This window comes from Carya illinoinensis, chromosome 6, assembly GCF_018687715.1.
Source record: "Carya illinoinensis cultivar Pawnee chromosome 6, C.illinoinensisPawnee_v1, whole genome shotgun sequence".
In the NCBI taxonomy this organism is placed as follows: domain Eukaryota; kingdom Viridiplantae; phylum Streptophyta; class Magnoliopsida; order Fagales; family Juglandaceae; genus Carya; species Carya illinoinensis.
In genome coordinates, this window is record NC_056757.1 from 1,185,938 (window position 1) to 1,258,026 (window position 72,089).

The window sequence follows — 72,089 nt, forward strand, 5'->3', positions numbered from 1 at the left end:
TGCGTTATGCTTGCATTGGAAATTATTCCTGCACTATAATATTTAATCTGTAATTTATATATGTTTATATTTAATCTGTAATTTATATATGTTTGTACTGTTTTTAGCTGCGTACAACTCTGATTGTTTAATGTTGGTGATTTAGGTGTGATTGTGTCAATCTCTCCATGTTATTGAAAAACAATATATATCCTGTCTTGTTAAAAAAATGGTCCAATAGTTAATAGATTTTGGGATTTATATTTAGAGCAATCAAACAAGCATGCCGATATTGGTTTTTACTTCTTCTAGATATTCTTCCTCGGATGAGCTTAATAGATTCTTCTTCAAAACTTTATTTTTTTGTGCTACTGTCATTGATTTCAATGGGGCTAGTTTTCATGATTTTCTTGTCTCCATCACTAGTTCCTGACATTTATCTAGGTGTTTACTTTGTATACCTCCTATGTACTTAGGCTATTGCCTATTTTCTTCTATCAATAAAATTTTATTTTACCTATAAAAAAATTTGTTTCTACTTCTGTACTTTAAAGTATGTTCAATCCTTGACACCTCTCTCCCTCTCTCTAAAACAAACTGTGGATCTTGCAGGTAGCATTCAGAACTAAAGTGTTTCATCCAAATATAAACAGTAATGGGAGCATTTGCCTTGACATCTTGAAGGAGCAATGGAGTCCTGCTTTAACCATCTCCAAGGTTCTTGCCCTGTAATTTTGAAAGGACCAACATAGTATGCTAAAAAATACTTTATACATGAAATTAAATATTTTTGGTTAGTATCATGCAAGCTTTCTGCAGAACTAGTATACTAAATGAAATTTTTGCAAACTCATAATGGTTTATGACACAGAATGATTATCTCTAACATCGTCAATAAATTGAATTATGAATTGCAATACAAAGGATATACCTAGCCACATCTCCATCTCTCTCTCTCACTTGTGTAGAAGAGAAAAGATTAATTTCAAAATACTACCATACTGAGAGGCTGATAGAAAGCCTGCTGTGTTCGCCTCCTGATGAAACTTATTCAAAGAAGTTTGTGCTTCCTGATGAATTATAAGAAACATGCTGATAGGCATCTTGGAAGTCTGCCCACGCTTGTATTCTCTGTTTGGGAACTATTTGAAGCATCCATCTATTAAGTTTAAGTCACTCTCTTAAGTTGCGAGTAAATTATTTTTTAGCATTGAAATCTGTTTACTGTTTTCTTCTTTAGGTGTTGCTTTCAATCTGTTCTCTGTTGACGGACCCCAATCCCGATGATCCTTTGGTTCCTGAGATTGCTCACATGTATAAGACGGATAGGAATAAATATGAAACAACAGCTCGGAGCTGGACCCAGAAGTATGCTATGGGCTAAACAAGCTTTGGGTATGTAAGGGGGAGGGCACTTTTCCTTTTACTGAATTTCAGCCCATGTATCAATGTTTGTTGTCTCTTCTATCCTAAACTGAACCAAAGATGAGGTTCATAACATGTCCACAGTTAAAGAAGAAAGAAACACATGGGCCTGTCTTGTTGTTTGTATGGATAATTTGATCTTTAGAACAATGGAATGTGTCCGTATTAACGATGTGGCCCTGATCCTTTTTAGGACTGCATAACAATTATGGCTTCCTGTTTTTGTCTTCTGTTGGAAGCCATGCGTTCTCTTTCACTCAGTAGAGGAAGAACTTCCTATTACCGTTCTAGTGATTCTTGATCAAGTTACAAGATTCCATTGGAATGGTATTGGCTGAAAAGAGTCGAGACTTCTAGGATTTGTTCCCTGCCAGGATTTGGCGTGGAGATATGTCTCACTTCCTTCCATTCGTAACTCTAGCGACCTGGAGTGACCTCTACTTGAGGCTGGTGTGAGTCGGGAAATTTGATTGGCTGTTTCCAGATGCAAAGTTTACAATTCTGTGTTTGTTTTGGGAGTGTAGCTCAAATCAGTAGAGCTTCTGCACGGGTAGAATTCTTTATTGCTGCATGTCTTTGAAACAATGCCAAGAAATTCGGCCCCTTTTTAAAAGATCTCTACTGCTCCCAAGGCTTCCCACATCCCAAAACTCGAACTGGATCTTATTCTTGCTCCCCTGCCTGATCCTGATCTCAATTCCTTATAAGTCAACATTTAACAAATAAATAGACACTACTCGGCCGGTGGATATTGTAACTCCTTTTCGGGTGGATGATCATTGATACCAATGCCAAATTGCTCTCTAATGAACCCAATAACAAGGACTACTACACAGTAATCAACAACGTTTTATGGGCTATTTAGTTAGGGCCTATTTAATCTTACTCCTTTCTTATTTGTTGTTGGGGCGGGGGTGTCCATGATTCTAACCTAAATCCTATTTTTTCAGAAAAATAAAAAGCATTTTCTAACACACGGAGCAGTACACATTTTCAACCAGTTATCGCGATATTTATTTATTTTTATGATTTTGCTGCTTGTCAGGTTTTATTTTTAATTTTGGGTCAACTCCTTCCTTCCACAAAGTCTAAAGTGCTGATACGAGTCAAGGCACGGAAGCAATCATCTCAAAACGTGTCTATATAATAAAATGAGCAATACTCTTACAAAATGATTATACAAAAGTAATCTCACAAACTGACGTGGGTTGATGTAATCTGTCAGATTATAAAGTTACTTTTATTATAAAGTAGAACTAACGGATCACATGAAATTATGTTAGTTTGTAGTATTAATTTTGTGTAATTCATTTGCAGCTGTAGCAATCCTATGTGAGGATACACTTATCATTAATTGTGTCCATAAAGCACACTTCTCAACTGATGTCCAGCTACTTCAATCTTATTTATGGGTATTTCAATATATTATATGTTCTTCTGTTAGGAATCGCCTCAGAGTTTACAAAGGAATGGAAAGAAATCGAACAAAAATGTAAGGAAATGAATGGAACGGAATAAAATGGGATATGAGTAAAACGCACAACAAACGAACTCACCGGCCCGTTGATATTAGGATCAACTGGTTGCCCATAGAAGGCAAATGGCCTTTGGAGTTTGGACAATGAGCTAGCTAGGGAGCAGAAGGAGTTCTAAGTTGATCACATGGACAAGAAATTATGGGTTTATATCTACCATACATTGTGAAAATATATATATATATATATATTAATGATATCTGTTTATTCTATCAAACCCAGTCCTCAACGCGGGTCCCTGAATTATAAGTTTATTATTTCCTGAGTCAGCTTGTGGTTTAGAGTATATATGGTGGTATATAAAGAGTGAAAATTTGAGTTCCATTCATCTGAATTGGAACAAGTATTGTTATTTAAGATTATCAAGGATATGGTCAAGCTATTATTAAAAAAGGAAATAGAAAAACGTGACAGCTTTGCTTTGGAAAACATAAAATTAAAAACAAATGTCCAGGTACGGTGTATATATTTATATGTTTACTGTTATTATTATATATTATCATTATTTATCTTTCTGAATATAGCAAATTAAGGGCAAGTTTGGGGTCAAAAATTTCTCATCTTAAACTCAAAATTCTCATCTCTACTCCTAAACCTTCTAAAGGTCGTGCCCACGAGTGGGGATCGGAGCGAATGACATGGTCCCTTAAAACCAGGTTTTTTAAAAAAATCCCAAGCTGATTCCATGAATCAGAGGACTTGTTTTTGTGGGATTTTATGTGGCGAATTGTCAAGTCCTCACCGAGCAGCTGGACATGATGTCTGCTTAATTAATTATTACTTTAATTTCCTAATGATCGATGGTGCGTCCGAAATTAATGGAGTGAGTAGCTAATTTGAATTTCTTTTTTCTTTAATTTCCTAATGATGGATTCCAAATCAATTAGCAACAGCTGCAATAATAATATTTATTACACCAAGACTACTTCATTAACTATACAATCATCTGATCGATATCCTGAGTTATTCACATATTCTATTAATACTTCAGTTTCCAGTCAGGGCCATATATATCAACCCCACATGGGACAGAACACGTGCCACTTCTATTGTCGTCGATAGAGTGTGAACGGTGCTGGTCACCGATATTCAAACGGTGACTGTACGTGACAGTCGATTGGACCGACTTAGCCGGTCATCCTGATCATCTGTCATCAAGTCTCGGGACAAAGCTCCTTTCAGTGCATGTATCCATATGGCCTTTACAAAATCTTTACCATAAGATATGCTTGAATATATTTATAAATTATATTAGACACTCGACATGTCGGAGACAAATGTGTATATATATATATATATATATATATGAAAATGTTTTCAAAATCATGCCCTCGAGTACTAGTACTGTTGTTGGTCATTAATTAAAAGGAGGATTAATTAGTTTAGTTTCAGCACTAAACTCAGTAAATTATATGATAAGTTCAAGTACAGGCGTATGTATCTGAGATTCGATATTGCTAATATAAGTAGTAAACATGAGTACGTACGTCCAAGTGCTGATCTCTGAAAACTTGATCGGATGATGAGATGATTCCTGCACGTCCTCTAGCACCAACCTCTTCAATATTTAGTAATTTACATGTTTTAATTAATTGGCACCATTTTGCTCATGAGCAGGAATGAATTAATTTGAGTAATCATGAGTACCGTGTGTACTGTTGATCATACGTCTGTACATATATATATATATATATATATATTTATATATAATTCATGTGTTTTTAATTAATTTTTATGGTGCATTTGACTATGATCATGATCATATCGAACCTTCTAATATTGATTCCTGTCCGTCGTTATTTGATGTTTTAGAATAAAATTATATATATATATATATATATATATATATATATATATATATATATATAGGGTTTAATATAAGCATGCATGCATTGCTCGTTCCTTTGGCCCAAAAAAGGAAAAATGATTTAGCAGATCATCAGCAACGCCGGCCTGATAATGGCTGGAATACTGTTAAGTAGTATTAATTAGGAGTACTATATATTCATGGGATCATATGATCTGTTAATTCCATTGCTCTCGATCGATCGCTTTCTTATAATCACGGAGGTTGAAACATGCTCTCGATCGATCGCTTTCATGATTAGCCGGTTTAACTCATGATCAAATCAGGGGCATCTAGCTATAGCTAGGTAGGTAGGTCTTGGTATCAATCTATAAGTAATTAATTAACTTGTATATTAACTTGATGATATGGAGATCAGAGGTAGCTGGCTGCTAGGTAGACTAATTAAACGTACATTATGAGTACTCATCATCATCATCATCATCATCATGTATATATAATAAATAAATATAAAATTAATTAGAAAGGAACAATTATAAGTATCTTTGGAGTAGTACTACTTGATGCATCTGCATGCAATAAAATTGACTCTATCCCTACTTGGAATATTATTAGTATGTGTATATATATAACAAACATCAAAGTTGTTTGGGTTAGAGACCACCCGGTACTCGCTACATTTTGATTGCGAATGGTTTTTTCATTACAATAAATTGATCACAAAAAACTGCTTTTCTTGTAGTGGTACTGCTTCGTGGAATTCATTGTACTTCCTTACATGTCTTTTTGTATTATAGCCATTCACTTGATTAATTCCCTCGATGACTATATATATATATAGACACTCTCCCACGTACACTCCAAGAAGCTGCCGCCACGGCAATGTTGATTTTGTCTTTCATATAATACATAATCCTTTTTTAATAATAATATATTAATTATAATACCCACCTTTTCTCTCTCTGATCTCTCTCTTGCACGTACGAACGCACACTAGCTACTACATATTAATTAAGAAAGTAATTATATATATTAATTACAATTAAGGAGTAAATAATATGATCAGTACGAGAAAACCTTTTCACTCTCCAAAGATACATTTAATTAGTTAGCTAGACCCAGATTACCTGAAATAGGCTAGCTAGCTCACATGATATTGAGCCTCATTTTAATTGTCTAGCCAGCATGAAATTAAATAATTAGATCATGCATGCATGCATTAGAGATCGATATATCCATCATGTATTATTCCGTATATATAAGAATTTATTACATTATATATCGACACGCAAAATGGTACAAAGACATAATGATGCATGTATTCGAGACCAGTACTATCACATACATACATAACGATGTATTAGCTCCATGTACACACACACACATATAATATATATCGACAAATAGCACTTTTAGTTTAACGTGCAGGCGTGCTATATATATACGCATGACATGAAGTACTTGTGAGTTTGTCTGTATTTTCCAATATATATATATACATGACCTAATTGTGATTATGAGATCATAACAAGCAATCATTGGGTACGTACCACATAATTAGTCTTCCTAATTAATTATATATGCATGCATGTTTAGACTGCATACAGATCATGAAAGCCGTTGAAATATTATTCTTTAATTAGGGTTTGATCTATATATATTTTTTGATATATATATATAAATTATAAGCAAGGTCGGCTTCTTTGTTTGATGCACCGTTTGAGGGATTACTGCTTCAATTTCAAATTACAATCTCTCTCTCTCTCTCTCTCTCTCTCTCGATCGACCGTGCATTGCTGTCTTAAATATATAATACAAACACATGAATATATGCAACCCTAGCTGTCCTCATTCATGTTAATTTACTACTCCTTATTCCATCCATGGATCGGAGCATTTCAGAACGACGGGAAAATTGATATATACGTACGGACAATTTGATGGTCCGAATGCAGACATTAACGCATAACGTCTACAACGTACGTTCTCCAATTCATTTCTAGTTGTAGGGTAACCTTTTTTTTTTTTAAGTGTAACCAAAAACCATGCATCCAATTTAATTAATTGCTAAGGATCATATTAATGTTTTTGGTCCTGTATGTTGTAGAGAAATTCCATCATCGATGGATCCTGGCCTATAAACCCAATATTGTTTAATTGAAATATACCGTACCTATATATATATATTTTAACAGTTCACCATGCATGCGTGCCGTTGATATTAAATGGCATATATAGGCAGGGGCACATATAGCTAGCTAGTGTTAGACATGACCTTATGTATGATAGCTAGCTTCTTTTCGATCCATGAATATTATTACATGATGTACGTGAACCCATTTATGGAGGTAATTATATTATAATAGAAAAGATATTTTTAATTTTGAAATGTGTAACTGTTGCATAATCGTTTTGAAAAAAGTGAAAAAAATATGAGATTTATATAAAAAAAATTAATTTTTTATAGTGAATCTCATTCTTTTTTAAAGTGATTACGTGATATTTACACACTTCATAATTATACGTAGAATTATCCTTTTATATATAGGCCCTATTAATTTGAACAAGGTACCTGTTCTGTCCCAAAAAGAATAAATAAAAAGATAGACAAAAGTAACTTAAGCCAAATTATTAAAGTATTCTTCTATAATTAAATTATGAGTTGGAACCATCCAATTTTACTGCATGCATGCTTTAATTAAAGTGCTAAAGTATATGGCTGGCCTGATGGCCATGCACAAATAATTGGATTTTAATGAGAATTAATTCTACTAACGTATTGGCAATAATAATTATAAGATGGACCAAACTATATACATATGCCAACCATCAATTTATCTGTATCGAAATTCGAACGTGCAGCTAGCATGTACCAAAAATCACGTTTTTTAATTAATCTCTTGGATTTGGTGCCTAAGAAAAATTCAAAATCACTTCAAATCAAACGGCGGAGGTTGATCGATCTACGCCATGAGGATCATGATTAATGATGATCGCGCATATATATATATATATATAATAATTTTACTTACCATCTTCACACAAAATACATTATATCTATTTTATTTTTTCTATGATAAATATGTGGTGTAAGGAAGATAAATAAATAACTCAATTAGTTTAACAAAAATATAATAAAATTAAAATTAAAAATAATTAAAAAAATTTATTTTAAAATATATAAAATGTCTGGTGTAAGATGAATATAATTTCTCGTATACATATATATAAAATTTTAAATTATATGTTAAATTTATTTTATAATAAATATAGTAATAATATATTAAATTATATATTTATTTTTAAAATAAGATATTGTCTCGTGGTTAATGAATTTCAAACTTTGACAATTGCTCGAGTGTTTTAAAAAAAAATAATTATACATAAAAATTTTACACTACGGGCCTCCAATTAATCATATGATTGGTCGTTTTTACCTTCTATTTTAAGTTCTCGTTACAGTATCACGAACAACGCTGAATTATAAACGGCGTCGAATTCTAGGTTGCCCGCCACGTTACTCCTAGCTGTAAAAACATAAGTGGTTATTAGAAAAAGGAGAATTAACTGAAATACCCTTAAAAAAGTCACCTAATAACACCAATCGACCTTCCATTCAAATTGACAGGGGCCGGGTATCGTGGGCTTCACGTGAGTAGCATATCACAGTGTCCGAGACAAGTCATATGCTGACTCAGCACAGTAGGATGCGATCCCATTGGACCAGATAGACAGATTAGTATCTAACTCTTTCGATATTTCTGGGTTTCGCAGTTTCGGCTGTTGTTTGGGATTTAGTATATAAAAACAACGATTTCAGTGTTTCGGTTCCCACGGCAACCTCAACTCTTCTTTCTTTTTGTTAAGCATAAAGCAGTTTCTAGTCTCTCCTGACTTCCTCACTCTCAAACCTTTGCCTTTTTCTCGTACACACTTGCAAATTAAAGGGTATTTTCACCTATTGCCTCCACCTCGATCTGCTTCTTTCTTTTCTTCTGCTTGGTTTCCAAGAGAGCAGAGAGAGATCTTTTAGGGTGGGTGGTGTGTGTGATTGTCCAGCAATATTTCCATTCATATTTCTCAAACGGATACCAAAAGGAGCTCCTTCCTACTTCGATTCTCTGCAGTGCTTGGTGGTGAATCCAGCCACTTATTTTGTTTCCTTCTTGCTTTTACTTGAGTTCCTTGTAGACTTTATTGCCTTGTTTAGAGGCATATTTATTAGTCCCCTCTGTGATTTTCCTCGGTGGCAAATTCTCCCTCTGCTCTCCTATCTTTCTCTCTTTCTTGATGGGCTTCGAGATTTAAACAGTATTTTCTCGACGCTTTTTGTTTCAAATCCACCTTTTTTAATGTCTTTGCGGCAGGTTTCTCAATCACAATTGTCCCTAATCTTCTTGTTCACGTCTCTTTCTCTTTCTTCGACATCTTTATCTTCTTTTTCTTTGAAAAGAATCTCGTAGGAGAGACAACTAATACTGAGAGGAAGGAAAAGCATGGACCAAGACCAAGGTATCCTATGCCCAATCAAATTCACAGAGCACCGAAACGTTACCAAAAAGCTCACAAAGCCGAGACATGTAGTATCTGATGGCCACCGGAAACCACAAGTAGACCCAAATGCCCCGAGGATCGTTCGTATTTCTGTCACCGACCCCGACGCCACGGACTCGTCCAGTGACGAGGACGAAGTATTGTTCTTCTTCGGTCGGCAACGTGTGAAGCGGTATGTCAACGAGATCAACATCGAGTCTGGCTGCAAAACCAACGCCATGTCGAAAGCAAGAAAACGACCAGCAGGAGGGTCACTGACCTGCCGGCGGCCACCGAAGGTAGCTCCGACGAACGTTAGGAAGTTTCGAGGTGTACGACAACGGCCTTGGGGTAAATGGGCGGCCGAGATTCGGGATCCCGTGAAACGTGTACGGCTATGGTTGGGGACTTATGACACCGCTGAGGAGGCTGCCATGGTTTACGATAACGCGGCTATTAAGCTTCGAGGCCCGGACGCTTCAACCAACTTTGTCACTCCGCCGCCACCGAAAGAAATGCCCGAAATAAATGTGCCTTCTGTCTCGTGCGATGATTCGAGTGACGAGTCTCTAAGTCACAGTCATAGTCTCTCTTCTCCGACGTCTGTTCTTCATCGTTACATAGTTCATTCATGTGGTACTGGAGAAGCCCAACCCACAAAACAAGAAATAAAGGAAGAACCAGAGCAGCAGCAAGAATTGATTGAGAAACCAGTGGGACAGTGTAAACGAGAAAAACTGGATGGCGAGGAAGTGTTTCGAGAATGTCTGGCGCCCGAAATGAGTCTCTCTGAAGACCCGGGTATTGGCGATTATCTACAGCTGGAGTTTCCGTCGTGCTACGAAGACCCTTTTAACTATTCCGAGCCGTCGCTTCTTTTCGACGAGCCGATGCCGAGAGATATCCCGATGGACGATTTCGGTCTCAGCTTGTTCGGTGATAACAGAAACGAAAGTTACGGGTCCTCATCAATGGTGAACCCGAACCAAGGAGACGATTATTTCCAAGACATCTTGTTGGGTTCAGACCCTCTTGTGGTCCTCTAATGGAGTGATCAGAACAGAGAGGGATGAGTGTGGTTGTTGGTTACCGCCGTTTGCTGGCCGATTTATCGGCAGATTTTGTTACGGTCGTAACCAGAAGTATCGGCTACTTTCGATTGTACTCTAATATTTATTATGGACTATTAAGCAGTAGTCATGTATTTGTTTAAATATAGATTGGAAAAACAGAGTGAAGTTTTGTTTTCTGTTTGGAAGCATGTTTTTGTATCTTATCTTAAGGCTTGCTGTAAGAGTATGTTTAACTTTGGCAAATTAATTAGTGGACAACTCTTTATTCTTCTTTTTGGTTCATATTTATTAATAATTTTCAATATTTAGGAAAAAACTTTTCTATTTTATTTAATAGAGTATCGGTGAACAACACTTCAGTAGAAACAAGATAATATATATATACATATATATTTATAGTATTTTTCAGATCATGACTACTTGCGTTTAATTAATATATATATATATATATTAACTTTCTACTGAAGAAAAAAAAAATATGTCCGACAGAATGGCCACAATAATGTCAAATAGCATTGCTGGGATGCCCATAATTGAGTTTGCTTTTCTTCAAAACCATATTTTCTCGGTGAAAGAAATACAACATAGAAGAAATGCAGCCAAAAAAGCAAATATGGTGAGATGCATGCGTGGGGTTTAGTGCTCAAAAGCCAACCGGCCATCCACCTCTCTAATTTTGAAGAAGTTCCAAAGTTAAAAGGGCAACTAAATTTAGAGGTACTGTAATTAGATTGTCTGCAATTTGGCTGAGACATCGTTAATCAAAAATAATATTTATAGTTATGAAATGTGTAAGGATAATTTTCTTTTTAAAAAAAGTTAATAAATACAGAACTCTCATAATAAAAAATTAATTTTTTTAATAATACATCTCACATTTTTTTAAAATATTGTACAACACTTATACATTTTATAATTATATGTAATATTATTCATCATCAACTCACAAGTATGTCAGACGAGGTGAACAACAATCACATCTCATCTATAATATCATGAGCTTCTCCGTATCATCACCTACCTTAATTGGTCACCTACTAATTACCCGAAAGGATTTTGATTTCATTAGCAAGAAAACCTTATTCTATAAAAGCAATATTCTCAAATTACTATAAATATAAAGAAAGAGTTAAAAAAGAAAAAGAAAATTGAATTTCTTTGCATGGATGAATATATAATACTTTTCCAAATGTAAAAACCCACTATTACTTAATATAAGATCATGCTATATTGAGTAAATCAATAATCATATAAATATAAGAATATGATGTTATTTATATTTCAAAAATTATCGATGCGTACGCCCATTTAGTTATAACATTAATTCGGTAGCACATGACGCTTGATATTCATGTTATAGAGTATTCTCAACGGATTTTTTATTATAATTTAAAATACATCATTGAAATTTATTTTTTCTATTTTATATATTAATTTTTACAATATGCCATATATGATTAGCTTATTTATTTATTTTTCATATCATTTAAATAATATATTTTTTAATATTTTTCTTCTAATAAAAAATCAGAAAAGAGAAATAAATTTAAAATATTTGTAATAATGAATAGTTGGTCCACGAACCACGGCCACAGGACAGGACAGGACAGGGATATTGTATGTCTTACTTTGATGAGACTCTGAGCATATGTATCTGCAGTGACACTTGCTTAACCAATACTCAAAGAGGCGGAGGAATGACACGACCAACTTCCCATCATTATGTCTCAAAACCAGACAATAATTGATCTATGTTATGATTTATTCTTAAAACTATCGATATTGCCCTCACGCCCTCGAACATATTATATGTTTATCCTAGACTGAAATTAAAACAAAGAAAACATATACATACATGATACACACAATTCAAAGTTCATGTCGTTTAGTTCTCATGTGCACGACTTTAATTAGAATTTGATGGTTATAATAGCACATGCTTAAAGTGTTCTTTTGAAGGAAGGAGATGAGTAAGGTGATGTTGAAATTATAAGGGATTAATTCCTTTCGACTATGACTAGTCTCTTCATGGAGTAGCGTACGAGCTGATCTACAATCAAATTATAATTAGCTTTTAGGAGGGAGGGAGCATTCTGATCTCCAGGTTGTACGTGTTAGTAATGGAGGGGTCCTTTTATGGTTGTCGCTGCCGGTTGGTGGAAAATTTTAGGACATTAATTTTGGGGCAAAATAGGATTGTGGGTTTGGGTTATACGACCCATTGCATGTGACATTGCATGTGACACTATGTCCCATATATGCATGCCGCTTTTATATACCTTAAGAAATGTGGACGTGTTCAGTATTCTTCTTCTATACATGTTTCTGTCCCGGCCGGACCCTTTCTTTTCACTGGCTGGTGATTAGTACTGTCTCGTGGGCTATTCCAATGTTATCAACCAAAGGGGCATGACACTGCACACCTACATGCAATGAATTAATTATATATAGAGGAAGAGCTAGAGATAATGTACATCTTCGTTCTAGATTTATGAGCTCAAATATCATATTGGAATTGTTTAATTAAATTTATCAAAATCTCTTGGTTTTGGAGTATTTTCCATCTAATGCAAAGTTACAAATTAATACAGAAAATAAGTATAAGTTAGTTTGGGCAAGATCCGATTCGAGGGTGTGGAACAAGTTCTGACAGAAGGTAAACTGATACTGCATGCTTTTTGTAACAGCCCGCTAGAAATTCAATTGTGAAATTTCTATTAACTTAAGGAACCTCGTGAAAACCTCATAAGTTTTCACGAATCCATTAATCGTATAGGTTTTTGTCTAACTATATAGTTAGTGTTATTATTTACTATGGTATCATAAGTGTATTTTTGATTATTGGAGATAGTTAGAAGTGTCAAAATGTATTATGGTTTGTGCCATTAGACTCGGAGGATTATTTAAAGTTTTATGGCGCAATAACATTTTTTCATATTTTCGGACAAAACGTCTGTTCAAAACTGTAGATATTATTGGATAAAAAGAAATATCTTGAGGTAATTTTCGTGAATATTATTGGGTAAAAATATTTTGAGTTGATAGATATTATTAGATAAAAATATCTTAAGTTGATTTGTTTTTAGATATTATTGAATAGAATATTATAAGATAATCATTTATAGATTTTTTTTTGGGTAGGAGAAAACTACACTCAACTCTCAACTCCAGCCTCATCTCTTCCATATCTCATCCATAAGTATCTCCAGCCACCTCTCCCCACGAAATTATCTTCATTTACACTTTCCATTAAAAGAATATCAAACACTCTCTCTTGGACAGCTTTTAGGAGGTCTTTTGTACACCCATTTCTAAGCTTTTGTAAGTGTTTTATCATAAAGTCTCCTTCATATAAGTTGTTCCTTTTTTAGTCTAGTTTACATGGATATCTTACTTGCCCCATTTGAAGATCATTTGGTCAGTCAAATATTGTGTAAACTATAGAAAGGTCATTCTGGGAGATAAACTGGAGAATATGTTATAGTTTGGAGTTTTTGACCAAGCTAATGGATAGATATTGGTCCGAAATTTTTATGGAGTATTGTTAACATGTATATATGACTATTGGTTGAGGATTTTTGCATGATTAAAGGTTTTGATGAAAGATTTTCTTAGATTTAGAAACTTAGAAACTGAAAGAGGAAAAACAGTTTTTGTTTTGAGAAAGTTTAACTCTTTGGTGGTCTAAACCTATTCTAATGACTTTGATAATTTTATTGGAGGATCCTAAACATCTTATATACATGTTATATTATTATTTTGAAGATATTTGATGTTAGTTTCAAAGATATGAAATTTTATGCAAAGAGATATTCAGATAAGCCAAAGTGTGGATATTCTTGGCTAAATTTATGTTTTGGTTAATTTCTAACCATGTGATCTTGAATTAGAAGCTTGTATATGTTTTAGGACATCTTTTTAAACCATGTAATGGTTTGGTTTGAATATCATATATTTATAAGTCATAGATCAAGAGATTTATCAAAACTAGTTGAGGAAAAAGTTTCTGTTTTTGGACTAAGTGTAAAACCAAAAACTCCAAATGTTATTTTGTGATTTTGGTAACTTTAGTTTGATGATTTAAAGCATGGTTGATGTTAGGATGATATTATGAATATGTTAGAAGTAAGATTTGATTTTTGAAATTCTTGGAGATGTTTTGATTTAAGGTCAAAACTTGTGATTCAAGTATTTGGATCATTTTACAAAAAGTTTGGTGTTAATTATTAGCTTTTTTTAAATGAATGTTTTAAATATGGTTTTGAACTTAGGATTGGAAGATGTTTGTTGCAAAATTTTGGTTTAAGCATGAGTTTTGAAGTTGGAAGGAATTGCAACAAAAATAAAGGGAAATGGCCTATGGATGTTTCGACCATAGTGTGTTCTTCATAGTTGTGTTTTGTTTTAAATTTTTCTGAGTTGATATTTAAATTTAAGACAAAATTTACATGAGAAATGTAAATTTTGGAAACTTACAGTTCCTCGTGATCGCACTTGAAGTTTTATAAGAAACACGGAAATCGAGGTAAGTTAGCTTTTAACTTACTAGCAGTCTACTGTGTATGTGTGCTAAGTAAAGGAACTATAGTGTATGTATGTATGTTATCATATATGTCATGCCATGCCAAGTTATCACGTAATTATCTATTATACAGAATTTATTCTATCATCAATATTTATCTGTTACATAATATATTCTGTCATGTATTACTGTACATTACAAGTATGTCATGTTAAATATATTGTCTATTATATGTTATGCTATGTTACGAAATGTTTCTATCTCAAGTTGGTCATGTATTTCAAGTTATGTTCAAATCACGTTATGTTACATCAGGGCTCCAGTCCTTTAGTTTTCTAGTCACGTTTCATCTTGAGTACATTCAGTTTGTGTAGAATACATGGGGCCACAACAACTGTGGAGTATGTATTTAACAGCATTGTGATGTGTAGAATACATGGGGCCACAACAACTGTGGAGTATGTATTTACACGTAGAATACATGGGGCCACAACAACTGTGGAGTATGTATTTACATGTAAAATACATGGGGCCACAACAACTGTGGAGTATGTATTTTTTATGTTAATTCAAGTTTCAAAGCAAGTTCATGCTAAGTCAAGTTTCAGATCAAGTTCATGTCAAGTCAAGTTCAGTTCATGTTTCAATTTAAGTTATGTCAATTATGCTATGTTGTACTCCAAGTTATGCTTTATTTACTTATGAATTTGATTATGCATTTATGCTTGTACTGTCATCCATGCATCATTAGCTTGTGTGGAAGTTTTTTGTTAACTTACTGAGATTTGTAATCAAATCTCACTTTGGTAGTCTCAACTACCATTCCCCCCGAATGGTAGATCTTGTTACAGGACCTGAAGGAGAATCAGGAGCTGATCAACTAGACACAGTTGACTAAGTGACGGTGCGACATAAATGTTGATATAGTAATTAACTTAAATTACTACTTGTACGATTGAGTTGCATCTCTACTACTTTTTGGATCATAACCATTTTGGACTAATGTTGTGATCTTAGTTGTTCAATGGATTTTTATGTATGAAGTATGTTTTAAGCATTTGGGATATTTTCAATTTGGTACATAGTATTGCTAAAGAAAAAATTTATCCGCTGCGGATATTGCATATTGTTAGATGCATGTTAGAAATATTGCATCTTATATGTCATGAACGGGGGCAGGTAACCTTGTGTTGCATGTCTCGACGCTTCAAATGTCCGTCCGATCCCAAACAGAATTTGGGGGCATCACACTTTTTGTAGATTGGATACTGTACATTGAAATTTGAGAGAGAAGCGTTGACAACCTTTTGAGGTGCTATTTTAAAAAAAGTGCCAAGAAAGATTTTTTATTTTTCTAGCCCCAAGAAAGATGATCTTTATTGCGGAAAGAGATGTCTTTGAATAAATCTAAAAGCGTCAATTATTCAAGCACTACAACTATTAAATTCCTACAAAAGGTTTTTTTTTTTTTTTTTTTTTTTTTTTAACTTGTTAGTAGTTATCTTTTTAATTTTCTTATATGATATCAAATCATTCATGAGAAGTTATTTTCTTTTCCATTTTTACTTGATCCCATGTCAAAAACTAATTCAAGATGCTAAAAGAATTTTTTTGGATAACTAGATTATGATTTCTCTTAGTTTTCTAACCAAGTGCACCCTATAATTATAAGAGATATAGGCATAATATAGCAAGTGGACCTTGCTATATTTAATGTTGGAATCAAGACTCAAAAAATAAAAATAAAACGGTTGGATTAGGCCGATTTAAATTGGGTTGGTAAGAAATCAAATCAATTTTAGTGAATTTTTTTAATCGCTCACTAAATTGCTTCAATCGACTGATTCAAGTTGATTTTGACTTATCTGAGCTTATTCTATTTGGTTCAAGACTATTTTTATTTTTATGTTGTCTTATAATTGAGTTTTATTTATTTATTTTTATTTTTACTTATTGTACAAAAATATGACATAACTAAACATATCTTAACTTTTTCATCCGCGTATTCAATAATAATTCCAAAAAAACTGAAAGATAAAATATGTAGTTTTTTTTTTTTCTTTATGTAAATAAAAAAGAATAGGAGATGAATGAATACTTTATATTAAATTTGTAGTTGGAAATAAATTACTACAATTGACATGTGCCTATAACTTAATGGTCTTCGTATATGAGGCAAAAAAATGTGGAGAATTGAGGTTAAATACACAAATTACATATTCATTAAAACTATTTAGATTCTTATCATATAATTTACACTAAAACTAGTTAATGAATTTATATTTCATACTCTTTTGTACATAATATAAAATGCTTGAATTATATTATATATGATTTTTAATTTTTTTTATCAATATTAAAATAATCGATTCAAAATAATTATCATGAAATATCGCCTGATTCATTGAATAGGTTATTACCCGATTTCGATTTTTCAAGCTTTGTTTGGAATCCATATTACCTAGGAACAAAATTATAAGAGATCTCAATCCATAAATAGATGGATAATAAACCCAAGATCAGATGGTAAATGAAGCCTTTTGGGTATAAGAGTATAAGGCGTTATTTGAACTCTAATTGTTGGTAGTTTGTGTTGAGAAAACGTGTAATAATATAATTAGCAAATAAGTAAATTAATAATTGCCACCTGGATTCCGGGACTACCTTATTAATAAGATTGATAATTTCTGGTCTTAATGTTAAGGAACTTGCATGCATTGGAGATCAGAAGAGATCGGAAACAGTCCCCGTTTGGTAGTGGGCAGCGGATAAGGGACGGTTGGGGAATTAATTGACAATATTGGCCGGCGGTGATCGAGTCGGCTAACAGTGATTTAATGCGAGATGGTGGCCGACTACTCTATGGTAAATAGAAACTCCATCATTAATTGCTATTAGGTGAGAATTTAGAATACATGCAACTCCTTCCCTTTAGTAGCCTGGAATCTCATTTCATAACTTCAACCAATCATGAGGTTGAAATCTCACTACTTCCAAAAACAAAACCTAAGTCTCTACTATATATATATATATATATATATATATATATATATATATATATTGTCTCGAGAATTGTTTTCTGAAAAGCAAAAAAAAAAAAAAAAAAAAAACTTGTACCATCTTTAATTAGATATTTAGTAAAAAAAAATTGAATAATACTATATACAGTCTTGTAAATCCATTTTTTTTCAAAAGGAGAGCACGATGTTTGTGTACCTTAAATTATATTTAGCACTATTATTAAAAAATTAAATTTTTCATGTAATCCCACATTTTCTTACTTGCTTTTTTAAAAAAAATGTGCGAAACTTTTACCCTGTCCTAAGATCAGCATTATTAGGGAAAAAAAAAATAATAATTTCTTTTATCAGCTTAGCCCTTAGGATATTCATCTTAAGTGAAATTGAGAACTTCTTACTCCACATTTATTACAGGAAAATTGACATATTGTGCCTATATCTTACCAAAATTCTGTATAGTGTTTTTAAGAAGACAATGTAATTCTTCAGACTAAGTGGATCGGCCCCATTTCTGAAGGATATCCACGTGACCACTTCATCCATTTTTCCCTGTTTATAATATCTTCATGATGGATGACATCGGTAGCCATGAAGGGGGTCATCGGACAAGAGTTATTTCCATTAATGGGTATTTATGTTGTTCATTAACTTGCACAGTTTCTGCTTTGATATGGTTGTCGATAATATTTATTGCATATCCAGTTGCATTGTTTGGGTATAAATTGACCGACACAGCATTATAAATTCCAAGATATTATTAGCTACTAATATATATATATATATATATATATATATATATATACACATACATATATATGGGTATAAGGTATTACTCCTGAAATTTATATAAAAAAGTTTATAAAGTACTCATGTTAAGTTTGATTATTGGAATGCAATGAGATTAATTCAATTCAGTCTAATTTTAAGCTGAGTCTAACATTCAAACACACAACTTTTAAATTATTAATTTCATCCCAATTCAAAATCTTTTTACGCATGAAATCTACAACTTTTTTCAACTCAAAACCTTCTTACACGTGAAACCTACAACTTTTTTTAACTCAACACCTCTTTACACATAAGACCCATAACTTTTTTTAATTTTTCATAAATAGTACTAAACGCATCTTAATATATAAACACATATAAACTTATCTTAGATCATAAAACTCACTTAACCATCTCAACTTACTATTATTTGTAAAGAATTGAATTCAGCTCAACATTCAAATGCAGTTTTAATATGATATGTTCGCTTTTAATTTTATTATTGTTATTATTATTGAGTAAATTTGACGAAACTCATTAAGCTACATCAATTATAAATTTACAAAATTGGTATGGCTAAAAATGTTACAGTACTGAGGAGAAGTAGTGATTAGCATGTTAATGCAAAGAAATGAAAGGCATGTCCTAAAAGAGTACTAGGGTAGCTACATTTACACAGACTGTCAATGCTCGACATAAAGTGCCATAAGAAATCATGACATTGTGATCAATACGCAGTGGTACGTAGGGACGTTGGAATATTTAAATTTTTCTTAATTTCTTTTTATTTTTTTATTTTTTTGAGTGTTGAGATCATGAGTAGTTATACCATTTATCTTAATTACTTTCTGTCCTTAATCTCCTTTTGGCAAGAACTGACAATTATTCCGTAAATGCTTCATTTATAGGGACAACTTTTATTCATAGCCTCTCTTATTATATATGCCTAATTGATTACTTTTTCACTTACTGTACTATATATATTGTTGTTACAGAATAATCACACATATAATTTTTCTTTTTTATAATTTTATTTTAAATTTTAAAAAAAAATTGACACTGTTATATTTATTAGCCTAAAAAAAGACTTGGAAAACAATTATACAAAATTATATATAATATGATGATTGAAAATATAATTTCTAAATAAGATCGTAAGAGCAGTGTCTCAAATCATATAATGCATAATTAAAACTTCTAAATTGTATAGAGAGGACGCAAAAATAAAATTGGCAAGTCAATCTATTTCAATATGTGAAGTTTCATTTAGACGATGAGATGATCTATAAATAATAGCAAAAAAATAATAAATAATTTATAAATAATAATAAATTATTTATAAATATGAATATCAGTGAACTACTTCACTTACAAAATACAAACTAAAAAAATTCATTATATATTAGCTGGAATTTTACATGGGTTTCGGAAAAGGTGGGGGGTGGGGGGGACAAGGGAGGGAGCCACTTGTTGCTGAGAGTGAGGGTAAATGACGGCTACATTGCAGGCTTTTTAAGCAGAAAACAGGGGGGGAATTGAGTTGACGATGGAAGATGTAAGCTAACAGCTAGCAACTTGCAATAGCCTGCATTCCAAGTTGGGGCCGCTCTGTCTTTGTCTCTGCCACTGTCTCTCTGCAACCCAACTCTTATAAGAACTGTTGCAATGCAATTTAATGAAGATCATCAGGGACACCACTTCGGAGCCCCTTCCGTTGTACTGTTGCATCAAAACTTAATTTGGTCCCCTCACCACCAATACACATTACATCAACGGATATAGTAGTACTACTACAACCCACCATCGGAGATATATATGTATATAGAGTTTTGCTACATATAAATAAAGTCGTGCACTAATTTGTATATCAATACTGATTTATTCATATTTAAAATTTAAATTAATATTATTTTTAATAAAATTTACTTTTTGACCAATCACAATAAATTAGTACACATATTAGTACATAATTGTACTTATAACTAAATTTTTTTATATATATAATATATATTATCGATCTGTATGGTCCACCAAATTGAGCTAGCTAGCATGCATGATTTACATATGGTGGAAATATCATAAACATTTCTACTCGGATCTTATCAAAGGTTGACTCGATCACTCGGTCTAGATCATCACCTACCTGCATGCATGCCCATTTTATACATATGGTGATCACCGTCCAGTCTGAAAATCAACTCGTACGTTGGTTTGACCTTCTGGCCTAAACCCATGCATCCACTTGGAAGCACTGTTTATGTTGCATGGGTAATGCATTCAAGACGCGCATCTTCTAAACGCAATAATCTTTCATATCCAATTTTTGTACAACAAACAGCTAGCAGATATCATGTTGGGCGTAACACTTGTTAATCGAATGCAAATAAGGAAGAAAAGTTGACAATCAATGATCAAAAACAAAAGGTACCACTGGAGCTGATATAAGTAATGCGAATTAAATCCAACTTTTCTTCCTAATATTTCAAACAACTTTACACCCTGCACCGAAAACATATATATATATATATTCTTTGACTATTTCATGTCATGTAAATTAAAGAGGGAAACAAAAAGGGTAGGATGTTTTCTTCTTGTCTTTCACCTTCTAAAAGGAAATCCGGTTTTCTTTTTCATTGGCCAGGGATTTTTGAGTCATGCGCCCAACATTCAATAGGAAGTAAAAGTTACGGATTAGACAGCTGAAAATTATGGGGTTAATTATGTGTTCAAACTTCTAACTTTTTGTTAACAACCCAAATTAGGAAGACACTGACAGAGTGAAAAGCAAGCATAGAAGGGGTACAAAACTTTCCGACATTCCTTTCCTAAATAAATAGTGATTTTTTTGATATTTTCTTTCGAGAAATGCTACATATTATTCCACACCACACATTTTATATATTAAAATAATATTTTTTATTTTTTATTTTTTTATTTCATTTTATTCTTATTAAACTAATTAAATTATTCTATTTATCATCTACACACTACATATTTATTATAAAAAAAATAAAAAAAATAAAAATAAATATAGTGTGTGAAGTGTGAAGATGATAAAAAAAATTTTCCTTTTCTCCCCTTGCGTAAGGAATGTAGTATTTCTGTCCCCAATCACATATTTTTTGTGTTTTCATCAAAAGTGGTCTGAACATGACAGCTAAGAAAGAACTGACACAAACGTGGTTCATCAGAAATGCACAAATCAATTTTGGTTGTCACAGACGTGGTTTTTTATGGCTCCGTGTTAGTTGATGTCGTACTAGGAAGCCACAAGAGTCGCGACTTTTGTTGTCGAGCTCGAGATTCAACTCTGTGTGGACCAGTACGCTTATTTCTTACTGTTGTTGTTTGGAGGTACTGGGCCTTCTTTCTACTATATGTAAATTTCACAAAACCTAGCCCATCTGCTTCAAATCACTACCCAAAGTCGCAACAGTTTAGATTGTTTCGTAAGTGTGAGGCCCAGTTACAAGTAAGAACCTAGATTTTGGAATTGGAATTTGCCTCATTCATATTATAAAACTGTTTCCCATAGCACAGCAGCACCTCAATTATAGGCACACACACACACATAAATATATATAGTATATTATCATGCGCAGAGTATATGTTTATTTTGGGGTTGATGTTTTATGGGTTTTGAACATCTGCATATAAAATTAAAACAAAATTTAGCATGTTGATATTCCATTCACTGCCTTGATCAATGTTGCAAATTTTTACATACTTATTTTGGATTCTTACACTTGTATTTGTCAGTGTTCCATACACTTTCTTTTGTTTCTTTAGGCTAATTGCAGAGTGGGAAAGCTTGCAAATTTCACGTTCTTGGGTCTAAATCTGGTCTTTTCCTCTGCCAGATCCCAGCTTGCCTTTCATCTTTACTTGGAATGGATGGAACACAGTCAAAGATGGCAGATGGAATGCAGCCAAATAGCTTTTTGTAGCAAGAGTTTTAATTCCATTTATTGGAGTATGTTGCTTGTTGGTGGTGATTTTAGATGTTGTGTTTTCATGATGGTTTGAGATGATGTTTTTTGGTGGTGGTGTTGAGATGTTATGTGGTGGTTTGGGACATTTCTTTTTTTAACTTATCTAATTTACTCATGAATTAATTTGTCCAAACAGATATGCAAACATGTAACTGTAGTTAATTTATCGTATCAGGTACAACAAAAGCCTGCTTTGGGTGTCATGGAGGCATTGCATGGCGGGAAGATTTCCTTGTGAATACTTGTGTGGGAAGTTTGGTAAGTAAGATGAGAATTTTGAGTTGAGATGAAAGTTTAAAATATTAATTTTGAGTATTATTATTGTTTTGGGATTTGAAAATGTTGAATTGTATATTATATTTTGTGTGAAAATTTAGAAAATTTGTAATGATGAGATGAGAATTTTAAGTTAAGATGAAAATTTTGAGTTGTAACATGTTTCCCACACATGTTGAATTCAAAGTTGTCGGTGTTGAGGATAAAAGGTTGTTTAAGCCCACGTTTTGTATCCTAGTATTTTCAGCTGTAATTTTGGATGTGGCAAGGCTGTAATTTTGGGTGTATTTGATGTAGAAAGGCTGTAGTTTCAGATGTAATAGTTTCAGTTGTAATTTTGGATGTACCAAAGCTGCAATATTGGGTGTTTTTGATCCTCCATTATGTATCTTGTACTTTTGCAATGTAAATTTGGTTGACCTGATCAATATAATTTGTATCTTTTCTCCCTCCTGAAGTTATTCCATTTGCCTATTTTTATAGAAAAGAAATGGAATAGCATTCATATTTATAGGCCCAAGCGTCAAGTACATAACAAAATGTTGTCTCAATTACATAACAACAAAGTCTCAAGTACATGACAAAAAGTAACATATGTAGATAGCATCCCCCATTACAAACGCTAAGTCCCTAACACCAGTGCTGGCGACTGATTGGTTATAAACAATACAGGCAAATTTACAATTACAAAGTCTCCATCACTTTGATCGTATCATATGCAATGAAATAAATATAAATATTAGTCAATACACCTGAAGTAGTGTGTATGCATGATGCAAGTCTACTTCTTGCCTACGAAGTTAGACTTGATCGCTGTAGAGTGCCAACTCTCTCTTTCCAATTTCTTCTTCTCTCTTTCGAAACTCTTCCTCTTTTCCTAACAATTTTGCTTCTCTCTTTATAAGGATTTTCTCTTCTATGTCCTAAGTAGAGCTGGTTTCCCATAGATGCACATTGGCCCGTTCATCAAAATATGATTAACAAGCGATGATAAAGCAACTGATGATGACATTCCAAGTCTGTCAACGAATTACAACTCCATCACAATTAAACATTACTCAGTGGTATGCTGACAAGATACGAGTGGATAGAAATCAATGCGGGACCATGTATCGGCCAGACTTTTGGGCCAGATCAAGAAATGTAAAATCAGGGGAAATTTGCATCCAGTGCAGGTGCATACATCTAAGTTTCATTAGATGTATGCACCGTTCATGCTGAAAATATACACAAAGGTCCTGGACTTAAATTGCATATAATTGAAAATCAATGAATGACATAGAATCAGATCCGAGGTCTACCCAAAGAAAGGAGGTGCCCACACGGGTTAACAAAATTAGCAATGATGGATTTGCAAACAATTTCAGGGTAGAAATATCACCGGTACTAGAAAAGAAATGATTTCAGAATGCTGGGAAAATGATTGTGACATAGGCCAAGATATGACATCAAGTAAGATTAACCCATTGTAAATCGGGATGTTAATAGCAAATAATTAACATCCTTTGACCACCACAGAAAGGAAAAAGACAAATCATAGCTTATAAAATCAGGTGCTTCGAGTAAAATGAAATATTCAAATTGACACAACTTGAATGAAATTCTATGGTAGCATAAGATTAACATAAAAAGATTTAGATCTGAATATTTGCAATTGCATAATATTTCTAACTATCTAAATGTTTGCTTATGGCACAGATTTTGTTTTAGTCTAAAATACATTGAAATCATCCACAACTTGAGCAACAAACATATACAAAGTAAAGCCGGTTTCAAATTCACAATATTTTTGTCCCATTTAGGTGACTTTTACCCATCTGATTCCCAAACGATTGCATGTTTAAGCTAAATTCTGCTACAAAAGTGAATATATTAGAAACCAAAAAATATGAAAAAATAATCTAAAAAGTGAAGTGAAAGTTAGACAAAAAGGAACTGGAAACTAGTACATACTCGGCGAACAACAAACGTGATGAGCGAGAATGCAAGCGAAAATAATACACTCGTGGATGCATTGAGATGTATAAATATATTGAGAGAACTTATGTATGTGTACAACCTTAAGAGGAGAGATAGGTAGAGGAAGTTGCAAAGCCGTAGCAGTTAAAAGGGAGCTGAAAAATGGGTGGAGGCTGTAGTGGTCACAAAGGGTGACCTTTGAAGCTCTGTTCTTACTTTTGCAGCAATCAGCATTTTCAACCTTGACGAAGGTGGATTGTACTAGTAACCGTGCATCTATCTTGAGAGGGAAGCGATTTTGAGAGGGATGCGAAATTCATCAGAGGGATTGGGGTTTTGTAATCGGCATAGGGAAATGGAGGTTCTTCTCATAGATGGAAGGAGGCTGGAGTAGTAGAGGGCTAGGCGCTTTTTTTTCATTGAAACGCACCGTTTCATAAGGTCGTGTTAGTGAGGAATGCGATTGAGGGATTGATCCATGAAACGCTTCGTTTTAGTAATACACACTGGGCACCGTGCACGGGCCTCCCCCAAGTATGTCTGACTTTAGCATTTTTCTTTTTCCAATAACGAAAAGCGCAAGAAAAACGTATTCACGTGCAGATTGTTACCATAGGCCACAGGTTTAACTGAAATATACACAGAATCCAGAAAACTAATGGAAAGAGGACCAAAGGTTAGGAAACGACTATAAAATAGAAATCACACTCGAATAGCCTCACTTGTAGATCCAACAACAGTCTACAAATCGTAAAATCATGATTGTCATACTTCCTTACTAGTTTGCCAGTAGACCCTTTTAAACTTTCGTGGGAGAGGCTTGAAAGACAACAAAGCGAAGCTTTTTCAAAATCAGATCAGCAATCCCCTGCGTCATTGCAGAATTCAATTTCTCGACTCAACCCCTGCCTGCCAACACATCCAACTGGTTTTGTGATGATTCCTCCGGCCAAGAAGTCTGTCTCAGATTTCCATTCCCGTAGATATCTTCGCGCTTCTGTGGATGATTCTTATAAGCTACCTGATGCAGATGCAGCCATGCAATCATGCTAACTGCAACCAGAGCAGCATTTCCCAGTATCCCACCCATTTGATCCGATTTAAGGGATTTTTTCGCAAAATCAAAACTTGAAACAAGAAATTTGATGAGTATATTTGACCTCTTCTCTTCATGAACTACGACTTTCTCACCAGATGGACTATATGGGTGACCAAAAAGTTTTTCAGGTGAAACAAAGTGACCTGCATCACGTACAAATGCCAGAGCTTCTTCAATGACTTCGTACTTCTTACCATGATGTTCAGCCAATCTCATTGCAAGAACTATCCGGCTTTGTTCTAACCGGGCAATTGCAGCATCTCTCTCAGCCTGCTGCTGCATTTGAACAGTCTGTCAAAGAGAAAAAAACCATGTGGAATCTGTCAGTGAATTGCAATCCCACAAAACTGAGCATTGACTGCTATCTCTTATTCCCATTTGAAAAAAAAATAACAAAAAAAAAGAAAAGAGGGATTCTAGACTAAAAAACCTTCTCTTAGTTGAATTCTAGCACCAACACAAATGTCAACAAAGCCTCGTCCCAAATATTTAAGTTGATATGCATCTAACTTTAGACTCCATTCCTTCCATACTAGGACCAGAACTCCAGTTTCAACATTGTTTTAAAATATTGCAAGAAGAATGTGACTTATCTTTAGACAGTGAGTGAAAAGGCCCAAGAAATTGAGACAGAGCAAGGTACATGCCATGTCCATACAAAAAATTACAAGTTTCATCCATTTCCAGTCAGATAAAAATTTAGAAGTTAGCTCTCACATGGCAGAGCACAGACAGTACCAATGAAAGATAGGGAATCCCATATTCAATTTTTTAATAACAAAATACAAATTGAAAAGCCTTGTACATGCCATCTTACTGTAAACAGTCTGTTGACCAATCACCAATTTATTTATCTTTATGGCTACCTACAAAGCAAGGCCCTTAAGTTAAAGTGGAGTCTTTCCTTCCCTTCTTCAATTTTACAGCTGACAGAACTAAACAAAATACAAGATACCATCAAGAAAGCCACAAAATACAACTCACCACAAAGAATTCAAGTTATTGTTCTAATTCCTTTTCTTTCCAATTTCCTCACTTTCTTGCTAATCAAATTGACTTAAAACCCCAAAATACAGAGATAAAACAAATACACCCGTTCTCATTTTTCTGCGTTTTCTCGTTTCTCCCCATTCAACCATCAACATTTTCATTTTCGAAAACTCCTTTTTTTCATCATTTGAAGCCAACATCCTACAGCATAATTCTCCCAGTACAACTACCTCAAGTAAGAAAAGCCATTATCCAAGTACTTGGTCTAGGCTGTAAGAACCATTTCCCCTTACATTAAGATGTTTCTAGAGCACACTGATGATTTTCCTATAAGTTCTCCCTACCAAGTCACTTCTAACAAATTTATAGCTCCCCCTTCAAATCACAGGAATAATTAAGATCAGAGATTCAGAGCCTTCTCCATCCTAGTCTCAACATGGTCGATCTATCCTTCATCTCATGCGTCACCGAGTCAGGTGCTCCGTTGCAAGGATCGCATTCCTCCAACTTCCTCGCCTCCCCCCCTCCCCCCCTCTTTTTCAAAAAAGATGACCGGTAACCTCCTTGTCTTTTAAATAACGTCTATGTAGATGAGGTCGAGCCAAAAGTAAATGATATCTACTCTGAAAGAGAATTCATGCTTAACTTCGGTCTCACTCAAACACCCTATTCCAGAAGCCAAAAGTAAATGATATCTACTCTGGAAGAGAATTTATGCTTAACTTCGGTCTCACTCAAACACCCTATTCCAGATATATGACAAAGGAAAAACCAAAAAAGAGAAAAAGGAAAGTTCTTAGCTATTCTCTGCAGGCCTAAGAGTGTGAAAATCTCTTTACTCAACTCTAAATTTTCCAGTTACATTTTCTCAGCAACCAAACTGATCATAACCAACCAGGACTGCATGAACTTTATAAGGCATCATACCGATATAACTTACGTTAGATAATTAAAGCTAATCCTGAACTTACACAAAAACCGCACGATGCTCTTAAGGTAAAACTGCATTTCCCTTCTCTTTTTCTCTTAATTTCCTAGAGGGTCAAATATCAAAATTGCTGTTCGTTATCACTCAGTTACAACTTTCCCGACCAAAGAGAAAACATAAATCAACCAAAGCACTCACACAGAAACGAAATAAGCGACTCACATGGAAAAATTCAAGCTGGTCCTCGAGGTTCTCAAGCGCGATCCGAATGGCGTTGAGGCTCTTGGCCTCCTGGATGGTGGATTCGTCTTCCAACCGGAAGTCCTTGACGAATACGAACCCGGTGGCTCGATCTTCGCCCTCAGCGACGTCGTTGTGGATGTTTTTGCCGTCGTAAGAGGGCCTCTTAATCTTCTCGGGCTTCCTCAGCGCTTTGACGGAGTTGAGAAAATGAGTCCGCGAGATTGAGTGGATGGCATCACTGAGCTTGTCGTGGAGGTCCCAGATTTTCTCCAAGATCGCTTCAATTTCATCCAGCTCCATCTCCCATGTCATTTCATCCGGTAGGAAAGAAGGCTCTGAGGTTTCTAGGGTCTCTCTCCTTTGGTGCTTATATAATTTAGGACATGAAAATTCAGAGCATTCATGTCCGGTCAAAATTTTCAAAATTTTAGTTACTAATTGTTGTAAAATAACATTATAAAATTATATGACCACCTTGAGTTAGCCGTCAAATGTACAGTGCATAGTGTCAGCATAGTACTGCATAGTAACTGGCATAGTAAATGGCCGACATCGTACAGTGTGCATAGTGCTAGCATAGTACTGCATAGTAACTGGCATAGTAAATGGTCGACATCGCACAATGCGCATAGTGCCAGCATAGTACTGCATAGTAACCGGCATAGTAAATAACCGACATCGCACAGTGTATAGTGCCAGCATAGTACTGCATAGTAAATATGCACAGTGCCAGTATAGTACTGCATAGTAACTTGCATAGTTCCCTTTGTACGCCTATATATATCGTTGAATTCTTTAAGAAATTCATAAGTTTCATAACTTCTCTGAGTTCTATATCTCTCTCTCTCCTTTCGATAGTTTTATAACACATTATCGGCACGAGAGTTCTGACGATCTTGAAGCTAATAGTCCTCTACTTCAAGTAAGTCTTTCAATATATTTTTTTATAGTTTTCAAAATGAATATGAAATATTAAACATACTTATGTTCTTGATTTATATATGTAGAAAATGTCAAATCTTACAAAATTGGAATTCGTTGCTCTTGACATTTCTGGGAAAAATTATTTATCTTGGATCCTTGATGCTGAGATCCATCTGGATGCAATGAACCTGAGAGATACAATTAAAGAAGGAAATCAAGGGTCCCTGCAGGACCGTGCTAAGGCAATGATTTTCCTTCGGCACCATCTTCATGAAGAATTAAAAACTGAGTATCTAACGGTGAAAAATCCACTTATTTTGTGGAATGATTTAAGGGAGAGATATGAACACCAGAAAACTGTAATCCTCCCAAAAGCTCGTCATGATTGGATGCACCTGAGGTTGCAAGATTTCAAGAGTGTTAGTGAGTATAACTCTGCACTCTTTAAAATTAGCTCGCTATTGAAATTATGTTGTGAAAAAGTCACTGATGATGACTTGTTAGAGAAGACATATACTACTTTTCATGCCTCGAATGTGCTCCTGCAGCAGCAGTATCGAGAGCGAAAGTTCAAGAAATATTCTGAACTTATATCTTGTCTTCTATTAGCTGAGCAAAATAATGAGCTTTTATTAAGAAATCACCAGTCACGTCCTACTGGTTCTATATCATTCCCTGAAGTGAATGGTACTAGATTTACATCATTCCCAGAAGCGAATGGTGCATCTTTTCAAAGAAAAAGAGGGCGTGGACGTGGTAAGAAAAACTATAGAAGTGGAGGTCCTAGAAGTGACCACACTAAAAGGGAAAATAATAGATATACACCGTACCACCAGAAGTGGTTCAACTCAGAAAAGGGCAAAGGTCCTCAAAATAAATTTGTAAAGAAATATGAAGATGAATGTCATAGATGTGGTATGACTGGACATTGGTCTCGTACCTGTCGTACAGCTAAACACTTGGTTGACTTATACCAATCTTCCATAAAAGAAAAAACAAAGAAATTTGAAACAAATTTTGCTGAACCATCATATGCTTTAAATTCTATAGATGGAGAAGATATTACAAGTCTTGATGTTTCTGATTTCTTTGAGGATTCTAGTGGTATAGTTGATCATGGAAATGTTCCTTTTTAATTAATGTATTTCCTTTATATTATTGTAAAATATTTTTATTCTGTAATGTTTTTTTTTAGTAATGAAAGTTTTATATATTTTGTAGAATCATGAGTCTTATTGATGAACTTTCTATCTCCGAGATGAATAATAAAGATGTATGTCTGGCTGACAGTGCTACAACTCACACAATTCTTAAGGATAAAAAATATTTTCAAAATCTAACATTGAGTAAAGCCTATGTTCATACCATCTCCGGTTCATCGAATCTAATTGAAGGCTCCGGAAGAGCTTATATTGTGTTGCCTAATGGCACCAAATTTTGCATTGATGATGCTCTATTTTCTTCACAATCCAGAAGAAATTTATTAAGTTTTAAAGATATACGTCGTAATGGTTGTCATATTGAAACCATTAACAAAGACGATAAAGAGCATCTTCTCATTACTAAAATAATTTCGAGCCAGAAGCTCGTATTAGAAAAACTGTCTGCCCTCTCATCTGGATTGTATTATACAAAAATGAGAACAATTGAATCACATGTTGTAATGCACCAGAAGTGCATTGATCCTAAAATATTTATGACTTGGCATGATCGTCTTGGACATCCGGGATCAATAATGATGAGACGAATAATTGATAATTCGTATGGGCATCCCCTAAAGAATCAGAAGATTATCTTACCCAATGAATATCCATGCTCTGCATGTTCTCAAGGTAAATTGATTATCAAACCATCTATCTCAAAGGTTGGTTTTGAATCTCCATCGTTTTTACAAAGGATTCATGGAGATATATGTGGGCCTATTCAACCATCAAGTGGACCGTTCAGATATTTTATGGTTTTAATTGATGCATCAAGTCTATGGTCACATGTTTGTTTACTTTCCATTAGAAATGCTGCATTTGCTAAACTTCTTGCACAAATAATTAAGCTACGAGCACAATTCCCTGACTATTCAATTAAAACTATTCGATTGAATAATGCAGGAGAATTTACATCTCAAGCTTTTGATAATTATTGCATGTCAATAGGAATAGATGTTGAACATCCAGTTGCCCACACACATACTCAAAATGGTTTAGCTGAATCATTGATTAAAAGGCTTCAGCTAATCGCTAGACCTTTACTCATGAAATCAAATCTTCCTATTTCTGCTTGGGGACATGCTATAATTCATGCAGCATCATTAATTCGAGTTAGACCATCAGCATATCACAAATATTCACCATTACAGCTTGTATTTGGTCAGCAACCAAATATTTCTCATCTTCGTACTTTTGGATGTACTGTATATGTTCCAATTGCACCTCCACAACGTACAAAGATGGGCCCTCAACGTAGACTTGGGATATATGTTGGGTTTGATTCTCCATCTATTATCAGATACCTTGAGCCTCTTACAGGGGATATGTTTAAGGCACGTTTTGAGGATTGTCATTTTGACGAATCCATTTTTCCAACAATGGGTAATGAGAAGTCGGTGCCTGAAGCACGACAAACATTGTGTAATGAGAAGTCGGTGCCTGAAGCACGACAAGAAATTACTTGGGAAAATAAAGCTCTTTCCCAATTTGATCCTCGTACAAAAGAATGTAATCTAGAGGTTCAAAAGATTATTCATTTGCAAAGTGTTGCAAACCAATTACCGGATGCATTTACTGACACTAAAGGTGTGGTAAAATCATATATTCCTGCTGTTAATGTTCCAGCAAGGATTGCAGTCCCTGAAGGACAAGTTGCCAAAATAGCAATAGGCGAGTCTAAGATACGCCTAAAGCGTGGACGGCCTATTGGTGCTAAGGACAAAATTCCTCGAAAGAGAAAAATACAAAATGAATTTGGTACTCCTGAAGAGTCCATACCAACATAGGCCATAAGAGTAATTGATGCTCATGAAGAGAGTAAATCTCCTGAGAAAGAACCTCCTGAAGAGGTATTTCATGAAATGTCTTCCCTTGAAGAGGGACAGGTACCTGAAAATAACGAGATCTCGATACATTTCATGAATACAGGAGAAATTTTGAATAGAAATAAAACTGTTGTCGACAACATATTCTCATATAAAATGGCTCTTGACATTACCAGAAGTAATGAAGAAATTGAGCCAAGAACTGTCGAAGAATGTCGACGTAGAGATGACTGGCCAAAATGGAAATCAGCTATTGAAGCTGAATTAAACTCGCTAGCAAAGCGAGAGGTCTTTGGACCAATTATACAAACACCAAAGGGTGTAATACCCGTTGGATATAAATGAGTATTTATACGTAAACGTAATGAAAGTAATGAAATTGTGCGATATAAAGCACGACTTGTTGCACAAGGTTTCCTGCAGAAACTGGGGATTGATTATGAGGAAACATACTCTCCTGTTATGGATGCAATCACATTCAGATATTTGATTAGTTTGGCAGTTGTAAAAAGATTGGATATGCAGTTGATGGATGTGGTCACCGCATATTTATATGGATCATTAGATCATGACATATATATGAAAATCCCTGAAGGATATAAAATGCCTGAAGTTTCTAATCTGAGTACATCCAGAAGTATGTATTCTATTAAGTTTCAAAGATCTTTATATGGCTTAAAACAATCCGGACGCATGTGGTATAAACGCCTTAGCGAATATCTATTGAAAGAAGGATTTGAGAATAATCCAATATGCCCATGTGTTTTTATTAAGAAATCAGACTCCGGATTTGTTATTATTGCGGTTTATGTTGATGATCTAAATCTTGTTGGAACTCCTGAAGAGATCAGAAGAACTGCTACATATTTAAAGAATGAATTTGAAATGAAAGATCTTGGCAAAACGAAATTTTGTCTCAGCCTGCAGCTCGAGCATTTGCCAAATGGAATTCTCATTCATCAATCAAATTATACAGAGAAAGTCTTGAAACACTTTTACATGGACAAAGCCCATCCCCTGAGTACTCCAATGGTTGTTCGATCACTTGATGTGCAGAAGGATCCATTTCGTCCTTGTGAAGACAATGAAGAAATTCTTGGTTCTGAAATACCTTATCTCAGTGCAATTGGAGCCCTGATGTATCTTGCAAATTGCACTCGGCCTGATATTGCATTTTCAGTTAATTTACTTGCAAGATATAGTTCCGCACCAACTCGAAGACATTGGAATGACATTAAACATATCCTTCGATACCTTCGAGGTACGGTTGATATGGGATTATTTTATCAATATGGTTCAAGTCCACAATTAGTTGGATATGCAGATGCAGGTTATCTTTTAGATCCACACAAAGGTAGATCTCAGACTGGATATGTATTTACTTATGGAAATTCTGCTATATCATGGAGATCTGTCAAACAAACACTATCTGCTACATCTTCAAATCACTCAGAGATCATTGCAATTCATGAAACAAGTCGAGAATGCACTTGGCTAAGATCAATGATCCAACATATTCAAGAAAAGTGTGGTCTTCCAGTGATTAATGATAGTCCAACAACTTTATACGAAGATAATGCTGCTTGTATTGCTCAAATTAGAGGAGGATATATCAAAGGTGATAGAACCAAACATATTTCACCTAAATTCTTTTATACTCATGAACTTCAAGAAAAAGGTGAAATTAAAGTCAAGCAGATACGATCAAGCGATAATCTGGCAGATTTATTCACAAAAGCATTACCAACTGCAACATTTAAGAAGATTGTGCAGAACATTGGAATGCGGAGACTTGAAGACCTTTTATCATGCACTTTTCAGGGGGAGTAACGTCTTGAAGACTTATGCTGATTGTACTCTTTTTCCTTCGCTAAGGTTTTATCCCACTGGGTTTTCCTTCGCAAGGTTTTAATGAGGCAATCTTAAAGCATTTTACGGTACACATGAATATTGTACTCTTTTTCCTTCGCCATTAGTTTTTTCCCACAGGGTTTTTCCTTGGCAAGGTTTTAACGAGGCATATTCATTATATGTGGTCATCCAAAGGGGGAGTGTTGTAAAATAACATTGTAAAATTGTATGACCACCTTGAGCTAGCCGTCAAATGCACAGTGCATAGTGCCAGCATAGTACTGCATAGTAACTGGCATAGTAAATGGCCGACATCGCACAGTGTGCATAGTGCTAGCATAGTACTGCATAATAACTGGCATAGTAAATGGCCGACATCGCACAGTGCGCATAGTACCAGCATAGTACTGCATAGTAACCGGCATAGTAAATGACCGACATCGCACAGTGCATAGTGCCAGCATAGTACTGCATAGTAAATATGCACAGTGCCAGCATAGTACTGCATAGTAACTTGCATAGTTCCCTTTGTACGCCTATATATATCATTGAATTCTTTAAGAAATTCATAAGTTTCATAACTTCTCTGAGTTCTATCTCTCTCTCTCTCTCTCTCTCTCTCTCTCTCTCTCTCTCTCTCTCTCTCTCCTTTCGATAGTTTTATAACACTAATCACATTTTTTATAATTTTATTTTTATTTATTTATTTATTTATTTATTTTCTAAACAAGTGATATTATATATATAAAACCATGCATATATAAGATACAAGATTTCAGAGAGGTGAGAGTTTTCAACAATTATCCCAAAACAAATAAAAGCAACACCAAATAAAATAAAAAAGCGAGTTTCAGAGCCGACTCCCATCCAATCCCACTAAGGGGATGCCGTCTAAAGCGATTTTAAAATAGTCTGATAAACAGAATATTAAACTACGACTTAAAGCCGTAGTTGAGAAATGTGTGTTACTTTTTGTTGATCCTGTCTGACTGAAAGAGATTTTCACGACCACTTCATCTTGATTTTTGGTTAGGAAAAACAGAAATATAGGGATATAGCAACTAGATAATGTGCCGATACACTGACAAAAGATCGTCACAGACGGTGGTGGCGCGTGACCTATGTAGAGAAAAGGTAAACGATTCTGAGAGAACTGGGGCCACTGGTCCAAACAGAGCCACGCGTGGCAACAGGAGACTCACCCATTCACGACTGCACTTGGGTTTCATGCGCATAGACAAGCGCGCATGAGAAGTACGTGGCATACTAATCGGTAGTTTTCTCCTACCTTCAACAATCGGTGGCTAGGGAGTCTAGAGGTAGGATGCGTGTTGGTCTTCGAAGTCCGGCGAGCAACAGATCGGGACACCATGGTGCTACAGGCAAAAGTTTGAAAAAAAAATAGAAAAAAAAAACTGTATAGACACAGCCTAAGGAGGGTGAACAGGTAGAGGGGGGAAGGAGCCGAAGCTCCCTCCTGGTCGGAGCAGCTATGGCTGGCTGACTGGGCACTAGTTACTGGACGAAAAACGCTAGAGAGAAAAGTTCCGTTCTCAAAACAACTTCACTTATCTTAAATTTTATTTATTTGTAAAAAAATCCTACATCTCATTACTTATTATTTCTTTATTCTATTAAAATAATATTATTCTATTATTATTTTATTAATTTTTTCTCTTATTGATGTTTTCATTCTTAACTATTAACTCTTTTGTCTTTTTCTCTCATTTTCAAATGTCACATTCTACTAATTTTATAAATATTTATACGATTTTTTTCCCTAGTACAATAATAGTTTTTGGAATTTTTCAAACAATCATAATTTTCATATTAAAGACCAAACTGAGCAGTAGAATCACAAACATTTAGAGCAAACTCACTGCTTGCAAAATCAGCATCTTCAATAGGGATGTAAAATCACAGATCCAAAGGGCAAACTCTAAACATATCGTGAGATACCAACAAGGAAAATCAAAGCCCCAATCTTGTAGAATATAGAGGTTCAAATTGGTGCTATATATTCGAGTAGCAAAAGTCCCAAATTCGTAAATCACAAGTCAAGAGAAGGTGTCAAATCAGAACCAACAAAATTGAGTAAAGCACGACTCAACATCGATAAATCATAGAGTAATCATAGCATTAAATCAAAGATAAAGCATGGTATCAATGGATGTAAACAATGAAGCATGCAAGGTGTATGTTAGGAAGAAGATGAATCGGCACAGAGTATCCCGTTAAGAGAGAGAGAGAGAGAGAGAGAGAGAGAGAGAGACCGTGTGTGTGCCCGCGTGGGTCTTACCAGAGACGACAACAGAGGGGCTGCTAGATAGGAATGCGAACAATGGTCATAGCAAGGAGATTCGAACTAGAGGGGCATTAGCACAGGATGAAACCAAAAGGGAGGATTGTGGATGTATAGGGATTTCCTATATATGAGGAGCCAATGTAGCATCCCTAATAGCAAATCCTAAAATGGGCCAGATGGAGTGTGTATTTGGGGAAAATCTCAAATACAAACCCTATTATTTAAAAAAAAAAAACATGCTTTAAGGAATCGAATGGGGATTCTCTTAAGGCATGTTTAGTGCCATTTCAAACTTGAGTAAGATTATTATTATTATTATTATTATTATTATTATTATGTCTTATAAAGTGTCCAAGCTTGTCCATTTCCTTTATAAAAACCGTGGTTTATTAGGAAAAAAATTTAATTTATATATATTTTTAAAATTTTTTAAGAGAAATATGCGAAATTTATGCTCTATATGTATACCATTTTCTTTTATATGTTTTCCGAATGCTTTATTGAATTGTAGGCCCAACTGAAAAGTGATTTTTCTTTTTTCTTTTAGCAACAATTGAAAAGTTATATAGATGTACTATAAAATAGAAGGCTACTATATTTCATTTTAAATAATTATAAGAAATATTTAAGCCATTATGATTTAAACAAATAATATAGAAAATCACTTAAGATATATTGCATTAAGTGTATACACACGAGTCATAGTAGTCGAAAAGTTTAAATAAGTAGTATTGATTAATATTATTACGGCCCATAAATTTATTTTATCTTCAAAATGAAACTATTTAGATTCAACCATGATCTAAAAAACTTCCACACTTAACACTAGCTTTCATTTAGATGTTGAATTGAGTTGAGATGAGCTGAGTTCTTTATGGATAGTAATGAGCTAAGATAGTTGAGTGAGTTTTATGTGGTCCACCTAAAATGAGTTTAGATATATTTGTAGGGGTGTAACCGGTCTGGTTCGGTCTGGTTTTGTACAAAATCTAGGACCGAACTGGTAGGCACCGGTTTTACATTTTTCAAAACCGATTACGCACCGATTTTTTTCCTAAACCGGTATTCCGGTTTTACCGGTTTCCGGTTTTAATAAAATACAAATTTTTTATAAAAATTCTGTTTAAAAGAAAAAAAACTGATTTAAAAAATTCTGTTTACCATTTACAAAAATCTGCTTTGCAAAAAAAATCTGCTATGTAAAAAATTCTGATATAAAAAATCTGCTTTATAAAAAAAATCTGTTATATAAACAAAATTCGCTATATCAAAAACTGCTATAAAACAAAAACTAAAATAAGAAATCTAATGTAAAAAAAAAATCTGTTATAATTCTATATTAGACGATTAGTATTAGTATATATATATATCAGTATTAGTTATAGCTATATAATATATTAGACAATATAATAGTATTAATATTAGACTATTAGTATAGCTATATGTTAGTGTTAGTTTTGATGATTTAGTATAACTATATTAGTATGAGTATAACTATAATCTATATTAGAATATTAGTATTAGTATATATGTGATTATTTTTTATGTGATTAAAAATTATATATAATATAAAATATATATAATATAAAATATATTATATATAATATTAATATATAAATAGTACCGGTTCGGTCTAAAACTAACTGAAACCGAAACCGGACCAGTTCCGGCCGGTTTTTCATTTATGAAAACCGGTTCCGGACTGAACCGGTCAAAAACCGGCACAACCAGTCCGGTCCGGTTTGGTCCGGGCCGATTTTCCGGTTTGCCGGTTTATTTTTACACCCCTATATATTTGGATGTTAATATGAGTTTATATGTATTTATAGAAAGTCAAAAAGGTTGTGGGTTCCACGTGTAAAGAGGTATTGAGTTGAATAAGATTGTGGGTCTCATGTATAAATAAGTTTTTTTTTTTTTTTTTTTTTACATGAGGAGGGGGGATTCAATCTTTAGATCTTTCAGTGAAAAATCAAGGTGTTGCCAATTGATCTGTGGTCCCTAGTTACGTCCACGTCTCTTAAATCTTTTCAAAGAGATCCTAGACACCCTCAGTGGCACCATGGAGCTTTCCACGACGTCCGAGATACTGTCCGATCCGATGTCCGCCGCATGCTCCATTCTCGCGTCGAGATATTCATTTTCATCACCACACCTTTGATTTTGGCTTCGTCTCCTAGTATTACAATAAGAAATTAGAATAAAATGTGATGGTAATGAAAGGTTGTTAGCTACAAAGGTGCACAAAAATGGAGAAACTATCTTTGGGAGAAGAAACAAAAGCCAAAATGGAGGAAAAACTATAGATTTTGTGGACAACAAATGGGTTCTTCCCATATCTATATTCACCTCTTGACCTTGTTGTCATCACTGATTATAGTCTTTCTGCCACCCTTACCGTCGTAGGCATTTCTTTCCGTCTCGTTGTGGGTATTTTTGGATTCGTGCAACTCGTGTTTCAATTTGATTTTGAGGAAATCGTTCTATTTTTCGTGAAGCTACTCAACAGAGTTAATGGTTGTTGAGATTGTTTTGTGTTGAGATTGTTTTGCTTTTTGGTTTGGGATTTTTCAATGTTAATGGTTAAGATCAGCGAGTTATGTGGCTATTCCCTTACTTTGAGGGAAACCGAGTTGTCCCAACTCGGGTTGCATTGATTTTTGCTATCCTGGAAGTTGGGTATGGCCCAAGCACAGATTGGTTTGGTCAGGTTGCAGGCCCACATGCCACTGCTTATGCTTTGATGCTTTGATATATTATAGAACTTTTTGCACTCAAACGGTATGCATGCATGGTACGTACATCCCAATCCAAATGCTGATAATCATCCTACTTAATTGTGACCAAATTGAAGAGTTCCAGGTCATATTGGAGTCTCTTTTTCTCATCAATTTTGGACTATTCTTCTTTTTTTTTTTTATTCCGTTTCCCAAACAATATAAGAAAATGAAGACTGTTAAAAGAGTCAATTCCAGCAATGATATTATTGGTGGTGAGTGGTGATACAATATTCACACAACAACACATGCTCATTTGTCATGGATTTCTTTTACACGAATTAAGTCTCTGGAAATACGAGGTTGATGCCACAAAATACCAGTGTAAAAAATAGTTGGAGCCTTTTCCATCCAAATCTATTCAAGCGGCGTGTCATTAATGGTGGGAAAAGAGTCTTTTTTGCAACCACCTTACGCACTTTCTTTTTTATTTTTTTTTTATTTTTTTTATTTTTTATTTTTATGGAAATATGCTTTATTGCATTCATTCAGTAAACGAAGTTACAACTATGACTTATAAATTAGGAGAACCAAACTATAAGATCAACTAACGTAACTGCTCAAGAGTTTCCCCGCATATAAAGTGACGGACATTATCTTAAATTTCTAAAACTCTCAAAAGAGAGAGTAAACGCTCTGTATGACCAAAGACTGGATGACTCCCCCAACCTCTAGGGAGGCAAAATGCGGAGATAATTACTATGAACAAATAGTTCAATAGCATATACATATACTAAAACTATATAAACAGACAATCCACAAAGCCAAAAAACCAACAGAAACAAACACAACCACGAGCACGACATGAATTCCGATAGCATACCCTCCACAGGCAATCAGCATCACGAGCTCCAATAACACGAGCACCCAACTTGCATACGGACCACAACAATCTCCGTTAGTTATAGAGAAGGAAATTTTACAACATATGCAACGTAATTTTTTTTTCAAAAATAACCTTAGGTGAGTTTGACGGCAGATATTTGAATCTTTAAAAAATACTTGAAAACTTTCTGGTGCTTATTTGAATCATCATGCGGCGGTGTTTTAGTGTTGAGAATACCTTAATATGATTTCTTAACATATTTTACTATTATTTATTACTTTATTATTATTTTCACCTATTATTATTTATTATTTTTTATTATTATTTAATATTTTATTATTATTTTTATCTATTTTTTATTACTATTCACAATATATCTTAACACTTCTCAACACTTAAACTCAACTGTACTTTTTTACCAATTATTTTTTATATATAAATAATATTAAATTTTATTGATATAAAAAAAGGCGTAAGCTAGGTATACTGAAGTATACGTCCATGTCTCTATCGTCTTCACCTTCAAATCATACATTCAAAATCAGACCATTTATTGAATCTCGAATACACCTACCTGCAAGGCTACAAGGATTTATCTTTGAAAGAAATTTCCTAAACGCCAGTATTTACGATCTCCTTTTTTAGGATGAAAGCTACAGAAATTTTCTAAATGCCAGTGTTTATTATCTCTTGTACTATGCTAGTGACTTGCCGATATTCGACAGCTCCATGGCTCAAATGTACTTGATAGCAAGAGGGGAGGGTCCTTGCACGACCTATAAACCTTTGCCTTCATGGAAGGAGACCCAAGGTTGGGGCCGTGTGAATCTAGGTCTCTATGAAAGTAATTTTCTTTCCCATTTATTTTTCAAAATGTTTTCAATGACCTTTGCTTAAATCTTGTTCCCTTTTTGATCTTTTATATTTAGCACAAAGATTTGGGATGCTTTGCTTTTGCGACACTGTCAATTATTTCCACCCATGGCTCATTTGGGTTTGTATCATCTTATTTCATTGAAGTTGATTTTTCGGTTAGTGGGTTTGATAGTTTTATGACTTTTATGAACATGATTTTAGTTAATTGCAAGTGAAGATTGGGATGACAATGACAGAGAAGATATTAGCTACGACTTCTGAGAATACCCGGTTGAGTCGGTGAGAAAATTTGGGTTGTATTGAAGTTCTAAAAGCATATGATGTTTGTGGCCACGATTCAACTACAAGCTCTGTAATTTGTGATTTTTCTACATTTTCCTTCTTTTTAGTGCTTCATTATGAATTAGAAACATCAAAAGTTATGACAGAGGCTTTTATAACGAGTAAGGCTTTTGATTATTTTCGTGGAGCTTGATTATCAAGAGTGGTGGAGTACATAGCATCTATCATTCTATATTTTACAGTTAGTTATAATTCCACTTTGATCTACTCGAGCATTAGGTTTATTTGCCTTGTCGCTTATTTTGCTATAAACGCTTGGATTTTGGCTCTACAAATTTTAACAATCTTTTTGGCTATTTCTAGTTTGGCTATATAGAAAGGACTGGAAAATTAGAACTTTGCTCTTTCTTTCCTTTGATATTGGGAGTTTTTTTGTGAAGTTTTGTTTTCTATCCAGTAATAGGATCGTTGGAGAAAGGGTGATGGATTAGCATAGTTTTGTGCATTGTGGGGGGAGTTGGTTCAGTACAAACTGGTTGTGTTGCCCTTGAATTTAAGTTGAATATGCTCAGTTACATTATGCTATTGTAAGTTTAGCTGTGTGTATATGTTGGAGAATGTACCTTGTGCAGTTTATAATAGATATAAGGATGTGCAGTTTGTAGCTTTTTAATTCTAGTTTTACAACCATACCATGATTTTGGGTTGGAGAATGTGGGCTGCGAGACAAAAGTACCATAAAGACATTGCCATAGTTCTTGGTTCTCAAGAAATTCAATTCATAGTACCGTAGGATTATTAAATTTCCAGTTGCAGTTTCAAAAATTCAATTCATACCATGAATAAATAGTAGTTTAAAAAGCCAAGCCAATTGCAATTTCTAAAGAACAAATGGTTATTGGTGGGAAAAAAAATGCAAAAGAACTTACTCAATTTCGAGGGCTGCAAAACTGCAGGAAATTTAAGATATTCTCAAGTATTTCAAAGTATAACTGCCGAATTCTTAAACTGTAGGAAATAATAAATTAGTTTAGTTTGTAGAAATACTCTATGGTTAGACAAATACTTTAATCATAAAGTGATTTCATAAAAGAGAAATACAATATATAGCCATGAAGTTGAGATTATACAAACTGACATGATTTAATGCAATATATTAACTAGATTGTAAAATTATTTTTATTGTAAAATAGATCTAACGTAAATCATATAGAGTTATGCTAGTTCGTAAATTTACTTTTAAGGGATCTCTTTGTGGTTTTATCACTTCATTTCATAAAAATATATTCACAATCTTAATTAAATTGATATATAGAATGCTATCAGTAGTGTTTGTAACATCTTTTTAGGTATTCATGAGTACCGTAACAGCTATATATATATGTATTTATATATCTAAAAGACAATGTCACTATGTTCCCTAATTTATATAATTCACTTTGCCCTCTTGATATTGGTGCCACGTGGATTATTACAAAATTAAAAATAAAAATACAAAAGGGTAGAGGGAATCTAGGGTCTTTGTCTTCCGATCCATATTTCCGATCTAGTACCATTTGTTTTATATATATATATATATAATTTAATTTTTTTTAATATACAACATCAAGGTCAGGGTAAAGTAAGTGGTATAAATTAAGAGATATAGTGGTATAAATTAAGAGATATAATAGCATTTTTCAAATTAAAAATCTAAGATTTTATAAATTACAGATCAAATATATAATTATAATCCAAGATAAGCCTCTACGTACGTACAAAAGCGTTTGTTTGCAAACATGCACATACATATAATTCACAACACTGATCACATGCGCATGCATTTTATATTTAATTTGTACACGTACGCTCAATTATTTTGACTAGCTAGCATGTGATCGATCATGCGTACGTGCTAATTAATTTCATAAGATCATTATCGATCGATCATGTAGGCCAGCGCGCGGTAGGTCATGTAATTGGTATATCTACTTAATTAATTTGTTAATTTATATTAATAGGACCAATTCATGTAATTGCATCATGCTTGCTTCATGACATGCATATATACTAGTACTACTCTCGATCCCCGTAATTATAAGTTCCAGTCTTCATGAGTAGTCCGAGTCACCGTGGGTCTAATATTAGAGCCATGTGTTATGTTACCACCGCCATCTTCTCCCGATATTTCCTCCAACGAGTGTCCTTGTCTCGGACACGAAGAACGTGCAAAAAAAGCCCAACATGTTGGTGAATGCCAAAAATATCATGGCCTTCATAATATATCTTATGTCACCATCCAAAGTATAATTTTGCACCCTAAATGCACCAACCATTGCCCCGGCCTTTCCGGCCGCCGCACTTAGAGCATGACATGTCGACCTCAACCTGGTCGGGAACAACTCAGCTGGAAGCACGAAGGTGGTGCTGTTTGGCCCAAAATTAGCAAAGAAAAACGTTAGCCCGTACAAAGCTGCAAAGGTAGTGCCATGGTCCATGAGGTACTTGTATTGAAGACCCATTATGAGCATGAAGGCAAACATCATAAAGAAACCGACAAGTTGGATGATGAAACGACCCAGCTTCTCGATGAAGTACACGGTGAACTAGTAACCAGGGAAGGTACCAAACAATGCAACGACAAACATAGCACGAGATGTCTCGAAGAATTCCTGGAGAGCATTAAGTTCGGCGTCCTTCTTTATCAAACCCATGGTCGGGAAAATATCCTTCTGGGTCAAGTTCTGGATGTAAAAGGTGTTGTGAAAAAACGATGACATTGAATTGAAAAAGAATATGGAACGAGAAATAAACAATCACACACAACACAAGATTTACGTGGTTCGACAAATTACCTACGTCTATGGGAGCTGCGTGCAGAGGATTTTATTATCGAGGAGTATCACGCCACAATGATGGATCAATCACTGTACGTCCAATATCGAATTTCAGGATCTCCTTTTGAGTCGATCAATGCATCATAATTCTGAACTCTTCAAAGTTGAGAACGCCATCTCCATTGAGATCAAACTTTCGGATCATAGCTTTACAATCCTCAACGGACTTGGAATCGCCGAGTCGACTCAGCATTCTCTTCAAGCTGGTGGGGGTGATGCAACCGGTCCCCTCCATCTCATACATAGCAAAAGCCTCTTTGAGCATGTCATTCTCTTCCTCTTCCCCGCTTGTCTCCATTAGCTTTTGGAATTCCTTGAAGTCCAGCAGCCCATCCCCGTTCAAATCACACGACTTCACAGTTTCTTCCGCCTCATCCACGGACACAGTGCCCCCCACTGTGGTCACGCAGCCTTGCAACTCGGCAGGAGATATTTTACCATCTCCATCCACGTCCAAGTAATCAAACACCCTTTGGAGCTCGCTGCAGAATTTGCTCATCGTCTTCGAATCAGAACCCGAAAGAGAACACTGCTTTTCAGTACTCTCTCTCGAAGACAGTTTGCGACGTAATCTTCCCAGAGCTGATTTCGGAGATGTCACACTATTAGGCTTCTCATCAATAAGAGGAGGAGAAGAAGATGCTTTGATCATGACGAAGATTGAAATGCCAGCTGTCAATACTATAGAACAAACAACTCTCGACTGCTCGAACTCGGACACCAATACTTTCGAAATTCAATTGAATGAAAATAAGTTGGCTCCTTGTCCTAGTATATATAGGCAGAACATGGGAGGAAGTTGGAAACGACAGTCAAAGCTTTAAATTAATAAAGCACAAGATAAATGAAAAGTTACGTAACAGACGTGGGTGGATTGATATTCGTACGTATTGAATGGACACGCTTTTGAGCTCACTACCTATCTCATTAGTTGTTGGATTGCATACTGCCAGTTGGAACTTTTTATTCAACGACGACAGCTCGTGTGGCAAGTTTTCTGCTCCCGTATGCGATGATGACTGGTGGGGTCCTTTTTTTTACCTTCTGGATATTTGTAGAATTTTCTCATTGTCTCTTCATTATTTATCTTTCATTTGACTATTTGGGGACCTCCTAATCTCCGAGCATGCAGTATCTCATTAAAAAAATTATTTATTACTCCAAGTTTTTTTTGTTTTCTTTTTATTTTGAAGTTTATAAAAATGATATTATCTTTTGTGTTTGAATAATAAAAAATTTGATGAAAAAATTAAAAATTATTTTATTTTTGAGTGAGGTAGGTACCCAATATGCCATAACATCATAGATCTAATGGCCTCTTAAGACAAATCAACATTCCATATATCCAAACATGGTATTGGCAATATTTCAGTCAGTATGCCACATCAAGTTAATTCTATAGAAAATGCTACTTAGCCCTCTTAATATTACTGTCCAAAATTATTGCCTAAATATTTTGATTTTTTTACTTAATATTTAAGAAAATGATTATTAGTAAGATTGTATATTTTTTTAATGATTTAGGATGTTAAAGAATACATAGAAAAAATATTAAAGAAAAACTACAAATCTATACTAGTGGTATGCCCAGCAATAAACCTTGGGCGACTTGCTAGCACCATCCTAATTCTATTACATTAGAGCTCATATCCTCTTATCAAGAGCTTAATTGCATCTCTCCCTTCTTTAATATCCAATCAAGAGCTTTCTCTCCCTTCTTTGACTCCTCTTGGTGCTGGAGTACAGGTTCTATCAACTTGTGTAATTGCATCGGGAGCTTTTGCTTTTAACAATGTTTCCTAACATAATATTAACTTGAGAAACCAAGTGGAAATGATATTTACATCCCCTACTGGACCGAGCTTAAATTATCCCAAAAGGCCTAGTGACTAAAGCGAAGTCGGCTCACAAGTCAAAGAAATGAGAAGGAGGCCCAAGCCCTGCTCGAGAAGAAAATATACTTGGAATGATGGGACACCAACATTTCTAACATCGCCCTACACACGCACGTAGTGGCAGGATCACACCGCACTTAAGGATAGATATGGAATGCAGACAAAGATCACGGTAAGGCCCCATGTCCTTGACAGAGTGTACAGCACAGCAGGTTGCCTCACTCACCAACCTGTCACAAGGATGCAGCCCAGGGAGGCTACACCATATTAAAAGCGACAACATTGTGTCCTGTACAGAAGACAAGCACCTCTGACATGGGATAAAGAGGACCCCCCAACATGCAGCTCGCATATTGAGATTCTCTCCAAGAAGCATAAAACTGACTTAGGCATTGAAGGTTTTTCATCAACCTTGAACCCTTATCTTCCTTGTATTGCAGGCGGTCGAGCTTGGCACCCGACGTGTGAAACACAAGAGGTTTATGAAGGTTGTACACTTGAGAAGCATATATAGGCTAAGGTTTACAATGAGTCTTATATGCCAATATATAGACTGATGCATTGTAATCTATTTTCAAGAGAGTGATAAACAAAATTTTCCTTAAACAAAATCTCTCCATCTCATTTCATATGCCAACATAGTGATATCAAGAGCAAGGTTCAAATCAAAAAGTGGCTGGGCATGAAATTTTGTAGCGGTAAAATAAGTCCCAAAGACAACAATAATGGCAAATACAAGCAATCAAAATATAGGAGCCCAACAACCATCATTTCCTCTTTTCAATAAAGAAAATTATGATTTTTAGTATGCGAAGATGGGAATTATTTTTCTTTCATATGATTTTTGGAAAAATGTAGAAAATGAGTATGAAGAACCAATAGATACAACAATTGACACATGTTAAAAGAACAATTGAAGGAGCATAGGAAGAAAGATGTAAAAGCCTTAATCTTGATTCAACAAGGTGTTGTTGAGACAATCTTCCTAAGGATTATCAATGCAATCAAGACAGAGGAGACTTGAGAGATTATTCAAAAGGAGTATAGAGGCACATTGGAGATAAGAACTATAGAAATTCAATCTTTGAGAAGAGATTTTGAAAATATGAAGATGAAAGAAATGGAGTTATTGAAAAACTATTTTTCTAGACTTATGGAAGTTGTGAATCAAATGAAGATATATGGAGAAAATATTTCGAATAAAAAATTTATTGAGAAAATATTAATTTGTTTACTGGAGAAGTTTGATCACATTTTGTCATTATTGAAGAAACTAAAGAAACTGACAAGTTGAGTATCGAAGAGTCGATGGGTTCAATTAAAACATTTGAGCAAAAGTTGAGTAGGCACTCAGAAAATTTAATTAAAAGTGCATTCCAATAAAAAATCAATGTTAATTCAAAGTCAAGAAAGAGTCTCATTTAAGAGTGAGTCATCTAGAGGTGGAAGACATGGGAGAGGAAGATGAAGAAGCAAGTTTGAGAGAAGTGGAAAGGTGGAGTCCACTTAACAAAAATGTGAAATTTGTAAAAGAAGTAGTCGTGTTGATAAAGATTGTTGGTTATGGGGAAAACCTCAAGGCCACAATTCTAAAAAGTTTGAGCATATTTAAAAAGATTGTCATTTAAAAAACAATGAGCAAGAAAATTTTTCCGAATAGCAAGAAAGTGACGCAAACTTATTTAATGCTTGTCAAGCAGTATTGGAACAAAAGAATGACAGTAGTTTCTTGATAATGAGTATAGCAATCACATGACCGTAGATGAAAGTATTTTTGTAGAGATTGATACTTCCTCAAATTTCTAAGATAAGATAGGAAATGGTTCCTTAATCTAAGCAAAAGGAAAATGTATAATTACTCTAGAGACAAAAGGGTGGAACAAAGTACATTCGGAACGTATTGCTAGTTCACGATTTGGAGCAGAACTTATTAACTATTGGGCAAGATTTATGATAAAAGGAGGGAGAATACAAGTTGTAGCAACAATCAAGATGGAGAATAATAGAAGTTTTCCTTTCACTTTCTCGTATTAAAAAAATATGGCCTTAAATAAAGATGTGGTTGATGAGTAATGACTTTGGCATAGAAGACTTGGGCACTTGAATTTTCAATGTTTGAGGAATCTTCAACAGAAGAACATGATGTATGATTTGCCAACTATACAAGAATTACAAGAGGTTTATGAAGGTTGTACACTTGACAAGCATCACTGAGAGTCATTTCTCAAGGAGAAAGTATGGAGAGCCAAAGAACCATTGGAGATTGTGCATACCGATGTGTGTGGGCATATGTGAATACCAACTCATAGAGGTAACAAATATTTTATAATTTTCATTGATGATTTTATAAGAATGACATGAGTGTATTTCTTGAAGAAAAAGTAAGATGTTTTCTCAATTTTCAAAAAATTTCAAAAATTTGTTGAGAGAAAAAGTGGATACTTTATAAAAGTGTTGAGAAGTGATAGAGCTGGTTAGTACAACTCAGATGAATTTGAGAAGTTTTGTGAAGATATTGGCAAGGAGAGACAATTAACAGTTGGATACACTCCACAACAAAATGGAGTAGCGGAAAGAAATAATAGAACCATTGTTTAGATGGCAAAATCTATGCTTCATGAGAAGGTGTTACCCAAGTCTTTTTGGGGTGAAGCGGTATATACAGTGGATGAATAGGTGTCCAACAAAGACAATAGAAAATAAAACTCCATTTGAGGTCTGGTATGGAAGAAAACCATCTTTAAATCAATTGAAGGTATTTGGTTCTATTTTCTGTGCTCATGTTCCAAAAGAAGTAAGGCACAAGCTTGATGAAAGTAGTGAAAAATGCATCTTTGTGAGTTATAGCTCAAAATCAATAGGCTTGGACTCTTTAGTTTGAAGTAGGGGTGTAACTGGTCCGGTTTGGTCTGATTTTGGACAAAATTTAGAACCGAACAAGTTTGCACCGATTTTGTATTTTTCAAAACCGATTACGCATCAGTTACCCTCCTAAACTAGTACTCCGATTTTCTGAATTTCCTGTCAAGTTCAATATGGTTTCTCGGTTTTAATGTTCTATATTACATATTATATAATATAATATATTATAGTATATTATAATATATATTATAATTGTATTATAGACTATAATGATATAATATAATATATAATATATAATATAATGATATATTATAGTATATTATAATATATAGTGATATAATATTAGTATAATTATTAATACAATAAATAAAATTATATAGGATTTTAAAATTTAATATTATATTAATTAGTAATTTATCATATAATACAAAACTATTTTATATATAGTTATATATTATATACAATAGAAAAAATTAAAAAATATATATAAACCTGTCCAGTCCGATTTAAAAAAAAAAAAATGAACCGGACCGATTTTGACTGGTTTTAAGAAAAATAAAATTGATACCAAATCAAACCAAACTAAATTCGGGACAAGATCGATCCCACCGGTTTGGTCCGGTCCGATCCGATTTACCAATTTACAAGTTTTTTTTTATACGCCCTTAGTTTGAAGAAAAATGAATTGATTATTTGTAGAGATATGCTTTTTAATGGGAAGGCCTCTTGAAATTTGAAAGAAAAGAAAGTTCAAGATCAAGTTACTATCTTCAATGAAGAACTTGAGAATCCAAAAGATGAAGTTGAAAATGTTCTGGAAGCTCCACAAGAGATACCTCCTATTGCTAGTTCAAAATCATCTCCATTTTCTCCATCAAGTTCAAATTCCTCTTCTCCAAGTTTAACTCCAAAAAGAATGAGAAGACTTAGTGATATATATAGGCAAGTTGTAATTTTTGTATTGTTGAACTGGAGTGTTTTAAAAAGGCAAATAAAGAATAAGCATTGAAAAAATCCATAGAAGAAGAGATCTATATGATTGAAAAGACTTAAGAGTTGGTAGAAAGGCCAAAAGACAAATATGTGATTGGTGTGAAGTGGACTATCAAAACAAAATTTAACTAAGATGGTTCCATTCAAAAGAATAAAGCAAGAATTATAGTAAAATGGTATAGTCAACAACTCGAAATTGATTTCCAAGAAACATTTAGACTAGTGGCTCAGTTTGATACTATTAGAGCCCTTATTGCTTTGGTGGCTCAAAAAGGTTGGTTCTTGTATTAACTTGAGGTAAAATCAGCTTTTCCTAAATAGATTTTTAAAATTGAAAGTTTATGTAGAACAACCACAAGGCTTTGTAGTAAAACGAGAAGAGAAGAATGTGTACAAGTTGAATAAGGCTTTATATGGCCTAAAACAAGCACCCTGGGCATGGTATAGTGAGATTGTTACTTACTTCAATGAAAAAGGCTTTGAAAGAGGCAAAAGTGAGCCAACATTATATGTCAAGACATAAGGTACAACCGGTATTCGTATTGTCTCTCTTTGTGTTGATGATTTGGTGTTTACCGGTAGTGATGAAAAGATGATTAACAATTTAAAATTTGAGATAATGAAGAAATATAAAATGAATGATTTGGGTTTATTGAATTACTTTTTGGGCATTGAAATTTATCAAAAAGAAGAATATATTTTTATATGCTAAAATAAGTATGCAAAAACTCTACACCCCTAAACCTGTGTAATCTAAAAGGACCTTATGTTGTTTTTGGATATCTATTTTTAGGGAAAGTCTGCACCTTGGAAACATAGGATTGAAGTTTAATAGCTTTCATATCTTTGAGTTAGGGTTAGTTTATTTTTTTCTAATTACATGAATACTGTTTCTTTTAATATATAACATTCCCTTTATAAGAGTATTGATTTTGTTGTTAATTTCTACAAGCCTAGATAATATGTGAGTCCATATCAAATCTTCAATGTTTGCGTGCACACTGAAATGAGATGATCTCATTCTTGTTAAAACTGTTTATTTACTTTAAAATCGTATATTCCCTGATTTCTAATTAATCATGTCCATACTTATTCAGGGTTGCAATTACAAATGGGCAGCTTAACATAGGAACCAGACAAGTATATTAAATGAGTACACCTTTTAAATTCCTCTGAAAGTTATAAACAATCAACAGAATTTTCATGTGGATGTTTCTCATGCTTTACATTTATTATGATGTTTATGGAAATTAGTTGCTATGGGACAATTGTGAAATTTTTCAAGTGTGTGAAATCATACCAAGTAATATAATGATAAGAAACATGTCAAACTCACGAGGACTATTTACTTATTAACTATTGAAATTATTCTAATTCTAATTTATTTGAAAATCAAGAAAATTTGTGAATTTTGAATTAGAAAATCAGCAACAAATTAAATTAAATCGACAACTAAAGAATTGATCAAACACTTAAAAAAAGAAGATTTTACCCAAAAAGAAAAAACTAAGAGCATTGGCAATGGCCTAGCCATTTGCCAATGCAAGTCTAAATTAAACGTAAAAACGAAATAAAACAACTGCATTGGCCTCGGTATAATTCTGAAAGTTTGAGATTTATATACAGTAAATGTTAAGTCCTCGCCAGACTTGGCGAGGTACTGTTACGGTGCCATCTAATATTTTATATTATTTTTATTTTGGTTAAGTTCACTCGTTTTATTCTCTTTCTTCATCCCGAACCGTTCCCTCCGCACTTCCTCTTTCTCTTCTTCCTTTTTCCAGAAACCATTTTTCCAGAAATCGTTTCTCCCTCCTGAAACGGCATTCCCTTCTTCGACCCAAGCTTCTCCCGTCTCTCCGTCATCTATGTCGTCCAAACTGTCCCAAAGTGTTTTCGTTTTCAGTAATTGGTCAACCTCAAAACAGAGTGCTTTCATTTTCATTTTCGTTCTCCCATCTCCCGTCTCTTCATTTTCATTTTCTTCTGGCGCAGCTGACCTCCGTCCAACTGCCCAGCTCCGTCGCACATCAGTGCTTTCGTTTTCAGTTTTGGAGAACCTCACTGTCATTGACCAATGACCTCTGTTTTTAGGAAATAAAAACAGGGCTGCCAATCGGAGCCTTGCTTACGCCGCTGCACCTCCACATCGCCTCAGAAGATTCCGCCAAGTACCGCACGTCAGCAGCACTAACGGCCGCGTCTCACAGTGAGGTTCTTCCCCTTAACGCCGTGCTCACTGTTTTCCAAATTCATCTCCATTCTCTCTCTGATGATCACTCTATCTCTCTCTCAGTCACAGGGCCATGCAGATCGACGGTGTTTTCTTCTGGCACAGCTAACCTCCGTCCAGCCACTTGTGGGCCTCCCAGCTCCGTCGCCACTTGTGGGCCCCCCAGCTCCGTCGCATGCCTCTCATGCAAGTCTCTGTTTTCATTTTTGTTTTATAGTAATTCATGCAAGTCTACCGCTCGGTCTAGTGTTTTGTGTTTGTGTATTTAAAACTGTCATTTAAATATATAAATATTATATTATTATTTTTACTTCAAAATGGCTAGTTCAATGTGATCAGACTTAGCTAAAAGTTTTAGTTCTAGCTAAAAGTTGTAATTCTAGCCAAAATTTAGACTTGGCAATGGCTAGACCATTGCCAATGCTCTAAGGCATCTGACTCACCTAATCAATCCAATCATAAATCCTAACCATACAATCAATTAATTTTCATCCTTTTTGACTGCCAAATATTCTAATTTATCTAAGACCCTCTCTCGAGTAAAATTAGAATTACTCAATATATGATAATCTGTGATATATCTATGCAAATTTAAAAGCATTTGAGTACCTTAATATTAATATTATTTCACGTAAAAGTTGCACAAATCACATTGGCACATTCCTATCTTTCGTTCAATTCATGGCATACATCATACGAATATAAACTACATGCATCATCTCTCAAATTAATATGCACAACAAATCATTTAACTACTAGCCAAATAATTAAAGATATTAAACTCAATGATGTATACTCAAAATGAATTATAAAATTATGATCACAACGAAATTAGATTTGAGATTATCATGGAGAGGCTACATCGTAGCCTTTGTAAAAGAAATTAGTTCATAATCTAATCAAAATAAATCATAATAATTTTGGAATTCATAATGAGAATTATACAAAGAGAAGATTAAAGAGTTAAGAAGGAAACTCTATGTAGATCGAGAATCTTTATCATCGATCAACTCCAATTCTACAAATTTTCAACCTCCTCCTTGAAGTGTTGTTTTCTCTCTGAAGATATTCATTTTTGGCTTTGGCTTAAACACGAAAGTTGTAGAGTTTTCTTTTGGCTTTCTATAGATATCAAAATTACTCTTATTGGAGTTGTTTAGAAAAAGTTATCATCCAAATACCGAAAGGTATTTTAGAAATTTTGAGAAATGAATGTTTCCTATTCTCTTGATGACTCCTTCAATTTTCTTGACTCTTTCAATTTATTTATTCCTATACAAAAATAAATAAAATAAATAAAAACTCTAATAAATAAGAAAATTAAACACAAACTAGTATAAAATTAAGAATAAAAGCATGACAAAACTTATATAGAAATTAAGCACATCAAACACCCATAAACTTAAGATTTGCTAGTCCTCGAGCAAAAAGAAAAGAGAAAATAAAAATTAAACAAATAAAATAAGTTGATTTTTCATAATGATTGCCTCATGGATTGTATAAAGAAATTGATTTAAGGAAAGTTTAAACATTTAATAAGTTTTAGATAATTCAAGAGCATGCTTAGGTGACAAGAAAACCTTTGAGTGTGTGTGTGAGTAACCAATCTCAACTTGCTAATTTATTAATTCGGATCAATTTATATAAATTCAATTGAATTATGATTAATCTCTATGAGGATGAGATTCTCAAACTTCATATGCCTATTTTTCAAATCAACTCTCCACTAATGTAGTAATACAAACACACCACCAAATATCAAAATGTCTTAATAAAAGTTTGTAATATTCGGCATAAGGTGATGGCAAAAGAAAAAATTGGTATGGAATTCAAAACAAGAAAATTTAACACAAGCTTCACCAATAAAGAGAGAGACAAAGTTTTACATTTACTTCTTAAAGCAACTTATGAGCAATTTATTTATCTCTTTCCCCCCCTTTTTTTTATTCCACAACCTCAAACTTTTTTTTTCTTTTTTTTTGTAATTCAGGTTGTATTATTTCTATATTTTTTTATTTTTTTATTATCTTTTTATGATAGAATAACAAAACTTGCTCTTGCTCTTTTAACTCTTTAACAAACTTGTTCTCTTCTCCAATGAATAAGCGAGTAACAAATTTTCTTGAAAATATAGGATGATTATTTATATGTTAAAATGTGTGGTAAATGCGGGTTAATGAAAGAAAAATTGCCAATGTATTTAAAGCTCAAAGGACTGACTAGAGATAGATAATTATGGTAAGGTAGTAAAGCTCAAACATTCCAAAGATGGCCTAGATCATTTCTCTAGTGGTGTGATGCCTAGGATTTCGTCTCAAAAGATTATCAAATAAGTTCTAGAGTTCAGTGAGATCTTAGAAAATATCTAATTCACATAAATATACTCTTAGCCAACAAAGCAACTTATTGATTATGGTATTGTGCAAAAGTGTTCAAAGGAATTCAAATAACCCAAGCTAATACAAGAATTAAGTACAAACAAGACAAATATAGCATTTTCCAAAAATCCAACTCAATTTCAATCAAGTAATATCATAGGCTTGTGATCATCAACCCAAAAACAAAACAAAAGGAAAACAAAATAGTTTTGTTATTTTCAAAATTTTTCATTTTTTTTTTTATTTTTTGTTTGTGAAAATAAATAGATTCTATCAAAATAAATGACACCTACCCAAACTTAAAAAACACATTGTCCCCAATGTGAAGAATCAAAAGAGATGAAAAATTGAAAAAATAAAAGTACACTTCTCTGAAAATGCTGCATGAGTGCAATGCTAGGTTTGGGGAATATTTGAGGCAGTTATTTGGGCCCTGCTGTGCTGACTCTCGAGTGTGTGCGCCAAAGTGTGTTTCAAATGAATGTTGTGGAAGTCTCTTCTAGCATAGCGGCACGGAGCTACACAGTTTGAAAAGTGAGAGTTGAAAAATAAAATAAAATTGAAATAATCAAAAAAATAAACGAAAACAAAATAAAATAATGGAAAGAAATTTGGGTTACTTCCCAAAACGAACTTGGTTATAGTCTTTAGCTTGATGTTTCCTTTTTTGAATCACTGATCAATCAAATCAATGAAGAGTTTTTGCTTGTTGAAATCTCTTTTGAAGAATGGCTTTAGACATTGACCATTAATTTTGAATGTGCCTTTTGTGTCATTAGAAACTTCAACGGCACCATAAAGGAAAACTCCTTTTACCATCAATAGTCTGGACCATTGGGATCGTAATTTTCTAAGGAAGAGACGAAGTCTGGAATTATAACGTAGAACTTTTTGACCAACTTCAAAGTTTCTCTTGAGAATGTGCTATCATGCCATCTCTTCATTCTCTCCTATGCGAGTATTCTCATAGGATGCGTGCCGAAACTCATCCATCTCGTTAAGTTGTAATATCATCTTTTCCCCTGCTACCTCCATGTCAGAATTAAGAGTCTTGATAGCCCAATAAGTTTTGTATTCCAACTCCACCGGTAAGTGACATGCCTTCCTGAAAACTAGACGATAGGGTGACATACCAATTGAAGTTTTGAAAGTTGTCCGGTATGCCCATAGTGTATCCTCTAACTTTTTGGACCAATCTTTCTTTGAGTTGGCACGGTTTTCTCCAATATTCGTTTTAGCTCTCGATTGGAAATTTCTACTTATCCACTAGTTTGAGGATGGTATGAAGTGGCAACCTTATGTGTTACACCATATTTGCTCAAAAGTACCTCAAATTGCTGGTTGCAAAAATATTTTCCCCCATCACACATATAGGAATTTGTAGTGATAAAGCCAGGGAAAAGCAGACAACTAAATTGAGAAATATCAATGAATCATAAGTGGAAGGCAGTTCCAATCCTCTTGTTGTTTGGTCAATGATAAAATTGTTTAGAAAAAATTTTAGTGAGACACTGTATATGAATGATGTAATCTTTTATAGCCTAGTTGAGATCTTTCGGCTCTCACCATAACGCTTGGTCTAATATATGGACAAAAAGAAAAAATGAAAATATTTCCTTTATTACACATAATAGATTGATGGTTCTGAAAGTTTAAATTGCATGGTTAGCTATTTTTCTGGATCTAGTTGTGTAGAGCTTAACTTCATCAAGTGTATGGATGCAATTCGCAATTTAATCCATTCGAATATATATATACAAATTAAAAGGATCATATGGAAAACTCTCCCTCCCTCCCTCCCTCCCTCTCTCTCTCTCTCTCTCTCTCTCTCTCTCTCTCTCTCTCTCTCTCTCTCTCTCTCTCTCTCTCTCTCTCTCTCTCTCTCTCTCTCTCCTCCAGTAACTAAGAGCTATAGAGTGAGGTCATTTTTAAATCATGTATATCCTCATTTTGACCATATGGCATCTCTCTGCTTCTCTAGTAACACATGGACAAATACATAGATCGGGTCATGTCCAAAGCATCTATGTAATTAGCTCTATAAGCAGTTCGACCTCTTCATGTAATATTACACATCTATGTAAGACTCTGTTTCTTTTTACTATATATTGTGCTTGGGATATGGTGTTGGTTTTTAGACTTAAAAATAATTAAAATATTTAATGTTAAGTAAAAAAATAATGTGAACCATTGTCATTGTTCAATGTATCGATTTAGTTGTCAAGATTTAAATAAAAATGTGTCATGGTGACTTGAACCAATACATGCCTCTTGGGGATAGAGCCTTCACCGCTTGCTAACCAAACAAAGGGTTGTGCTCTTTAGTGAATTAGAAACATTTTCAATGTATTCTCTAATATTTGATAAGTTGTGACTTCTCACAAGCACCATTTCATTTATTAGTTGTGACTTTTCACAAATACTAATTCATTTATATAAGTTGTGACTTTTCACAAGTATTATTTCATTCTAGTTGTAACTTTCACAAGTGCCCATTCATTCTCTATAAATAAGAAACCTCACCCAAAAATTTATTCACTCCAAATTCTCTACAAAAATTAGTGGAACACTTCCTCATTCTTTTATCTTTCTTTCCTTGGGTTTTGGTTACTTTATGTCGGGTTTGAGGATCTCCTTTTGTGTGCATTGACAAGGAAATTAATAGGAATCAACATTATTGTATCTTAGGAGTAAACTGTCAAGAAGCCTGTGAATGTTTAAATTTGGAAATGGCGAAATCTACACTAAGGAAAGCATTTATCACAACGTGCCTCAATATTGAGTTCTCTCTTTCTAGTTTGTTCTTGTTATTTTACATATTCTCTATTTTAAAAAGCATTTGCACATATATTATTTATTATCCAAAATATTCTCAGCAATCTTAGAGTAGATATTCCCTTTGTTAAACTAGAAGTGTGTTTTAATTGATTAGTTGTTACCATGACTTCAAAGAAACCAATTGCACCAGAGAAAATTGGATGAGTCAATTTTAAGCATTGGTAAAATAAAAAATAAAAATCTTTCTTACAATGTTTGGACTATATTTTATTATTGAAAATGATCCTCCTTCTAATGATATTTACATAAGCCCGCACTTACTTTTGAATTGAAAACCTATGTAGAAAAAGATAATTTGTGTAGATATAGGATTATAAATCATTTAACTGACACACTTTTTGATGTTTACCTACACATTAAATCTACCAAAGAGATTTAGAATGCTCTTGATAAGAAATATGGTATACAAGATACTGGAATGGATAAATGCACTGCAAGCCAATTTCTTGGCTTTAAGATGGATGATTCCAAAATTGTGGTAGAGCAAGCTCATGAATTAACCATCCTTTACCATGAATTGGGCTAATGGGGAATGGATGTTACCAAGCATCTCCAAGTTGCTCGTACGTACAATAGACAAATTGCATCATTCCTCGATGAGTTTTGGACTATCTCTTAAATATAAAACTAAAGATATGACCATGAAAACCTTGATATCTATGATTAAAATCCAAGAATAACACTTGAAAAATGATCTCAGCCCACCATTGGTTCCTAATTTTAAGTCTAAAGCAAATATTGTATAAGGCCATAGAACACATACGAACCCATTTTCACCATAAGTCCAAATTCAATAAGAGTAAAACTAGTTATGGGAATAATTTGAAACCAAAGTCTTGTACAAACAAGGATAATAAGAGACCAATTTGTTTTAATTGTAACAAACCGAGTCATTTGGCCAAAAATTGTCGCTATAAGAAGAAGAAAAATTAAGGCAACAAACAACCAAGATTGCCTAACCCACAGGCTCATATGATGCTTTTCGAGACCGACTTCATTAAAACCGATAAACGGTATGTAACCATAAGTCTCCAAGTTAATTTGGCTTGTAGTGCTAATGATTGGATGGTATACACAAGAACCAATATACATGGCACTTCTAACTGCATTATTTTTTCAACATATCAAGATACAAGCAGCATGAAAGTGATGATAGGTAGCTCCACCTCTACACACGTATTTGGAGTAAGAAAAATTGAACTCAAACTAACTTTTGGAAATACTCTTCCACTAGAAGGAGTGTTTTACATGCTAGAGCGAAAATGAATCTTATTAGTGGATCTTTACTTAATAGGGCGAGCTACATATTGTTATTTCAATCAAATAAAGTTATTGTATCTAAATATGGGTTATTTGTGGGGAAAGGTTATGTGAGTGATGGTTTTTTTGTAATAAATTTTCAAAATAATGCAATAGACAAGTTTGACTCTAATAATAAATTTGCATTTTGCTACATGTTCCTCTACAATATGGCATGCTATATTAGGTCATATTAATTATCATAATCTTAAAGGAATGATGGATTTAGAGATTATTCCTAAAGTTCTTGTTGATTCATCACTACTTAAGTTAATTCATAGTGATGGTTGCTATTTAAATGTTGTCTTTTCTAAAGGTGGTAATAAATAATTCATTACTTTTATAGATGACATGTCCAATTTTTGTTATGTTTACTTGATGAAAACAAAAGATGAATATTTTAATAAATATGTCATCTATATCTAAAACTGAAGTTGAAAACCAATGGGAGAGAAAGATTCAGATTATCAGGTCTGATAGAGGAGGTGAGTACTCCTTTAATCAATTAGTTCAATGTTGTGAAGAGAATGATATTATACATGAGGAAACCACTTCATATTCTCCTCAATTCAATGATTTTGCTGAAAGAAAAAGTATCTAAACCTGAAGTTGAAAACCAATAGGAGAGAAAGATTCAGATTGTCAGGTCTGATAGAGGAGGTGAGTACTCATTTAATCAATTGGTTCAATATTGTGAAGAGAATGGTATTATACACGAGGAAACCACTTCATATTCTCCTCAATTTGATGATTTTGCTGAAAGAAAAAATAGAACCTTGTTAGATATGATCTAATGCATGCTCTCTCGTTCCAGTATACCTGAGCAATGGCGAGAGAAACAATACTTACATATAGTGTTATTTTGAATAGAGTACCATTTAAGGGGTCTAACAAGACACTGTATGAGCTCTGGAAGGGTAGAATACCCAATATTATTTTCTTTAGAGTTTGGGGTTGTCTTGCAAAGGTTAATGTTCTAAAAATTGAAAAAATGAAACTAGGTTCCAACACAGTTGATGCAATATTAATTAGGTATGCTAGACGTAGTTCTACATATAGGTTTTTTATTATCAAATTAGATGCCCATGGTATGGATCCCAACACCATCATGGAGTCTAGGGATGCAACATTATTTGAATATCTATTTCTTTTCAAAAACAAATTACAAAGGTCTTTATCTACATTAAGTTTTTCTTCTGTTAGTAACCAACCTATCATTTTATCTAATCTTGAGAGTTCATCTAGATTAGAAAATGAACTTGATAGAGAAAAACGAGTGAGAAATGAAAAGGATTTGTGACATGAATTTCATACTTATTTTGTGGAAGAAAATCATTTAACTTTCAAGGATACCATAATTTCCATTGATTCTGCTTTCTAGAAAGAAGAGGTAAATAATAAGATAGAATCTCTTAAGACTAACAGCTCCTGGAACTTATGTGATCTTCATCCAAAATATAAAAGCATTAGATTTAAATGGATTTTTAAAAAGAAATTGAGTCCTGATGGTACTATTGGTAAATTTAAAACTAGGCTAGTTGCAAAAGGCTAATTTACACAAAGAGAGGGTATTTTGATACATATTTTCATATTACTATAATAACCCACAATTCGTGTTTTAGTTGCTCTATTGCAATCCATTAACTTGAGCTCAACAAATAGATGTAAAGGCAGTTTTTCTTAATGGCGATCTAGAAGAAGAAATATACATGGATTAACTAGAGGGTTTTGTGGTTCCAGGATATGAAAGAAAAGCTTGTAGACTTATTAAATCTCTCTATGGTTTAAAACAAGCTCCTAAACAATGGCACCTAAAGTTTGATGAAATAATTTTATATTATTATTTCAAGATAAATGAATGTGATAAGTGTTTATAAATGAAAATAGTTGATGGTGCATGTGCAATGCTATGTCTTTAGGTTGATGATATTCTCATCTTTGGTACTAATATAGATATTGTCCTTGATGTTAAAATCCTTTTATCTAAAAACTTTGACATGAAATACATGGGAGATGCCTAGGTAATTCTTGGCATTAAGTTAATGAGATCTTATGATGGTATTAGCATAAACCAATCTCATTATAAAAACAACTCTTAAGAAGTTTGAGATATTCGAATACAAACTTGTTAGTACTCCTTTTGATTCTTGTTTGCATTTAAGTAAGAATCTTGGAGATTCCATGTCACAACTGAGATATTCCCAGATTATTGGTATGTTACTGTATATTGATAATTCTACTAGACCTAATATTTCATATGCTGTGAGTAGACTTAGCAAATATACTAGTAGGCCTGATGATTCTCATTGTAATTGGATAGAATTCTTGAATATTTGAGAGGAACCATGATATATGGTATCCGTTCTTTTGGGTATCTCAAGGTATTAGAAGCATACAATGATGCTAGTTGGATAACGACACAGTAGAATATCGTAAGCGAACGAGTGGATATATTTTTACTCTTGGTGAAACAACTGTAACTTAGTGATCTTCCAAGCAAATTATGATTTCATGATCTTCTATGGAGGTTGAATTAATACGCTTGGATACTTCCGAACATGAGGTAGAGTGGCTTAAGAATTTATCAGAAATTCAACTAGCAAAAATGCCAATGCTAGTTCTTTCTGTTCCTTGTGACAATCAGACTTTGATAAGTATTTGTAATTATAAATGTGAGGCCCCCAACTCCCACGTATGGACACGTGAAAATCAAGGCGTCAAGATGATGACAACATGGGTTATACACCCCCACGACAAGTGCTAAGTGTGGGCACATGCAACAAGTGTAAGACAAAAAATGCAGTGAATAAGTTAAGTCGATCAATTAAGTACCGAAATTTGTTTCAATATAAGTTTTCTTAAATACAAGAGTTTCAAAAGTAATACAATTCTCTGATAAAAATGTAAATAAACCAAAATACAATAACCAACAGCGGGACATAAATCTCATCCCACGAGAAAATGATCCTCAATAACTCCTCCAGCAGAGCTGCATCCTCAGGCTCTGCATCTTCATCTGCATCAAAATCTATGATACCAAGAAACAGTACTATAGGTAAGTAATAATTCAAACAACCCATGAGATAAAAATACATTCATGCAACAACAATATACATGAAATCCCAAAACCTCATTTTCCCAGAAAATGATTATTTTCTAATGCACGCTAAAATCTCATTTGACCAAAAAATCTAATCCATTAAAACATCTACCATTTTCTCAGAAAATGACCCAACATAAATTCTATCATTTTCCTAGAAAATGGTCTGCATATCATTTAACCAAATCTTGTCATTTTCCCATAAAATAGTTCATATATCTTTTAACCAAATCTCGCCATTTTTCTAGAAAATGGCCCGTTATCTATTTTACCGTATGTATCATGATTTCCCGTAAGGATCATCTGCACAACCTGACTCTCTTCACCACACCGCAGGTAATAATCACGCCTGTGAATTCATAAGTACTAGAGATGCCCAATTCCGCGGCCAACATATTCATAGCCAAGCATCCTCTAGCTCCCACCAACAAAGGGGCCATGAAATCGACAAGAGAGCGTTACCATCTTGTCTGATCTCGTTGTCATCCAATGACAACTTAATGGACGTCACTCAGTATATTTCGCACCCAAGTGACTCGAGGACCTCCACCGAGACAATACTCCATCTCGGCTTGGGGTTGGCACCCGAAAATCCATTTATATATAAAAACTCAATTTTCATTTCCAACACATGAACATGCATGCAATTATGCGAAAACTCAGTTTTCCTTTACAAACATGAACATGCATGCACCTATGTCATGTATAATGGGACACAAATATCCAACAACCAACAAATTCCAACATCAACCAAATGCATACACAACTCCATCCTCCAATCCAACCAACCCCCAAACTCCTTAGACTCAGTCCAGCACAACCAACCAAATCATGAAATATTTTTAATGCAAAATATATTTAAATCGTAAAAATACTTTAAAAATGCTTACAGCGCTAAAAAGGCAAAACTTTGAAAGATCAGTAACATATAAGATCACAGGTGATGCCTAAGGTGGTAGAACAATGTTTTACAAGAAGTGGCCAAGGGTCTTATAACAAGGAATTTTGAAAGGAGAGCTTGGCTGGCTATGGAGGGGCATGGAGGGACTAAGGGAGGTGCTGGGAGGTAGCTGGTGGCAACTTGGAGCCATGGGTGGTGGCGTGGTGGTGGATCTGGCTGTGAGAGGGAGGGAAACCCATTTCAATTGGGTGATTGATGGAGGGGAAGGAGCTGCAGTTAGGGGCCAGGTTGTGGAAGATGGTCAGCGAGAGAGGAAGCCGGGGAGTGGCTCAAAGCGGTGCAACTGTGAAAAACCCGAATGGGTTTCCAACACTGCGGGGAGAGAGATAGAGACCATGGGAATGGAGACTAGGGTGGGGGAGGTCGCTGGTGAGAGAGGAGATGGTTGGTAGTGGTGGTGACATCCCAGAGCGGCAGACGATGGCACAGGAAAGGGAAAACTGTGGGTTTCGGGGCTAGAAAGAGAGAGAGAGTGGCTGAGAGATGGAGACTGATTCAATGGCAAAGTAAAAGCAAAATGTTTTGAATGAGTCCAAGATTAAGGCAACGTATTGAATTGCATGTACCCTTGGAAGACTCACCTATGTGAGTGTGACTGTGGGGCAGCAGTTTTCAGTAATTAATTAGGCTATTCCCTAAAGCTCTCATGAATCTAAAATACGGTGCACAATCTTTATGCACCACCTTGAAAGGAACCTGATATATGTCTTACTATGTGTGTAGTGTGGAGAAGCCCGAGTTAAAAGATTTTGATTCAAGACTTGGTTCACTATAAATTTTTCAGATGGAAACACACCAACACTAAGTAGATGTTCAAAGCTACAACTACCTCTATTGATGCATGATACTTGGCCCAAAGAAAATTTTGTTTTATTCTATCTTTTAAAATATTTTAATCAAGCAGGTTTTTGGAATTAAAAATTATTAAAATATTTAATGTTAAGTAAAAAAAAATGTGAACCGTTGCCATTGTTCAATGTATTGATTCAGTTGTCAAGATTTAAATAAAAATGTGCCATGGTGACTAGAATCATTGCATTCCTCATGAGGATAAGAGCATTAACTGCTTGGCAACTAAACAAAAGGTTGTGTCCTTTGGTGAATTAAAAACATTTTCAATGTATTCTTTAATATTTGAGAAGTAAGTATCATTTCATTTATTAGTTGTGATTTTTACAAGTACAATTTCGTTTATATGAGTTGTGATTTTTCACAATGTGATTTTTCACAACTGCCCTTTCATTTTCTATAAATAGGAAACATCACCCACAAATTTATTTAATCTAAATTCTCTATAAAAAATATAGAAACACTTCCTCCTTGTTTTCTCTTTCTTTTTTTGGGCTTTGGTTATTTTATATCGAATTTAAGGATCTCCTTTTGTATCCACCGACAATTAGATTAACGGGAACTGATGTCGTTATATCTTGGGAGTAGACTCTTAAGAAGCATTGTGCATGTTTAAATTTGGAGGCAGCGGAATCTACTAGCTATGAGGAAAACATTCATCATAACGTGCCTCAACGCCAAATTATCTCTTTCTAATTTGTCTTTGTTATTTTAAATATTCTCTAGTTTAAAAAGCACTTGGACAAAGACCATTTATTATCCAAAATATTCCCAATATATGGCTGTGTGAGCACCGCGACAACACTACTCCACGCAATGTTGTGGTTACATTCAATGGAATATATTGCCTCGAATATGCAGAGGTTTCTGTTTATGTTCTCTTTCTGTGTATGCAAAACAATATTGTTCTTAATTTGTGTTTGCTTAACAACTTCTGTCTGACTTGTGGGTAAGGGGCTATTAGTGGTGAATATGACATCTGAGGAATGCTAAGAGTTCAGACAATTATGTGGTTGCATTTAGATTGCTTATTTTGGCTAGCGAATGTTGCTCGATATCTTGAAATAAGTGAAAAAAATGAGAGAGAATCCATAAAGAATAGTGCTGAAACAGTTTATGAATGAGTTCAAACCAACATAATTTGATTGTATATGATATATATTACAAGATTGATCGAAGAAAATCTCATCAATCAATATGTACGAAAGGAAAGAAGCCAGAAAAAAAACTTGAAGAGGTAAGGAGAAATATTCTTGCTGACGTTATATTGGGTCGATCAATGCATCATAATTCTGAACTCTTCAAAGCTGAGAACGCCATCTCCATTGAGATCAAACTTTTGGATCATAGCTTTACAATCCTCAACAGACTTGGAATCGCCGAGTCGACTCAGCATTCTCTTCAAGCTCGTTGGGGTGATGCAGCCAGTCCCCTCCATCTCATACATAGCAAAAGCCTCTTTGAGCGTGTCATTCTTTTCCTCTTCCCCGCTTGTTTCCATTAGCTTCTGGAAATCCTCAAAGTCCAGCAGCCCATCCCCGTTCAAATCACACGACTTCACGGTTTCTTCCGCCTCATCCACGGACACAGTGCCGCCCCCCACTCTAGTCACGCAGCCTTGCAACTCGGCAGGAGATATTTTACCATCTCCATTCACGTCCAAGTAATCGAACACCCACTGGAGCTCACTGCAGAATTTGCTTATCATCTCCGAATCAGAACCCGAAAGAGAACGATGCTTTTCAGTACTCTTTCTCGAAGACAGTTTGCGACATCACCTTCCCAGAGCTGATTTCGGAGATGTCACACTATTAGGCTTCTCATCCATAAGAGGAGGAGAAGATGCATCGTGTTTAGCTTTGATAATGACGAAGATTGAAATGCTAGCTGTTAAAACTATAGAACAAAAAACTCTCGACTGCTCGAACTATGACACCAATACTTTCGAAATTCAGTTGAATGAAAGCATGTTGGCTCCTTGTCCTAGTATACATAGGAACATGAGAGGAAGTTGGAAATGAAAGTCAAAGCTTTAAATTAACTAATATAGCACAAGATAAACGAAGAGTTGTGTAACAGACGTGGGTGGATTGATGTTCGTACGTATTGAGGTATGGGAGATGGACATGGTTTTGAACTCACTGCCTATCTCATTACTCATTAGTTGTTGGACTACGTAATGCCAGTTGTAACTTTTTATTCAACGGCGACAGCGTGTGTGGGAAGTTTCGTGCTTCTGGAGGCGAGGATGACGGGTGGGGTCCTTCTTTTTCCTTCTGGATATTTGTGGAATTTTCTCATTAGTCTCTTCATTCTTTATCTTTTATTTTAGTATTTGGGGACCCACTATCTCCTAGCATGCATTATCTCATTAAAAAAAAATTATTTATTACTCTATTAATCAAAGTGCTTTTGTTGTCTTTTTACCTGATATTAAATAATTTAAGATATAATAAATAATTTCTTAATCATTTGATATTATCAGATGATAAATATTATTATTTTTCTTGTTTTTTATTTTGCCTTCTTGGTCAAGAAAAATTCGATTGTAATAATTGATTTGGTTCAACCATTTAAAATTGGTATAAAAATATTAAAATTATTTAAAAATTAGTCATGTCATGAATTTATATCAATGTTATTTGTAACGTGTCGATAAATAAACTGTCAAATTGACTTCTTTCCATTTTTTGTTACTATAGCATGTATAATGGACTTTTCACTGGGTTTCATACCGCCTCAGCTTGTACAACAAAATCTCAGCAAATATACCTTTTACGTACGTTGTTAAGTATCTTCTTCCTACAAAAGGTATCTTTTCTTTGTTAAGAAAGATGACAAAAATGATGAAGTGGGTTCAATTTTATGATTAGATCGATGAAGTTTAATTAAATCTATCTCTTTTTTATTAGTTTAAGTTTTTAGAATAAATAGTAATTTCATATGATATTAAAGTAAAGATTCTAAGTTGAAACTTTTACTCTACGATCTATCTCATTTAATTAAATATTTCATGTGTAGAACCAGTCATTGAAGAGGAGTTTGGCCTAAATTTGATGGAGATTATTAAGAATATAAACTTTTCGGATAATTGAAGATTTCACACGTAAGCATGAGATATGAAACAATTCACAAATCACACGTTGGGCGCGTTTGCACACTTGAAGTATATCATAATTTTGTGAATAGTAGTAAAATAATTTGGGTAAATAGATTTGGTGCGCCTATTGTCAATGGTGATATTGCTTCCACTATTTGGAAGAGGGATTCTGCTATTCTGGATGTGCCATATGATCTAAATAAACGTTGGTTTGAGATGGTGATGCGTTGGTTTAGATATGCTACTCAAACGGCCCAGGTTGGTTGTATTTTGTGTCTTCTTTCTTCAATTATTACTTAGAAGTTATGGAAATGCAGGTGCAAGATAAGAATGAAAGGAAAATGCATATCAACGGAAGAGATTTGGAGATCTATTTGTACGTGAATTGGGAAAATGCAAAAAAGTTTGTCTAAATTTATAAAGATTTCCTTTGTTGATGAGGAAGGAATAAGGTATTTGAATATTCTTATTATTCCGATTAAATTAGATCAGGTTAAATTAGTTTATTGGGTGAAGCCAAGGTATGAAAGATTTAAGTTGAATATTAATGCTTGTAGCCTCGGTAATCAGGGGAGGATAAGAGCAGTTGAGTTAATTTAGGTTATGCATGGGGACATGGTGCTCTCCTTTTCATGCTATCTTGGGGCAGGTACTAATAATCTTGCTGAGTTGAAGATTTTGTTAATTTGGTTGAAATATTGCTGTGCTTTGGGTCTACAACAAGTGGATATTGAGTCTAATTCATTGGTTTGTGTGTCCTAGATTCATAAACAACGCTGTGGTGTTTGGTATTTATAAGAATTTTGGGAGAAGGTTATGAGATTGTTTAGAGTTGGTAATCTTGTTATCAATCATACATATCGGGAAGGAAATGCGCTGGCAGATTATCTAGCTAAACTGGAAGCTCAAGGTTCAACTTCTGTTTGGAGATATTTATTGAATGTTCCAAAATATCTTAAAGGATTGATTCACACTGACAAATTGTCATTTCCTTATTTGAGATGTCATTGAGTTGATGTATTTCTTGAGATGGCATTTTTATTTGGATTCTTGAGATGTAGTCTTGCTTGGTTTCTTCCTGCTTTGTTTATTTTTAGGCATGTTTAGAGGTCTATTTTTAATTCCAGTCTACGTTTTTTTTTTTCGGTAAGGTTGGTCCCTAGATGCTAGGTTTAGCAATTATGTAAATCCTATTTTTAATTCTATTTTTAATGCTAGATTTAGCAATTATGTAAATCCTTAGATGCTTGAAATGTAACTACAGTATTCTTCCACCATAAGTGAGGGTTTATTAATAAAATTAGGAAGGGGTTTTGGACATTTGGCCTTATCTCTTTTAAAGGGAGAAAAAAATTTGAATAAAAATATTATAAAATTAAAAAATTATTTAATATTTTTTTTGTTTTGAAGTTTATAAAAATTATATTCTTTTTTTGTGTTTGAATAATGATCAAAAAATAATTATATGAAAAAATTAAAAAATTATTTTGTATTTGAGTGATGTAGGTACCAAATCTGCCATATTTATGCAAATAATGTAAATTTTTCAAGTTTGACCATTGGCATTGTCGCCAAGGTCATTATTCTTTACCCAGAATATCTCTTATTTCTCAAATATTTTTTGTAGTTTTCTTTCCAAATATTCATGCATTTCTTTGTACTCTTGTTGTATGGCAAAACAGAAAAGATTACATTTTTCTCATACTTTTAGGATTTCCAATAAACCTTTTCAATTATTCCATTGTGATGTTAGGGGTCCTTTTAACATCCCAACTTTTAATAGTTTCAAATACTTTCTAACTTTTGGTTGATGATCATTTGAGATGCACATGAGTTTATTTGATGAAATCAAAAGCTGATATTAAGCTAGCATATTTTTACATCCTTTTACAACATGATAGAAACGCAGTTTAAAACTAGAATTCAATCTATCAAAACTGACAATGGTTCAAAATTTTTTACGACTGATTTTCTCTATTCAATAGGCATTGTTTACCAAATTTCTTGTGTCAATACACCACAACAAAATGCAGTAGATGAAAGGAAACATCAACATCTTTTAAATGTAACTAGGGCACTTAGGTTTCAATCCAATGTTTCTCTACATTTTTGGAGTACTTGTGTGTTAACTGCAACATATCTTATAGGATACCTACTCCTTTACTTGGTAACAAGTCTCCTCATGAAATCTTGTATGATTCTATTCCATCATATAATCATCTAAGAATGTTTGGTTGTTTGTGTTTTGCTATACTCGTAATCAAAATAGATCTAAAGTTGATGCTAGAGCTAAGAAATGTATATTTCCTAATTATCCGTTTGGCACAAAAGGTTATAAACCCCCCCCCCCCCTTTTTTTAAATCTTGAATCCAATACTATTTCCGCTAAGCATTTTGAAAATAATATTGTTCGTCCTCTACCTATTCCTAAAATATCTACAATAAACACACATTCTAATTCAAAAACAAGTTAATGATTTAGATTCAGTTTCAATTTCTTTAGATGATCCTAAACACTTTCCACCACTCTGAAAATCTACTAGAGTGCACACAACTTTTGACTGTTTATAATCATATTACTAGAATCTTGATGCATCATCTGCCACCAACATTCCATCTGCAAGTTCTACTCAGCCACAACTAGATAAAAGACATAATCTTTCTAATGTTCTTTCTTATTCAAAGCTATCTACTCCTTATCATGCTTTCAATTTAGCCATAGTTTTCCAAACATAACCAAAATTTTATCATCAAGCAATCAAGCATTCTCATTGGTGAGATGCGATTAGTGTTGAATTATCTTCTCTATGAGAAAACCATACTTGGTCTCCTACTACTCTTCCACCAAATAAAATCCTCATAGGCTGCAAGTGAGTTTACAAGGTAATATATAAAGATGATGGTTCTTTAGAAATGTATAAGGCCAGATTAGGTTCTAAGGGATATACTTAGTAAGAGAGATTAGATTACTTTGAAATAGTTTCTCCTTTAGACAAGATGGTTATTGTTAAATATGTCCTTTCTTTGGCTTCTATGCATGGATGGTCATAATCCCAACTAGATGTCGACAGTTGATTTTAAAAGGAGATCTAGAAGAAGAGGTTTACATGTTAGCACCTCCTAGTTATTTTGAAAAGGTGGACAACAAAGTTTGTAAGTTGTAAAAGTCATTGTATGGTTTGAAGTAAGCTTCAAACCAATAGAATTTTAAATTTACGACTACACTTCTTGAACATGGTTTTATATAATCAAAATTTGATTATTCATTGTTTACAGCAAAGCAAGGTTCTTCTTTCATAGCATTACTTGTATATGTTGATGATATTTTAATAGCAAGTAATGATGAATCATTTGTTGCTACTTTTAAATAATTTATGCATAGCCAATTTGAATTGAAGGATTTGGGTGTTGTCAAATATTTTTTGGGCATGAAAATAGCTCTAAGAAAGGCATTTGTTGGAATTATTTTCAGATGCAAGATTACTTGCTACCAAACCAGTAAATTTTTCCATGGATTATCATTCTAAACTCTCAATAATTGATGGAGAGAGTTGTTATCAAATCCTACTTTATATAGAAGGATGATAGGTCGTTTGTTATATTTGACTCATACCAGACCTGACATTGCCTTCTCAATTCATTATTTTAGTCAGTTTTTAGCATCTTCTCGAGTTCCTCATATGCAAGCAACACATCTCATTATGAGGTATATCAAAAAGGCTCCTAATCAAGGAAGTTTTCTTTCAGCTGATTCTTCAATACACATTAAAGCCTTTGATAATTCTGATTGGGCAAGCTGTCCAGCTTTAAGAAGATCAATTTTTGGATATTGTGTGTTCATTGGTAATTATATAATTTCATGGAAGTCCCAAAAGCAACAAACAATTTCTCGATCTTCAACTGAGGCAAAGTTTAGATCAATGGCTATTGCTGCATATGAAGGTACTTGGGTTTTGTCTTTGCTTAACAAGTTACATCAAGATCATTCTCATGTTGTCTTATTATTCTATGATAGTCAAGCTACCCTACACATTGCAGCTAATCCAATGTTTCACGAGCTTACTATGCACATAGAGTTGGATTGTCATTTGATTCCGAAAAAGATTTAATTAGGTTTGCTACACACTTTACATATATCTTCACAAGATCAGGTTGATGACATTTTATCCAAGCCTTTAGGCTCATCATTGTTTACTCATTTGCTTTCCAAGAAGGGTTCATTAGATATATATATATATATATATATATATATACTCCATCCGAGGGGGATTATTAGAAGTACATGTCACCACACAATTGTAAACACATGATAGGTTAGCAAGATTGGTTCATGAAGTGTAAATATTATTTTTTCTTTTATAACTAGTAGAATTCATTTTCTCTGTAACTTAAATTGTACAAAATACATTTTATCGAATATATAAAGTTTTTCTGTTCTTCAATTGTAACAAAATAGGCCTTCTTTCGAATTAGACTCAAAATGAACATCTTCTTCTAAGGACGAGGAGTTGGTAGTACTTCTTGCAAAGCTAAGGCCTCGTTTGTTTTCATAAACCATGTCATTTCATCTCATCATATCATTATAATTTTTTCAAAATTCCACATAAAATATAATAAACAATTTAATTTTTTTAAGTTCCAAAACAAAAATAATATTACAACAATATTTTATATAATTTCATCTATTTTTTTCTCATCTGTATAACTAAACAAAGACTAAAAGCAACAAGTAGGGATGAAAATCGACCCCTTGGACGCGATTTTTGAATAAAATCGATGCCAACCGAGAGAGAAAATATGGAAAAGCAACCGACCGTAACCGGTCGATGGGGAGGAGGAAAACCGACCGTATCAATTTTCGTGGTTCTCTAGTAGTTCACGATCAGTTCTCGATTCCCATAGCGACATTGGTCATCTGAGAGAGTAGAGAGAGAGAAAGGATGAGAAACTGAAGTGAATCGCGGGGAAGAAGAATGGAAGGAAGAAGATGAGAATGGAAGGAAGAAGACGATGTAAAAATCAAACGACGCCATTTGGTTTTAAATCCAATGACATCATTTTTTTTTTCCGGTACCTCATAGATAAAACAACGCCATTTTGTTTAATTAAAACACAACTTCAGATGTAAAATGACGCTATTCCACTTTAAGTGGAATGACATCATTTTAGATATGTATAAATTACAAAAAAAAAAAAAAAAGTATATGAGGTCGGTCGGTTCAACGGTTTGAGCTGGTCTTAAACCGGGACCAAACCGACATCCGTTAGTTTTGTTAAAATGTTGCCACCTGCTGACTGGTTTCTTGTTGGTTCCAACCTTCGACAGTTAGTTTGTGTTGGTTACTACCAATTTTTTGATTTTTTGTACACTCCTATACTAAAGATGAAGAAGAGAGGATGGAAGAGTTGGGTATGGGAGGGAGGAAGCCTAGCAAATAGGGCTTGGGAGCGACTTGAGGAAGAGAGAGGAGCCTATATTTGTTGGATAAAGCCCAAAATTAGTTTAGCCAATATATACTAAGCCAATTTCAACGTATTTTGACTAATTTTATGTACCTATTTATTTTAACGAAAGTCCAAGGACCAATGCCACTACTCTTAGAGCATTGCATTGGGTTTCTTATAATTTTCCTATAATTTGACTTATAAATACAGTTTTAAATTTTACTCATTTTTAAAAAATTTCA

At 34.1% G+C, this 72,089-nt stretch overlaps 5 protein-coding genes across 5 annotated transcripts in view; 2 read left to right on the top strand and 3 right to left on the bottom strand.

Annotated features, from left to right (window-relative positions):
* LOC122313667 (ubiquitin-conjugating enzyme E2 10) overlaps positions 1–1,610 on the top strand; it is a 5,059-nt gene extending 3,449 nt beyond the window's left edge. Inside the window, exons 4-5 of the mRNA XM_043128841.1 lie at positions 592–696; positions 1,220–1,610. Of these exons, the coding sequence (XP_042984775.1) occupies positions 592–696; positions 1,220–1,363 (249 nt within the window). The 3' untranslated portion in view covers positions 1,364–1,610. The remainder of the gene's footprint in view (positions 1–591; positions 697–1,219) is intronic.
* Positions 1,611–8,548: 6,938 nt separating this feature from the next.
* On the top strand, positions 8,549–10,595 carry LOC122312936 (ethylene-responsive transcription factor CRF4-like). The gene has a single exon (XM_043127612.1). The coding sequence runs from the start codon at positions 9,243–9,245 to the stop codon at positions 10,323–10,325; it is 1,083 nt and encodes a 360-aa protein (XP_042983546.1). The 5' UTR covers positions 8,549–9,242; the 3' UTR covers positions 10,326–10,595.
* Positions 10,596–25,566: 14,971 nt separating this feature from the next.
* On the bottom strand, positions 25,567–28,524 carry LOC122314310 (plastid division protein PDV1-like). The gene is made up of 2 exons (XM_043129810.1): positions 28,129–28,524; positions 25,567–26,279 (listed from the first exon to the last, which is right to left on the bottom strand). The coding sequence occupies exons 1-2, from the start codon at positions 28,459–28,461 to the stop codon at positions 25,788–25,790; spliced, it is 825 nt and encodes a 274-aa protein (XP_042985744.1). The 5' UTR covers positions 28,462–28,524; the 3' UTR covers positions 25,567–25,787.
* A 15,443-nt stretch (positions 28,525–43,967) lies between these two features.
* On the bottom strand, positions 43,968–44,408 carry LOC122313631 (calcium-binding protein CML37-like). Its single transcript, XM_043128790.1, has one exon. It carries the CDS (start codon positions 44,391–44,393, stop codon positions 43,968–43,970), a length of 426 nt encoding a protein of 141 aa, XP_042984724.1. The 5' UTR covers positions 44,394–44,408.
* A 20,105-nt stretch (positions 44,409–64,513) lies between these two features.
* Positions 64,514–65,097, bottom strand: LOC122312440 (calcium-binding protein CML37-like). Its single transcript, XM_043127046.1, has one exon. The coding sequence runs from the start codon at positions 65,008–65,010 to the stop codon at positions 64,579–64,581; it is 432 nt and encodes a 143-aa protein (XP_042982980.1). The 5' UTR covers positions 65,011–65,097; the 3' UTR covers positions 64,514–64,578.
* Positions 65,098–72,089: the final 6,992 nt, after the last annotated feature.

Excerpts from the sequence above, each read along its gene's own strand:
- LOC122312936 (XM_043127612.1), top strand. The coding sequence starts at position 9,243 with ATGGACCAAGACCAAGGTATCCTATGCCCAATCAAATTCACAGAGCAC.
- LOC122312440 (XM_043127046.1), bottom strand. The coding sequence starts at position 65,010 with ATGATAAGCAAATTCTGCAGTGAGCTCCAGTGGGTGTTCGATTACTTG.
- LOC122313631 (XM_043128790.1), bottom strand. The coding sequence starts at position 44,393 with ATGAGCAAATTCTGCAGCGAGCTCCAAAGGGTGTTTGATTACTTGGAC.
- LOC122314310 (XM_043129810.1), bottom strand. The coding sequence starts at position 28,461 with ATGACATGGGAGATGGAGCTGGATGAAATTGAAGCGATCTTGGAGAAA. Across the intron at positions 26,280-28,128 it reads ACCAGCTTGAATTTTTCCAT|ACTGTTCAAATGCAGCAGCA; the intron begins GTGAGTCGCTTA and ends TCTCTTTGACAG.